The sequence below is a fragment of the Paramisgurnus dabryanus genome, chromosome 24 (genome assembly GCF_030506205.2).
Source record: "Paramisgurnus dabryanus chromosome 24, PD_genome_1.1, whole genome shotgun sequence".
Lineage (NCBI taxonomy): Eukaryota > Metazoa > Chordata > Actinopteri > Cypriniformes > Cobitidae > Paramisgurnus > Paramisgurnus dabryanus.
This window is the reverse complement of record NC_133360.1, coordinates 23,867,986-23,919,891: the sequence shown is the minus strand read 5'-3', so window position 1 is coordinate 23,919,891 and position 51,906 is coordinate 23,867,986. Positions and strand designations below refer to the sequence as shown.

The 51,906-nt window shown below is 36.3% G+C and overlaps 4 protein-coding genes across 8 annotated transcripts; all 4 read right to left on the bottom strand.

Annotated features, from left to right (window-relative positions):
• Window positions 1-276: 276 nt before the first annotated feature.
• lpar3 (lysophosphatidic acid receptor 3) lies at window positions 277-17,382 on the bottom strand. The gene is made up of 3 exons (XM_065259556.1): window positions 17,270-17,382; window positions 14,598-15,357; window positions 277-1,938 (listed from the first exon to the last, which is right to left on the bottom strand). Exons 2-3 carry the CDS (start codon window positions 15,340-15,342, stop codon window positions 1,607-1,609), a joined length of 1,077 nt encoding a protein of 358 aa, XP_065115628.1. The 5' UTR covers window positions 15,343-15,357; window positions 17,270-17,382; the 3' UTR covers window positions 277-1,606.
• Window positions 17,383-20,612: 3,230 nt separating this feature from the next.
• mcoln2 (mucolipin TRP cation channel 2) lies at window positions 20,613-36,630 on the bottom strand. The gene is made up of 14 exons (XM_065259555.1): window positions 36,478-36,630; window positions 34,379-34,538; window positions 34,003-34,176; window positions 33,703-33,856; window positions 32,429-32,507; window positions 31,435-31,531; window positions 30,908-31,007; window positions 30,689-30,801; window positions 30,014-30,163; window positions 28,224-28,325; window positions 27,986-28,108; window positions 27,615-27,821; window positions 25,082-25,236; window positions 20,613-21,721 (listed from the first exon to the last, which is right to left on the bottom strand). Exons 1-14 carry the CDS (start codon window positions 36,537-36,539, stop codon window positions 21,685-21,687), a joined length of 1,713 nt encoding a protein of 570 aa, XP_065115627.1. The 5' UTR covers window positions 36,540-36,630; the 3' UTR covers window positions 20,613-21,684.
• Window positions 36,631-36,927: 297 nt separating this feature from the next.
• clcc1 (chloride channel CLIC-like 1) lies at window positions 36,928-46,266 on the bottom strand. 5 transcript variants are annotated; one of them, XM_073813422.1, is made up of 12 exons: window positions 45,852-46,266; window positions 45,531-45,650; window positions 45,066-45,173; window positions 44,757-44,981; window positions 44,460-44,600; window positions 44,201-44,300; window positions 43,811-43,908; window positions 41,309-41,455; window positions 40,621-41,235; window positions 39,698-39,718; window positions 39,499-39,561; window positions 36,928-37,803 (listed from the first exon to the last, which is right to left on the bottom strand). In XM_073813422.1, the coding sequence occupies exons 1-12, from the start codon at window positions 46,020-46,022 to the stop codon at window positions 37,720-37,722; spliced, it is 1,893 nt and encodes a 630-aa protein (XP_073669523.1). In that variant the 5' UTR covers window positions 46,023-46,266; the 3' UTR covers window positions 36,928-37,719. The 5 variants fall into 5 exon arrangements, 4 of the variants coding, with proteins under 4 accessions (XP_073669523.1, XP_065115626.1, XP_073669524.1 ...); XR_010529308.2 differs by having other exon boundaries at window positions 37,780-37,803; window positions 39,698-39,759; XM_065259554.1 differs by lacking the exon at window positions 39,499-39,561 and having other exon boundaries at window positions 39,698-39,759.
• A 485-nt stretch (window positions 46,267-46,751) lies between these two features.
• On the bottom strand, window positions 46,752-50,372 carry LOC135741082 (uncharacterized). Its single transcript, XM_065259724.2, has 8 exons — window positions 50,234-50,372; window positions 49,438-49,785; window positions 49,165-49,371; window positions 48,754-49,068; window positions 47,801-48,010; window positions 47,560-47,662; window positions 47,388-47,448; window positions 46,752-47,291 (listed from the first exon to the last, which is right to left on the bottom strand). Exons 1-8 carry the CDS (start codon window positions 50,277-50,279, stop codon window positions 47,259-47,261), a joined length of 1,323 nt encoding a protein of 440 aa, XP_065115796.2. The 5' UTR covers window positions 50,280-50,372; the 3' UTR covers window positions 46,752-47,258.
• Window positions 50,373-51,906: the final 1,534 nt, after the last annotated feature.

The following is a 51,906-nucleotide window of genomic DNA, read 5'->3' as shown; positions in this document are numbered from 1 at the left end:
CCCCACAGTCACCAGATCTCAACCCAATAGAGCATCTTTGGGATGTGGTGGTATGGGAGCTTCGTGCCCTGGATGTGCATCCCACAAATCTCCATCAACTGCAAGATGCTATCCTATCAATATGGGCCAACATTTCTAAAGAATGCTTTCAGCACCTTGTGGCATGTAGAATTAAGGCAGTTCTGAAGGCCAAAGGGGGCCAAACGTTGTATTAGTATGGTGTTCCTAATAGTCCTTTAGGTGAGGTGTATATAGAAAAAAATTTCATAATAAAGATTACATTTTTTTGCATTTTATTCAAACAAAACAATATATACAGTCAACTTTATTTACAAATTCATTTTGATTAATATATACACAACTTGAACACATTACTGTGTTGAACATGTTATATAATCCTTTGAATAGGATTTTAGTTACTGTCATATATATAAAGTATATGTGACCCTCCCTTTGAAAACAAGGCTAACATCTCAACTATAAGATTTGGGGCATCTTTGAAATGACCTTACTCAGTCTATATTAAAGATATTAAGCTTATATGAATGTTTTTACACTATGTATGATTATTTTACTGTATGTAAATCACTAAAAATGACTTTAGCTGGATTTTTTTACAAACTGAGTGACAATCTCCACCAGCATTTGATTGCAGGCACCCCTTAGTTTATTTTGTTACCTACTGTATGCAATGAAATGCAGACATATTTAATTCTGAGTTTTTAGAGTAAATGGTTGGGCACGTTGTCAAAAAAAAAGGTCCCCAGCTGTCACATGGGCGGTACACTTTGTACCTAAAGACTCAAGAGTTCATATTAGTAGCTAAAAAGTACATATTGGTACCAAAGAGTGCATATTAATAGCTTAAAGATACATACTGGTACCAAATGTATACACGTCTCCACCTACATGGTGCATCTTAACAGCTAGGGACCAAATTTTCTTAAAAACAACACAAGAGCTACGTGAACAGGGCATAACTAATCACAAAATAGAAAGTACGACCACAAAATCAACGTATTATATACACATCATCTATCTTAAACTCATTATTCTTACAAAAAAGAAATGCATGTACATTTTGAGGAGTTAATTCTATGGTTAAAATCTCTCTCAAATGTATATTATTAACAGTATGTTACAAAATATTTACAGTGATATCCACATAACGTATGATCTACATATTTAGTACATACATGATTTCTAAATAAAGTACAGTATACTTAAGAAGTAATCAACAGGTTCACAGATTACTTGTCTGTACCGCAAACTAATAAATCCAGTTCAGCATTCTTAAAAGAAAAATCACAATCTGATGTATTGTCGATAGTTGAATTACTGAGGTAAAACACAACCTTATAAGTCCGTTTCCATCGAAACTAACCTGGTGGGTCATACGCATGTTTTGACATCTTGTGCGTTGCTGTTTATGTGGGCAATCTGAATCTGGCATTTGTAACGTCCTGATCCCACACTACTCATTCTTCATCCGTTTCGAAAATCTCCCAAATTTTTTGTACCACGATATTTGAGTATCAGTCAAACTAACACTTCATCTCTGCAAGACATTTTCATAGCAATCAAAACAAGTAAACTCCATCGGCCTTCAAGACTTTAGCATCTCCAGTGTGGAAACTTTGCTGTCGTCTGTCGTGGTCTCCTTGAGGCTGCTGCTCGTCTCTCGCCCCGAGTCGCGTTGGATGTTGGCTCTGGACGACCTCTGACGCCTCGTTCCTGTGCAATTGCAGCGCATCAGGTTCTTGATGGTGGTCCACATTTCCTCGTCTTTGTAAGAGTAGATGATCGGGTTCATGACAGAGTTGAGAACGGCGAGGAGGAGGAGGGAACGCTTGAACAACAGGATGTTACATTTTTCGCAGTTCAGTCCGTCCAGGAGAAGAACCACGAGCCCGGGGGTCCAGCAGATCACAAACGCTCCTAAAGAGACACAGATACACAGAGAGATAAATTAATGGAATTATTAATGATGTTTTTGTAATATTTAGGCATTTGTATTATTATTGTAGTGGTGAGATAACGAATTGCAAGCAACAGCTCACCCCTCAGTTTCAAAAACGCATATGGTAGCTGCCACATGACAAACATTTCGCCGACTGAGACAACTTTGGGACGAAACGCGCTCTGTAGAACAGTTTGTCTGTTTAGGGCTACTGTAAAAACATGATGGCGATTTGCAGTAATGGCGATTTCGCAGTGTATGGAGATAAAAACCTCATTCTAAGGTAATGAAAACAATACAGTTGATGATGTAAGGTCTTTATACACCACTGATAATATAGTTATGTAGATTATATTGCATTTCTTTTTATATTGCAAGGGATCCTTCTTAAAGTTACACATTGCACCTTTAACTGTTAATCTGCGGTATCTGTCTGTCTGTGTGTTTGTTTGTCTGTCTGTCTGTCTATCTGTTCATTTATTTGTCTGTCTGTCTGTCTGTCTGTCTGTCTGTCTGTCTGTCTAACCACTTATTTATCTAGCTGTTTATCTGTCTACGACGATATCTGTCTGTCTGCCTACTGTATCTGTCTGTGTGTTTGTTTGTCTGTCTATCTGTTCATTTATTTGTCTGTCTGTCTGTCTACCCACTTATGTATCTAGCTGTTGATCTGTCTACTACGATGTCTGTCTGTCTGCCAACCGTATCTGTCTGTGTGTTTGTTTGTCTGTCTATCTGTTCATTTTTTTTGTCTGTCTGTCTGTCTGTCTGTCTGTCTACCTACTTATGTATCTAGCTGTTTATCTGTCTACTACGATGTCTGTCTGTTTGCCTACTGTATCTGTATATGTGTTTGTTTGTTTGTCTTTCTATCTGTTTGTTTATTTATTTGTCTGTCTGTCTGTCTGTCTAACCACTTATTTATCTAGCTGTTTATCTGTCTACCACAATATCTGTCTGTCTGTCTACTGTATCTGTCTGTGTGTTTGTTTGTCTGTCTATCTGTTCATTTATTTGTCTGTCTGTCTGTCTAACCACTTATTTATCTAGCTGTTTATCTGTCTACCACAATATCTGTCTGTCTGCCTACTGTATCTGTCTGTGTGTTTGTTTGTTTGTCTGTCTATCTGTTCATTTATTTGTCTGTCTGTCTGTCTGTCTAACCACTTATTTATCTAGCTGTTTATCTGTCTACCACAATATCTGTCTGTCTGCCTACTGTATCTGTCTGTGTGTTTGTTTGTTTGTCTGTCTATCTGTTCATTTATTTGTCTGTCTGTCTGTCTGTCTAACCACTTATTTATCTAGCTGTTTATCTGTCTACCACAATATCTGTCTGTCTGCCTACTGTATCTGTCTGTGTGTTTGTTTGTCTGTCTATCTGTTCATTTATTTGTCTGTCTGTCTGTCTGTCTACCCACTTATGTATCTAGCTGTTGATCTGTCTACTACGATGTCTGTCTGTCTGCCAACTGTATCTGTCTGTGTGTTTGTTTGTCTGTCTATCTGTTCATTTATTTGTCTGTCTGTCTACCCACTTATGTATCTAGCTGTTGATCTGTCTACTACGATGTCTGTCTGTCTGCCAACTGTATCTGTCTGTGTGTTTGTTTGTCTGTCTATCTGTTCATTTTTTTTGTCTGTCTGTCTGTCTGTCTGTCTGTCTACCTACTTATGTATCTAGCTGTTTATCTGTCTACTACGATGTCTGTCTGTTTGCTTACTGTATCTGTATATGTGTTTGTTTGTTTGTCTTTCTATCTGTTTGTTTATTTATTTGTCTGTCTGTCTGTCTGTCTAACCACTTATTTATCTAGCTGTTTATCTGTCTACCACAATATCTGTCTGTCTGCCTACTGTATCTGTCTGTGTGTTTGTTTGTCTGTCTATCTGTTCATTTATTTGTCTGTCTGTCTGTCTAACCACTTATTTATCTAGCTGTTTATCTGTCTACCACAATATCTGTCTGTCTGCCTACTGTATCTGTCTGTGTGTTTGTTTGTTTGTTTGTTTGTCTGTCTATCTGTTCATTTATTTGTCTGTCTGTCTGTCTGTCTAACCACTTATTTATCTAGCTGTTTATCTGTCTACCACAATATCTGTCTGTCTGCCTACTGTATCTGTCTGTGTGTTTGTTTGTCTGTCTATCTGTTCATTTATTTGTCTGTCTGTCTGTCTGTCTGTCTACCCACTTATGTATCTAGCTGTTGATCTGTCTACTACGATGTCTGTCTGTCTGCCAACTGTATCTGTCTGTGTGTTTGTTTGTCTGTCTATCTGTTCATTTATTTGTCTGTCTGTCTACCCACTTATGTATCTAGCTGTTGATCTGTCTACTACGATGTCTGTCTGTCTGCCAACTGTATCTGTCTGTGTGTTTGTTTGTCTGTCTATCTGTTCATTTTTTTTGTCTGTCTGTCTGTCTGTCTGTCTACCTACTTATGTATCTAGCTGTTTATCTGTCTACTACGATGTCTGTCTGTTTGCTTACTGTATCTGTATATGTGTTTGTTTGTTTGTCTTTCTATCTGTTTGTTTATTTATTTGTCTGTCTGTCTGTCTACCCACTTATGTATCTGGCTGTTTATCTGTCTATGGTGTCTATCTGTCTGTCTACTGTATCTGTCTGTGTGTTTGTCTGTCTATTTATTTGTCTTTCTTTCTGTCTACCCACCTATCTATCTAGCCGTTTATCTGTCTACTGTATCTGTCTGTGTGCTTGCTTGTTTGTTTGTTTGTCTGTCTGTCTACTGTATCTGCTGAATGTGTTTGTCTATTTGTCTGTCTGACGACTTATGTATCTAGCTGCTTATCTGTCTACTACGATGTCTGTCTGTCTGTCTACCTTATCTGTCTGGGTGTTAGTTTGTCTGTCTACCCACTTATGTATCTAGCTGTTTATCTGTCTACTACGATGTCTGTCTGTCTGCCTACTGTATCTGTCTGTGTGTTTGTTAGTTTGTCTGTCTATCTGTTTGTTTATTTATTTGTCTATCTGTCTACTGTATCTGTCTGTGTGTTTGTTTGTTTGTCTGTCTATCTGTTTGTTTATTTATTTGTCTATCTGTCTACTGTATCTGTCTGTGTGCTTGTTTGTTTGTCTGTCTGTCTACTGTATCTGCTGAATGTGTTTGTCTATTCGTCTGTCTGACGACTTATGTATCTAGCTGCTTATCTGTCTACTACGATGTCTGTCTGTCTGCCTACTGTATCTGTCTGTGTGTGTTTTTGTTTGTCTGTCTATCTGTTTGTTTATTTATTTGTCTATCTGTCTACTGTATCTGTCTGTGTGCTTGTTTGTTTGTCTGTCTGTCTATTGTATCTGCTGAATGTGTTTGTCTATTCGTCTGTCTGTCTGTCTACCCACTTATGTATCTGGCTTTTTATCTGTCTACTATGTTGTCTGTCTATCTGCCTACTGTATCTGTCTGTGTGTGTTTTTGTTTGTCTGTCTATCTGTTTATTTATCTGTCTGTCTGTCTGTCTACCCACCTATGTATCTAGCTGTTTATCTGTCTATGGTGTCTATCTGTCTGTCTACTGTATCTGTCTGTGTGTTTATTTGTTTGTCTGTCTGTCTGTCTGTCTACTGTATCTGTTGTATGTGTTTGTCTGTCTGTCTATTTATTTGTCTGTCTTTCTGTCTACCCACCTATCTATCTAGCCGTTTATCTGTCTACTGTGTCTGTCTATCTGTGTGTCTGTCTGTCTATTGTATCTGTCTGTGTCTTTGTTTGTTTGTCTGTCTGTCTGCCCACCTATGTATCTAGCTGTTTATTTGTCTACTGCGTCTGTCTGTCAACTGTGTCTGTTTGTGTGTTTGTCTATCTGTCTGTCTGTCTATTTATTTATTTGTTTGTCTGTCTGTCTACCCACCTATGTATCTAGCTGTTTATCTATCAACTGTGTCTGTGTGTCTGTCTGTCTACTGTATCTGTCTGTGTCTTTGGTTTGTTTGTTTGTATATCTGTTTATTTATTTGTTTGTCGGTCTGTGTTTATCTGTCTACTGTGTCTGTCTATCTGTCTGTCTATTTATTTGTCTGTCTGTCTGTCCCACCTATGTATCTAGCCGTTTATCTGTCTACTGTGTCTGTCTATCTGTGTGTGTGTGTGTGTGTGTGTGTGTGTGTGTGTGTGTGTGTGTGTGTGTGTGTGTGTGTGTGTGTGTCTGTCTGTCTACTGTATCTGCTTGTGTGTGTTTGTTTGTTTGTTTGTTTGTCTATCTGTTTATTTATTCATCTGTCTGTCTACCCACTTATGTATCCACCTGTTTATCTGTCTACAGTGTCTGTCTGTCTGTCTGTCTGTCTGTCTGTCTGTCTGTCTGTCTGTCTACTGTAACTGTTTGTTTGTTTGTTTGTTTGTTTGTATGTCTGCCTGTATGTCTACCCACCTATGTGTCTAACTGTTTATTTGTCTACTGTGTCTGTCTGTCTGTCTACTTTGTCTGTCTGTCTGTCTGTCTACCTACCCACCTATGTATCTATCTGTTTATCTGTCTTCTGTGTCTGTATATCTATTGTATTTATCTGTCTGTCTATCTGTTTACTGTATCTATTTGTCTGTCTGTCTGTCTGTCTGTCTGTCTGTCTACCATACCTATTGTATTTGTCATCTGTATCTACTCTATGTCTCTATGTCAATCTATCTCTGGTTCAGATGTAAGAAAAGTTCAAATTATTCTGAGAAAAAATTACAATATGTTCATTAATGTTTGTATTTAATTTTCTGTATCTAATTAAATAACATGAATAAATGTTAAATGTGTCCAAGCACATCGAAAATAAATACTGTATCAACTCACCTACATGTGAAAATATTTTTCAGGAAGTGAAAACAGAGAAAGTTATCATTGGTTCCCACGGGCAATCAGATTGCAGCATTTTTTATCATGAAACCCGGCTTAGCTGAACCTCTAAACACAACCTTTACCAAATAGCCTCTTCACCTTGTCTTGAAACAAACTACTATTTCTCATGTCGTGTCCTCAAAGCACTCTCAGAGAATGCGTTTCTGTCCTGACATGTTCAAAAAGCCCTCATAGTGAATCACTGCATCAAAGCTGCTTTCAGTTGTACTTCCCATTAATTCTTTCAAGTTAGCATGAAGTCCCGTCTGCACCGCAAAAACAAGCTCGGACAAACAGGATGGATATCAGGTGTTTGACATGTATCGGCACGTCCTTCAAAACTAAAAAAAAAATACACTGAACAATGACAAGCTTTTCTCTGCCTGTGCGATTTTTGTGTAGGTTCTTTCAATTGAAACTGCATGCAACCTTTAATTTGAAAGTGTGATAAATGTGCTTAAGTGGCTAAAGAAAGGCTTACTACTGGGGGAGCACATATATGGTAGAGGTTACATTGAAACCTCATCAAACGGGGGTTCCTCTGAGGTTTCTGCTAAGTTCGCCATTTAAGTGAACACTCGTACCCTTTAATTGTATTAAAAAAAAAAACATCTGGAGGATTGAGGCATGCCATATTTGTTCAAGATGTGTTGTGTAAAATCCCTGCATTTATGCATTTATTACACAGCACACTTCACAAACAGTAGTAAAACAGTGGTGGCCTTGTGCAGATCTCAAAATGACCAGAATATTTTAAAATAAGTCTCGGAAAATCTAAAATTGTACAAAGGAACAATTGATAAAATTGTACAAAGGAATGGTCACCATGCTTGGGCTGTCAGAGGATAAAATGACATCCAGATGCAACATTAAAAAAATATAATTGAATTATTTAAAGCCTTACAGTAAATAATGACAGCCTTTTTATTGGCAACCCCGGTAACCAAACTGAAAAGATATTGTGTGAAACAATGCAATGCTATAATGTTACACGCTATTCTGCAACAGACAAAGATGAGCTCATTCAATATTTATGCGATTTCAGCAGTTCCTGTTTAGTTTAATTCAATTTAAATTTTATTTTATTTATTAAAACAGCAGCTTTACATGAATAAAAGCAGGAGAAAACCGAAAAATCCATGGACAACATAAGCAGCAGAGTACAGCAGCTAAGATTAAACCGTACTAGCAAGCATAGTAATAATGTAACGTATAGAAGAGAGTTCAAAGTTAAAGGAATAGTCCATTTTCTTAAAAGAAAAATCCAGATAATTTACTCACCACCATGTCATCCAAAATGTTGATGTCTTTCTTTGTTCAGTGGAGAAGAAATTATGTTTTTTGAGGAAAACATTGCAGGATTTTTCTCATTTTAATGGACTTTAATAGACACCAACAATTAATACTTAACTCAACACTTAACAGTTTTTTTCAACAGAGTTTCAAAGGACTCTAAACGATCACAAACGAGGCATAAGGGTCTTAACTAGCAAAACGATTGTCATTTTTGACAATAAAAATAACAAATATACACTTTTAAAGCACAACTTCTCTTCTAGATCCGGTCGTGACGCGTCAGCGTGACCCCACACAATACGTCATGACGTCAAGAGGTCACAGAGGACGAACGCGAAACTCCGCCCCAGTGTTTACAAGTGTGTTAAAAGAGGACCGTTCCTACGTTGTTGTATGTCAACTGATACTAATTAATGTCTTTAAGTGTCAGTGTCAGTTTATTGTTTACAATGGTCCGCAAATGTGCGTTTTATATATGTAACACGTGACCTCCCACATCACTACGCATTTACGTTAGGTCGCGCTGGACCGGACCTAGACGAGAAGTTGTGGTTTAAAAAAACATTTTTTTTTTCTTGTCAAAAATGACAATCGTTTTGCTAGATAAGACCCTTATGCCTCGTTTGGCTGTTAAGTGTTGAGTTAAGTATTAATTGTTGGTGTCTATTAAAGTCCATTAAAATGAAAAAAATCCTGCAATGTTTTCCTCAAAAAACTTAATTTCTTCTCGACTGAACAAAGAAAGACATCAACATTTTGGATGACATGGTGGTGAGTAAATTATCTGGATTTTTCTTTTAAGAAAATGGAATATTCCTTTAAGCCAATTTCAGCTGACTCCCTTGGGGGTTGAAAAAACTCCAGGGAGTAAAAGTTTTGACTATTTTCAAGCTCGATTTCACGCTCGAAGTTCAGATGCAAAACCCTCTTAGTGCGTCTGACATGTTTCCTTGTAAATCAGCATTTTTTTTATGTCATCAGGGTCTTATGTCTCGGTTTAGTAATTTCACTTTGATGGAAATGAAAAGATCATTGGTCAGCGATTGAAATGTCTTGTCACTTTAGTCATTTCATTGGTATTTTAACAAATTTGACTCTTTCACTGCAAAATGCATGCAAGCATTTTTGGCAGACAAAACAATTGCAAAATCACCAAAGATGCAACTAGAAACATTGCAAATATTGAAAGTCAGAATGTACAAAGGATTTAGGTCCAAGTACTCACAAGGGAAACAAGTTTGAATGTGAAACACGGTCGATTCGTGCGCCGCAGTTCATCAAATGCATCTTCCATGCACTTAGGGCTTTGCTTAAAAATTAAAGTGCCATTTATCGGCCAACAAAGCGGTATTTCTAAATGGCCTGAGGCCGGGATTAAGCAGATTAATCAAAGGTATTTGATGAACATATAATACTTGCCAAGAGCATTTGGTTAAAGTTGCCATGAAACGGAAGTAGCGATTGTCAAATTTTCCACGTAATGATGTATATTCAAGTGAAACGGTTTTTGAAATAAATTTTAAGAAGTTAGGGCTGGAATTCGTCCATCGAGAACTGATTGGATCGTTTGAAGTTGGGTCATGTTGCTAATTGCTAATCGCTGCAATTTTTTTCGGACTGCGCCCCCCTGCCAAACCATATGACTGGAAATAAAGAGAGATCCTTTTTCAGGAGGGGAGGAGATTTGTGTTTTTTATTAGGGATGCACCGAATATTCGGCCACCGAAAACTTTCGTCCGGAAATGGCCCAAAAGAGACTTTTAGCACCGAAACAATACGGCCGAAATGTTGTGATGACGCAAACAGAAACCGCAAACAGATAAACTCATACTGTAATCCATTAACATTCATTTGGCGAATAAAGCACTGAATAACAACGTAATGTTTTTATGTGGAGGGACTGTTGCTTGCGCTGTTTGGGATTCACCCTCGGTCTCTGTGTGTGCGCGCGTTTAAGTGCCCTCAATAGTGTACTCACGCGTTTAAAAAAGAAAGGGCACATATAAACAAAATTATCTCCACAGTATTCTTTAATAAAAAGATTTGTTTATGTCTTAAGTGTATGTATAGATTACAGTCAGAAACCAGTGCTTATTTGGTCTTAAAGAGACAGTTACCCCAATTAACCTACTTAAGTCTGTGTCATTAATGTTAATCAAACAACCCAAGACAAAGAGAAAATCACTTCTGTAGCTCTAAAATAATAATATATTTAATTTATACAAAACAGTGTTATGACTCATTTAATTCGATTTCTGAATGTATAACTTTGTGCTTTTTTATAAATGTTTGCAATTTCTTTATTTGTTATGAAATTTTTTCCCACCCTCTTTTTGCTGACCCGAAAAATAATCTGATCCGTGCCTCAAAAACTGTAATGTGAGCCGAACCGTGAGTTTTGTGATCCGTCACACGCCTGGTAAAGTTTGTACACAGTGATAGCCATAAATGCAATGGTACTAATAATTAAATAATAATAAAAATATATATAAAATAAAAAAATTATAAATTATTTTGGTGTTTCGGTTTCAGTTTTCGGCCTTGGTTTACTCTTTTTCAGTTTTCGGTTTCGGCCAAGAATTTTTATTAGATTTAGATTAAAGATAACAAGGGCACATAAATTAAAAAATATAATAATAAAGCTCACAGATAAAGGTACATTCACATTATAAGCGATTTTGTCGCTGTGTGTCGCTCATCGCTTTCGATGAGGTCGTAAGGAGGAGTTTCTAAATCTGGTTGTCATAAACAAATGAGTACTGTCCACTCCAGTAATTGATGAAAGATGGGTGACTGGTAGTCCCTCCCGAAAGTTGCTCATAATTTGCATAAAGTTAAACTTTTCTCAACTTTATTGCATGACTCGACACGCCCGTCGCCAACGGTCACTATTGCTCGTGTCACCGGAAGTTGCCAATCTTCCATCGAAATGAATGAGATTTTGTCGCTCTGCTACTGCTAGTCCCTGCTAGTCTGAATACAGCTTTAGTCATTAGTAAAAAAAAAATCATAATATTACGAAACAAATTTTTGTTTTTTATTCCGTTTCGACTTTAATATCATTATCTCATTTTTGTCAGAGGGGTGTTTATCGGCTTTTGCACCAGAGTTGCTCAATCGTTACCCAGCTACAAACTTACATTTAATTGTATGCAAATAAACTTTTTGTAATCTTTGTTTTGAGGTCACATTCTTTTAAATCCCATTTTTTGTATAGCATAAATAATACCTGTGAAATGATAACGCTCAAAGTTAAATGTCAGGTGACTTTCAAAGCCTACAGCGAACGGCCGGTTTGGACTACAGCTCTCTACTTCCTGCTTTAATGATGTCACTAGAACAGTTTCCGCCCACAGGAATACGTCAGTCGCCAGCTAAGCTAACGGCAAGCTAAACTGCTTTCGAATCACAACACACTAAACAAACTACACAATCAGAACTTGTTACGTATGAAGGAAGGACTTCATAGAACAAGGAAGACATCAGCCTGTTTTGAGGACAGTGAAAACAGCGCTATACAGATAAGTAAATTCTGTGAAAAATACCACGTTATTTACACGTGAAACATGAACACATGTTATATTGTACTGTAAACACAATCAAAAAACACAGAAAGAACAGGACCTTTAAGTAAAGAAACATTTTGTTAACTTCATGTGGGGCTTTTCTTAGCAAACATTAACATAAGAGATTTACTTAGCTTTCCGTGTCTAGCATTATTTAAACAAAGAATTTCAAAGAAGAGACGTGTGACAGATTAACGTAACCTTCACCTCACATGTGACAGGACAACAAAGAAAGAATGTAGCATTTTAAAACTCGAGCATCTGCAGTTTGCTGAAGAAATAACTAATGGGTACTGGCCTGTAAACTCGGATAAACCACAGCCCTACGCATCTTCATTATGTAGAGTCTCCGAGACGTTACCTCTGCTTTCAAAACAAAAATCTCTTTTCCGGAAAACAAAGCCATGCTGTCTGGCCAAAACAGGATCTTCGCACATGTGAACTATTGGCTTGAAAAGACACGCACTGTACTGTACAGTATGTGAGGTTACGACAGCGAAGCCACAGGCCACTTACAGCGGTGGTTTGATTCAGATTCCAGTCAGTGTAAAGATCGACCTTGTGTGAGATAATTATACGGCCCTGAAGAAACCCTGCTGTGCTGGGAAATGGCCAGCTCCTCCACATCAACCCTATCTGTTAGACAAAGTTACTGTACTCCTTAAAGTAACAACTTGCTTTTATCAAACTTTCATCTGAGCTTCCTAGAAATGACTTTGAAGAACTTTGTTACACTAAAAAGAGTTTTTGGCACTGATTTATTGTAAGTGGTGGACCAGCAAATCCATGCTAAAAGACGTCAACCATCATGGCCTTGTTGGTAAACCTGGTTGGCTGAATAGGTTTTGATGGTTAAGACAGTTGGGAAGCAGGTTTGGACACAAACACATCCAAGTGCCCGGGTTTTTAAAGGGTATATTGACTGCAATTGTAAAGGTTGACTGTCTGAATATTTTATATTTGATTCTTGAATTGTGTTTTTATCACTATTTATCTTTTAATAACATTTAGCCAATGCAAAGGTCGGACAGTGTTTGTGCGTCTCATTGTTTGTTAACCATCTGTTAACATGCCTTTTAACCCATGCAGCTTATCTTGTCTAGTGAGACTCAATCGAGATCTCCAAATCGAATGAATTTACAAAAGGTACAAAACAAAAGGCCAACTGTGTCGTAAATATGTTATTGTTTTTCCAAAACTGCAATGAGTTAAGCAGACAGAAAAAAATCATTGTTATTCTTGTCATATAACAAGTCTCCCTTAAAGGTAAACACCACTGTTTTTCAATATTTTACCATGTTTGACCTCAACTTAGAAAAATTAATACAAACCTATCTTTATTCAATGCGTGCACTTAATCTTTGTACTGCGCGTTGTGAATGTGTTAGCATTTAGCCTAGCCCCATTCATTCCTTAGGATCCAAATAGGGATGAATTTAGAAGCCACCAAACACTTCCATGTTTTCACTATTTAAAGACTGTTACATGAGTAGTTAAACGAGTAAGTATGGTGGCACAAAATAAAACATGACGATTTTTAGGGGATAAAAAATGAGAACTATATTGTATGGCGGAAGAGCACTTAGTTTGCAGCACTTTGACCTTGGAGCGCAGTAACATCATCACTTCTGACTCCTCCCCCTCTCATTCAAACTTCTGTCAATATTACTGCGCCCAAGGTCGAAGGGCTGCAAACTAATGGGGCATACACACCAAACGCGAGTTCAGCAATTTGCGCGAGTAGATTACATACAAAGTCAATGCAAAGACGCGTGGCGATGCGAATGACGCGAATAGGGCGGCGCGAATAGGGCGGCACGACTGTCGCGAAAAACACACACTTTTCGTCTCAAACGCGCCTTCACACAAGTTGAAAATATTCAACTCAGGAAAAAAATTGGCATGACATAAAGTTAAATCCTGCGAGTAATCTAGAGCGAGCAACGCGATGCTACGCATTTGGTGTGTACGTAGCATAAGTGCTCTTCCGCCATACAATATAGTTCTCATTTTTAATTAGCTAAAAAAATTGCCACGTTTTATTTTGTGTCACCATACTTACTCGTGTAACTACTCACCTAAAAGTCTTTAAATAGGGAAAACATGGAAGTGTTTGGTGGCTTCTAAATTCATCCCTGTTTGGATCCTAAGAAATGAATGGGGCTAGGCTAAATGCTAACACATTCACAACGTACTGTACAAACATTATGTGTATGCATTGAAAAAAAATGGGTATGTATTAATTCGTCTAATTTGAGGTAAGAACATAGTAAAATATTGAAAAACTGTGGTGTTTTCCTTTAACTCTTTCCCCATCACGGAGCTTTTTATCAGTGTTTCCTCAATTAGGTTAGGTGATATCCCACGCTTGATTCTTGTTTTAAGGATCAGTTGTTTATCACACAACGTATACAAGAATAAGTTTAATCAAGTCTACACTTAACAGGATCTGTGATCACATCCCTTCAATCTAAATATTTACTATGTCTATGTAACAAAGTCACAGTAATATTTACTCACACTTGCCCCAACCGACTATTTTTGGGTGGGTGACAAGTTTGGCAAGAAACTGAGATTATGTGTCATATTTTTGTGAGCTGAATCTACAGATTCAGCGTTCTGCGTGTCTTTATCATGCTTAAAGTATAAGGTGTGGACTTTGGACAGGGTTATAGTGGCTGTGGGAAAACTATAAACCAACTTATCCTGTAATTGCCATTGAACTTCGACTTAGGAGCCACGATTCCCTTGAGGGTTAATACCTCACGCTGACTGATACGTATCACGGTCTGGAATGCGTGTGGGGGTTCGACGTGACGATTTCAACGCATGGTTTGCAAAGCAACTTGACCTTACATTCCACAAGACCCAATCTGATAAAAAAGATCACTTAGTCAAAAGGACATACGGTAAACAATACTAACCTAGTACGGTCATCACAGTTTTGATCAGTTTGATTGGCGTCCTCTTGCGATTTATAGATCCAGAGGTATGAGCCTTCATAACGGCCGTTTTCCTCATCACATAAATGTATATCCTTATGTATATGCCCACCATGATGAGAAAAAGCACCAAGTTGGACACAGACCAGAAGATCAGGTAGCTCCGGCTAAAGATGGGAGCCAGCTTGGAGCACAGGTCCAGACTACAGATACAGTTCCAGCCCAAACTAGGCACCGCACCCATGAATATAGAGATAGCCCAGACCAGGGCGATCAGGAGGGTCACCCTACGCTTGGTGAGGTTACTGTGAACCTTGCAGTTCATCACAGAGATGTAGCGCTCGAGGGCGATCACCACAAGGTTAGACAGGGACGCAGACAGGCTCGTGTCCAGCAGACCCTGCCGAAAAAAGTAGGCCTGCACCGACAGCTCAGGAGATTTTGTTCCCGTGTTGAACATGAGATACACGTAAGCGATGCCAGCCAGAAAATCCGAGGCTGCGAGGTTGGAGAGGAGATAGTAGAACGGGTAGTGAAACCGCCGGTTTGTGACCACCGATGCGATGACCATGGCATTAGCCACTAAGATGAAGCAGCAGCATATAGATCCAGCAACCTGAACCAGGATGAGTTTCGTTTTGTCCCAGTCATCTGAGCTGGTTCTGTTGCTGATGTTGTAGAAGAAGCCCATGGGCTTGTCATAGTAGCAACTGTTGTTCCTGGCCATCTTCGGACAATATTACTATGAGTGAAGAGGAGACAAATGAGGATATAAAAAACTTTGATTCATATCTATATTTTGCTAATACGTTAAACTGTGTAGTTTTGGGGCTTGAACTTGAAGGATTAGTATTATTAATACAATTTGCATGTATTTGTTTAAATATTATGTATGCAAGTTACCTTTGCATGCTGTTCAGTTGTTAAAGAAGTCTAAACTTTGCAGTAAAACGGAAAAGCGATTGTTTATTTTAAGTTTCCTAAATGTTTGTCAAAGTTTGTTATTGTTTGTTAAAAATGTATACAATACAAAGGTTGTGTATTTTGACTGCTACTTTCATGCATTTTATGATTCCTTTACTTCGTTATAATCATATCATATGTAATTCATTAGTGTCATTTTTCTACAAATACACTCCGCATGATTGTAAAATAGGAAATGCGGTCAATGTATTTCCTCTCTGCCAGTAGAACATGTGGTTAACACCTAGTCATGCATGAAAAAATAGAAACCAGCATAAATTTGAAAAATACCTTGATATCAATGTTAGGTCATCATTACTAGATGGGTACCTGCTTTTGCCCGATCTCATGAATCATCTTTCTGTTTACTTTTGTCATCATAGTGCTCCTACATGCATTATTTTTACACATTATGAGCATGTTTACAACCAGCAAATTTGTATTTCTCATTCTCTTTACAGAGATATCAATAAAACCATGCTACATGTGTAAACATACAATCCATCTGTCGCAGGTACTGCATCTTAATGACAAAAGTTTATTATTTGCATGCATTTTGACAGTAAACTTTCATTTAACCCTCCTGTTATGTTTAACTTTTAGCAAATAGTTTAATATATGCTAAATAACTTTAAACTTAAAATAAAATTGTAGGAAAAAAGCATAATTTTTTCTTTCTTTATATGCACAAATTGTACATTTAATAGATTCATTTCTATTTTTAGCACATAAATTTAGTGTATATTTAAACAAATAAAAGTAGTAATGAAAATAATATATATAACATTTATTTTATTTGAGAACAGTTTTATACATATTAATAGTAAAAAAACACTCAGTAGATCAGTTTTACAGGAACACTGTGTATACTGTACGTACCTGTACATGTATATACTTGGAGACACTTTTATCCAAAGTGACTAAAAGTAACTTCAAGTCAAAAAGTATCAAGGAAAAGCCATAAAGTAGGTGTAAAAATACACTTAGCATATTTTTCAGAGATTTTAAAGTAGCTTTGGTGATAATTTGACCCTAAACGTAATACTTGCAGCTGATTTTGTCCGCGCACACACGACGCGCCCGCGCGCACGGACACAGACGGTCATTCAGCATGAGTACAATAACAAAAATGACACCCTCATTGGGGGCTGAGCACATATTAAAATCATTCCTGCGGGCGGCCAAGTCTGGCGAGAGAGAACATGATGTGATCACTACTGGCACAAATAAGTCAGAATACGCACGGGATAATTACAAGGCAACAGGCAAAACAATTGAAGTAATGTTGCTTTTCACAAAAATAAGGAATAAAGCTCACGGCGGTAGTGATCCAAAGTGTAAAACATTTAGAATTATCTATTTTTGCACGTATACACATAATGCAGTTTTATTATAGCCTAAATAGAGTTTTCATTACATATTAATACAAAAGTTGCAAGTGTCCATCGGAAGGCGCGCACCTGACGTTTTAGTTCCAAAAGGTACAAGCGAGAGAAAACAAAGTGCGCGACTTTGAATTGATTCAAATTTAAAGATACCAAGTGATTGCTTAACGCACTGGCGCTGTGTGCCTCCCGTTCAAACGTTCTGGCGCCGGGGCTGAATATAACCAGGAGTAACTTTCCTAAGGAATGTTTAAAAACCTGCGCAAATACATGCAGTACAATGTTCAGTTGAATGAAAGCACTTACCAGTAACAAAAAAACTCGTCAGGTCCTCGGTGTATTCTCCATTAGATATGTGAAGTTTCGCTTCAGTCTGGTGCGACTGGCAAAGTATCATCTGAAGGCTTATCTTGAGTTTGAGGGCGGAGAAACGAGAGGTGTGTCCGACTACAGGCGAAGCTGCGCAGATATGATATCAACGTATCGCGAGGAGAATTCAAAAGCTGCGCTCTTGCGAGACTTTTACGTCATGCACGGAATGGTCTGCACAGAGCCGCATGAAAACGAACATCACTTTTTATCTACAGCATGTGGAAAGGGCGTGGAAAGCGCGCGCATAGACATACACAATCTGGTCTACACCCTCACATAAATTAACCATGTTTTTAATATAGTATCGACGTTTAAAGATAAATTGATTTCCATTTATGCTACAAATATTATAGTTAAACTAAGCTACAATGGGAAATGTGTGGTTAGCATACTATTGTTATTTTTCGTAAGGACAAAAACAGGAATAAAAAGTCCTAGTGGGAATCAAGTGAACAAAACGTTTTGTGTGTCGGTATGAACAAGTGACGCGTTGCACCGGGACGCTTTAAACGCGCTATTGCGTAACATCGCGTACGAAGGTAGCGCCTCAAAACGTATCGATGGTATATTTGATGGGTCTTTTTAAACGATAGCCTGACTCATTTATGCTCATTTAGGTACACATCCTGTACTCTAAATACAGGAAGACTTATAATGTATAAACTTTTTAAAATCAAATAAAATATTGAAATTATAGTTTTTATATTAATGTGTATATTATATATACATTAAATGTACACCTTTTGGACAAAAAAACAGTAAATTTATAGTAAAATTATTGTAACCACGTACATTATTCACCATTCACACTATGAGAATGTGACTAGTTTATTTGAGCAGTCATCCTCATCTCAGAACAAAAAGTCCAAGTCCAACACACACTGAAAAAGAGGCTCTTGACAAATTGTGTCGAAATAAAGATATCGTAATTTAACCCGGAGGGCTTTATAATCAGGAGGCTCTTCGTCAATTAGAAAATTCATCCTACTATCGAGTTTTACCATCAGCTCCAACAGCCCAGTTTCAGAGAGATGATGGCCTATAGTAGTCGTAACAATAGTAACCATTAGTCACATCCCTTCCTAGTTATCTTAGAGATACAGCAGATTTCCTCCAGTGTTTATCAACTATTCATAATGTTGAACAGGATGTAATACTTATGGATGGGACTTTACTATAACTAACATTCCACATCATGAAGGTCTATTGGCCTTAAAACATTCCCTTGATTCACGTGTTGAAGATGATGGCCTTCCATCCAAATTCATCATTGAAATGGCTGAAATGGTTCTCTTCTCACCAAAAATTATTTCTTATTTGAAAACCAGTATTATTTACAGATTGAGGGCATGGCCATGGGGGCTACTATGGCGCCTGACTATGCCAATTTATATCTTAGTGTTTTGGAGGTTCTATACACAAATTGTTTAAGACCATCGATTAAATTTACTCATGAGGTTGGAACTACAAATGTAAGTTTTTTGGATACTTGTTAATCAATTGTTGATAAAAAAATCATTTCCTATCTTTATAGAAAAGACACAGTTAAGAATAGTCTCCTCCATGCTACCAGTGCCCATCCTACTCCATTTAAACGTGGGTTACCCTATAGACGGTTTCAGCAGTAACAACATAAACACGCAGCTTTCGTGGTCATCACGTAACTTCCGGTAAACTCTGCAAAAAATAAATGACAACAAAGTCCTTTTAAAGTAGTTCATTTATATAACAAGCAAAATAAACAACACGTAGATTACATAAGAACCCAAAACATTTGTTATTTTCACCGAGGTATTTGTTTAAGAGTTAGTTTCAGCAACTAGTCAGACCATTAAACAAACGGAAACCGGAAGTAAAGTTTGGACCAGATGCTTATCGCGTCACCGCACGTGCGCCCGATGAAACGGTCTATAGTAAATTTTTAAGACTTCATCGTATTTGCTCTAGGAAAGAGGATTTTGATGCTATACATAGATTTTAAATCACGTGCTTATCCCAATAAATGGCTTGATACTGCACTTGAGAAAGTTTGTAGTTTACAGGAACGGGAATAAAGCAACTTGATTGAAAATAAAAGTAAGAAAAGCTATTCTTGTGTTTTTAAATCCACATTTAGTCCATTGAGTAATGATATCAGGAGGATAATTAACAGTCACTGGCACTTTGATCCTCAGTTACTGAATGTACACTCACCTAAAGGATTATTAGGAACACCATACTATGGTAAATGGTAAATGGACTGCATTTATATAGCGCTTTTAACAGACCTATGGCCATCCAAAGCGCTGTACATGTTGCCTCACATTCACCCATTCACTCACACATTCATACACCGACGGCGGTGTCAGCCATGCAAGGCGCCATCCAGCTCGTCGGGAGCAGCGGGGGTTAGGTGCCTTGCTCAAGGACACCTCGACACTTGGTCCAGTGGAGCCGGGGATCGAACCACCAACCTTCCGGTTTGTAGACAACCTACATGAACCACTGAGCCACTGCCGCCCACTAATACTGTGTTTGACCCTTTCACCTTCAGAACTGCCTTAATTCTACATGGCATTGATTCAACAATGCGCTGAAAGCATTTTTTTAGAAATGTTGGCCTATATTGATAGGATAGCATCTTGCAGCTGATGGAGATTTGTGGGATGCACATCCAGGGCACGAAGCTCCGGTATGACCACATCCCAAAGATGCTCTATTGGGTGGAGATCTGGTGACTGTGGGGACCAATTTAGTACATTGAACTCATTGTCATGTTCAAGAAACCAATTTGAAGTGATTCGAGCTTTGTGACACGGTGCATTATCCTGCTGGAAGTAGCCATCAGAGGATGAATACATGGTGGTCATAAAGAGATGGACATGGTCAGAAACAATGCTCAGGTAGGCCGTGGCATTTAAAAGATGCCCAAATGGCACTAAGGGGGCTAAAGTGTGCTAAGAAAACATCCCCCACACCATTACACCACTGCATTAATGAGAAATTCTTCTGACATCACAAGGGGAGCCAAATTTCAATGATCTATTTTTTTCATATGCTTGCAGAGAATGGTTTACCAAAACTAAGTTACTGGGTTGTTCTCTTTCACATTTTCTAGATTAATAAAAGCATTGCAGGCCCAATTATAGCACTTACGCATGGAAAAAGTCAGATTTTCGTGATATGTCCCCTTTGACAATTTCAAACAAAGAATTTGGCATTGCCACAACATATAAATCGAACACCAACAGAACTAAAACAATAAAGGATAAAACAAAAAAAGCACAACACGCCTATATAATATGCAAGTCTCTCTTTATTTAATATATTCATTTTACTCCATTAATAGTTTCTTTGTTGCTGTTGTTCTGAAAGTTTCTTTACATTGTAACATTTCATTGTGGTTTTAAATGTATGCAAATCTTTAAAATTCTGTATTATACATGTATGTAAATATGCAAAAACATTAAGTGCAATCAATCGATAAAGTAAATAAATGCTTGTGAATAACAAAATATGTTCCTAGTTTGAATGAGTTTCAGTTCTTACAAACAGAAGAAGTGAACCTGTCCTCACAGAAACCACCTGCTACTGAATAAAGGTTAAGAAAAGTACCTATTGAGGTAAAAAAAAAACATATATTATTATTGCTGTTGTTTATTCCCTCACCCAAAGTCTTTCTCCCAAAAAGTAATTGCTTACAAACAAAGTCACATATGATCGCCATTCCCAGTTAATTTTTTAAATGATGGAATGAATAAAGCACAAAGCTTTGACTCATATGTGTGAAAAATGCATCCGGCGTTGTGCATACAGATAGCAAAGATTCCCTAAGCATGCCACACGTTCGGAAATTAAGTGCCAGGAATCTTAGGAATGCTGAGATGGAGACACTTTAAATGCCATTATAAGTGCTAATGTAAAAACTAATACAAGTTTAAGTGCTTCTCTAATTTAAAACACACTGACAATCCATCACGACTAGAAAATAAATAAATAAAGATATTTTCTTCACAATCGACAAGGTATAATCTTACAATAAAATGCTTCAAACATTTCCTGTGCTTACCATTTGATCCACAAAACCCTTCATTATTCGGTCTTAATTGCATTGCAGTGCACTTAGCTGCGGTCTTTTGCATTATTTTACATTTGCTAATGCAGGTCTTACCGGCATCTGTCATTGCACGTCTAAATGAAATTGCCATTATTCTGTCGGCATGCTCGGAGAGCTCTTCCATCCTGCATGGAATATGAGCCATGTACACAGAGCAGTAAACAAGTCCCACAATGTCTCTTTTATTTATATTGCAACGACTCCCCATTGCACTTTTCAGCAGATTCGACACTGAATGTGTGATCTGTGAAGTTCAGCTGATGAGAATGATGTTGTCGTCTTTGGGAACTCTGCAAAGAGGGAACAAATTAGATGAAGAACAAGTTGTCGAATTATATATGGATTGTAATGGAGAACTCTAATTTTTAAGTAACACGCCGACTTATGGGTCCATACATACCCTTTTCATCTCCGTGCATCCCGTAAATCTGTCTGATGCACCCACCGCTAGCCTAGCTTAGCACAAAGACTGGAAGTAAATGGCTCCAGCTAGCATACTACTCCCAATAAGTGACTAAATAACGCCAACGTCCTATTTATGTGTTACTTGTACACGCTGTGACTACACAAAACACAACAAGGTCAAATTGGACACACAGCCATCTTTTAACCGTATACATACTGGGAATTATATTCTGTCACGTTTTGGGAGCACTATGCTAGATGGAGCCGTTTACTTCCAGTCTTTGTGCTAAGCTAGGCTAGCGGTGGGTGCGTCAGACAGAGTTACGGCACACACGGAGATGAAAAGGTATGTTTACTTATCTGACTACACTGGGGTATATGGTGAATAAGCTAAAGTCCCAAAAAGTTGGCGTGTTCACAAGGCACTGGGGGTCACAAGCTAAACGCATTACAGACTTAGTGATCAGGCTGCTTAAAGAGTAGATACTTAAACAGAACTATTTAAAACAACAAATTTAAATTTTGGCTTTAGATGTTATATATTGTGACAATGCCCATGTCTTCAATCCTTGTAAGAATTCAGTTTGTTTGGGTTTTTATTTTGTGATGGGTTGCAGTTCCAGAGGAATTGAAAGTAAAGATTCCTAAAGAAACTTTAATGCCAACTCTTAAAAAAGGGAACTTTTGAGGTTAGATTTGTTATATGGGGTAAATTCCTTAAACTAAACTGTATCAGTGGCTACTAGTAATATTCAATATATGTATGTTTAATAGATTGAGATCAATAGATTTAATGTCTGCGATATTTACACACTAAAAATGCTGGGTTATTTTCAACCCAGCGTTGGGTCAAAAAAGGACCAGCCCAGCCCCTTGGGTTGTAATTTACCTATGATGGGTTGTTTCAACTGAAAAAGGTGGGGTTGTTGGGTCAAATATAAACATTTTGGGGCGGTTTCCCAGACAGGGATTAGACTAGTCCTATACTAAAAAAAAATATAAGAGCTGTCCAAACTGAAAACAACTTGCACTGACATATCTTAAAATACCGTCCCCTTTGGTTTTCCTCAAAATGCACACAAGTAATGTTTTTTAGTGAGGCATGTTTGTTAAAACTAGTTATATTTCCTAATTTAACTAAGGCATAGTCCTGGCATAAGCTAATATGTCCTAGAAACCGCCCATTTATTGGTTAATTAAATCCAACGACTGGGCTCGTCTCTTTAAGACATCATTTCTGGTTGAAAATAAAGTGTATACAGAAAGTTCCTTTAAATTTAATTCTGCTTAGAAATTAAAACTATTTATTAAACAGCCATTTCTGTATATACACCCAAACATGCTGGGTTGTTTTAATTTTTTGATGGGTAAAATAATGATGTAAATTATAGCAAATAATCCTTTTTTGTGAAATACTCTATATACAATACGAAAACTGTATCTGGTTATTATAAATGTAATTGTCTATTTTTTTATGTGAAAGTTCTCTTTTATTTTATTTTACGAATTAAACTATGTGAGAAAATGTAGCTTATTACGGTATACGCACATAATTGTGTCATTTCTTTAAAGAAGTTGCAAATGCTTTGGTACATCCATGCAAATTATTATGTACAATTCTCTGCTTTTTCTTACATTATCAGCTGCTTATGTCTGTCAATCAAAATGTATTATAATGGGTCTTTGTTGAATAGTCTCACCCCCCACAATATTTAGGCATTAGTTCAAGTCTTTACATGCAAAATGGTTGAACAAGTTGTTAATTTCCATTAGACGTTTTTTTCTAAATCTGTCCTAAATTGTTAAATTGCTCCCAGGGGAATCTTGACTTTCTCTAACAGAGAGAAACGTCCCCAGCAAGCAAAAACCGAGACGTTGAAATGATGGCTAACTATAGACCCAATAGTCCAGCTATGAGTAACCCACTTCTATCCTAAAAAACCTTGAATTTGATTGCATGCCATTTTTGCCAAAATAACTAGAAGATGTATGATATTCCAACATGTAAGCAAAGTCAACAGGTGTTTAAGGTGTTTGCTTTCATTTCTTTTACATGTATATGCATGATCTATTTTTGGCTATATTTAGACGTCTATTAGACTATCACTGGCAGCCCAAATTTAGCCTTGTTTTAGCCAAACATGCTTGCTAGGTTATAGGAAGACTTCAGTTTTTAGTTGCTTCAGACTTTAATTTTCCCTAAAGATATTGTCCTATGTTCACGTTTCTATTTTTTTTGTGCTATGCAGTGCTGTCTTTTCCTTTCTGTATGGCAATTACATGGTCTGCCAATAAATTACAGTACAAACAGTAAAGCGTAAATGCAATCAAACTCCCACGTAACTTACCCTAAGTGTAACCTACAATTTACAATAACTGTCATCAAAATTTTAGTCATAGTTTACATCAGAACCTCCCTCCAGAGTGAACAGTTATATTGACAACATGACTAAACAATTTGAGTCATTCTGATGGCACTGACATGTTCGTTGACACAGATATTTACTTTTGAGGAAGGAACTAAGGATTTTGAGTAAGAGTGGATTTTGAATTTAATCCATGGTGTTTTGCTATTTGTACAAATTGTTTTGAGAAATGCACTTATTGTTTTGCAAATGTCGAGGGTTATTCGAGAAATTAAAGCGACTGAGAAAAACTGTATATATAGATATTTTATGAAAATAACCCCATTTGTAAACAACACATTTGTAAAGCAGAATAACTCTAAACTTGTGTAAAGATAGGGCCTTGCCAAATGTGTTCTGGCCAAATCCAGTTTATTCATGTAATATCTGTCTTCAAATCCACTCAGCCCTGGACCGACACTAAATAAGTGAGAGGTTTTAAATGTGATACTTAGAGAGAATCGAATTCTAGTAGCCGGGCTTCCCCTGTGAGCAAAGCAAGCAAACAATAAGTGCTAATGGAGTTGGGTTTCATATCAACCCGGGAAAACTAACTGAAACTTGGAAAAGGCAACACGGTGTATCAAAAATCCTTTCAGACGGACGACTTTGCTTTCCTGCTTTTTAGGCATCTTTTCTCATCCAAACTCGCTTGTTTGCAGTTGAAATTCCTGTAAGGCAAGTCGTCATCTTCTCGCTTTCCCCCCTAGGATTTCTCTGTAATCAGCACTTTGCTGGGTGTGTCCTTTTTCCTCCACCACTAATTCTATTGCTCATGCCATAGTGGGCTAACCTCAGTTTTGGAGCCCTGCAGCTGATTTTGGAGATTATAGACAGTACCTTCTGCAGCAACACAGCATTAGAGAGGGCTGACTGGTTTCGGTTTCTCTGGTATCCATGCCTGCCCCATCCTGCCCCTGGAGGGGGAAACCCTCCTTTTGCTCCAGTAGAAACCGATGGAGCTCCGTCATGGGGAAGCCGGTTGTTTGGTAACCCTGGTCAAAATAGAGGTTGACATAAAGGCTTCATTTACTGAATGTAATCTTTGTGCTTATTTAAAGGAACAGAAAACTCATCATTTACTCTTATGTTATTCGAGCTAAATATACACTTACAGTATAAAATACAATGTTAGGCAAAACGTGCAAACATTTCCACCCATATATCAAAAAAGATGCCATGGTACAAAAATGCAACTTTTTTTTGCTGTATTCCAACTTTTTTTAACACAGAAAAGACCATAATTTATGTCACAATTTTATACGTCCTACAGTAGTTTCATCATACTTTTAAAGCTTGTAAGTTGAGCTGTAATGCTGCGTTCACACCAGCCGCGGTAGAGGCATCAAGCGCGAGTGATTTCAATGTCAAGTCAATATGAAGACGAATGAGGCGTTTAGCGCGGGGCGGTAGACGCGATTCCACCTCATTCGCACGTCACATGGCACGAATTGAGCGTTGCCACGGGAAACGTGCAAGTTGAAAAATTTTAACTTCGGAGAAAAAAAGTGCCGCGTTAACCAATCAGGAGCTTGCTCTAGTAGTGACGTGATTATAGGAAGCGAGCGGAGTCGCAGAAGCCCCTCCCAAGACACGAATTTCCGTGTGAATATCTCGATGACTATAATTTCACGCCCGAATGAAGCAAGTAAACTTAAAATGTTCAAGCGGCAAACTAGACTCGGTAGACACGAATTTGACGCCTCAAACGCAGCTGGTGTGAACCCACAGTAAGATTCATAAAATGTGCATATCACAAGATGCATATTGCAATTGTTTGCAGTAACTAAAGGATTTTAACCCCTTATGTGGCGCAAATCCCTTTTGAGTGGGGGGGTGAAAATGTGATGTACACCTTTAAATTGCATTTTTTTTGTTTAAGAAGCCTAATCTTGGACTTGTTTTAATGAAGATACTTAAGGGTTTTTACAGAAGTGTCTGGAGGTGAAAACTTTATTTTTTATAGCGGTTTAAATCTATTTTTAGAAGTAAAAATATTTCAATAACATATTAATTTTATAAATTAAATTTTAAAAATTTAAATATTTCTCAAAAGTAATAATGCAAACATGAAGCCATATGTCTGAAGTAGTTGTGATCCAAATTTTAAGTTAAAATCTTAAAAAATGTGGTTTGTCTCACAGTTTTAGTGGTTTTACCAACAACGGCCACTAGGTGTCAACGGTTTGCTGCATACTCTTGTTGCAAATTAATAAATTACTGTGACTGTGACTTTTATTATTAATGCAAAAAGGTTTTGAAATATAAAAACTACATTCTTAGAGCTTTCCAATTATACAAAATTTGTTAAGATTTTTGAAGATTTATAATAGGATATAGTGTTATGAATAAATAATAATTAATATGCATTCCTATTGGGGGGAAGTCATGTTCAAAAAACTGCCACTACATTATTACTATCACCAGATGACCTTGAAATATGAAAACTACATTCTGAGAGCTTTCCAGTGATATATAGTTTGTCATGATTTTTTAGGTTTAGAGTAGGGGTTTAGGGTTATAAATATGTAAAAACAAATTTGGCCTACCTGTGGGCACAGGTCCTTTTAGAAACTGACTCTCACTACGTCATAATTTTCTGCAAAGGGTGATGAAATATGAAAACTACTCTCTTTAAGCTTTCCAACGATATATAGTTTGTCAAGATTGTTTAGGTTTAGAACAGGGTATTAGGGCTATACATATGTAAAAACAAATTGGGTGCACCTGTGGCCGTGTGACATTTTAGAAACTGACTCTCACTATGGCATAATTTTCCACAAACGGTGATGAAATATGAAAACAACTCTCTATAAGCTTTCCAACGATATATAGTTTGTCAAGATTGTTTAGGTTTAGAACAGGGTATTTGTGCTATACATATGTAAAAACAAATTGGGTGCACCTGTGGCCGTGTGACATTTTAGAAACGGACTCTCACTACGTCATAATTTTCTGCAATGGTGATGAAATATAAAAACTACTCTCTAAGCTTTCCAACTATATATAGTTTGTCAAGATTTTTAGGTTTATTTATTGGATAAAAATTCACATGCAAAACACTGAAGTAAACGTAGGCTAAAAAAGGAAAGATAAAAATTAACATGCATAATGTTGAAGTAAACAGGACAGCACCCTGTTTGCGCAGTCCTACTTGGTAGTATAAAACACTATAGTTGTCAAAAATAAAAGGATTTGAATATTTACATTAATGCATCTGGCAGGCACTTATCCAAAGAGACTTACAGTGCATTACAATACATTTTATCAGCATGTGTGTATGTTGGGTTCAAACCTGTGAACTTTTGCACACATACATGTGAATGAGTAAATGATGTCAGAATTGTATGTTTTGTAACATTTGGTCTGGTACCTTGATGGTTTCATATGCATCTGTGATGAGGGCGATGAAGAGACTGAGCACCATATAAATGAAGAGGGAAATGAACGAGTAGAGATAAGCTCGGCTGAACAGCCAAACCATTGTGTTCTTCTGCTTGAATTCAGCAAATGTTGGGAACATGTCGTCCCCGTTGACCAAAGAGAAGAGACATTCTGCCACACGACTAAGACCTTCAAACTGAACCATAACAAATGACACACTGAGAATTAGAATAAGACCAAATTACCTATATATATGACAACATATACTGCCATCTGCTGGCCATGATAAACCCTAAACTTCAAGTTCCTTGTAATAATTTAACCTGTTATGCTGTAAATTTGTATTGGTCATGTTGGTACCTTTTCATGGTAGGGTCCTAAAACAATCCACCCACAGAAGGTGTAGCCAAGATAGATCATTCCTGCACAGCAGCAGAAACGCAGGACCTTTGGTAAGGCTGCACGCATGGTGAGGATAAGCACCTGTTGTGTCATAAAAAATTTTTTATGGTCTTTATATTTGATCAGTCTTGCAAATCAAAACTTTATGCACTCTTGGCAAATCCTTTCTAATTATGTTTGACTTTACATAACTTACATTGTATTTCTGGAAGTATCCCAGATATCTGATGACACCCACCCAGACCATTAAAGTTGATGTTCCCAGAAAGATACTGCATACGTCATAGTTAGTCAGACTCTGTGGATGAAATCAGCCGGAAGGCCTGGAATGAGTAATTGTTGTATTTGACAATAGGCAAAAACCTGTTCTACCAGTTTTTCAGTAAAAGTGGTTAACTGTGGTGACTGCAGCAGAAGGTCAAAGTCCAAAGAGCAAGTAGCAAGTCAATGACAGTTAATGTGTTAAAGGTGCCAAAGAATGCATTGAAATAATATGTTAAATTATAAAATATTTACATAGAAGGTATGTAACTTTATTAAGTGCAAAAATTATCCGGAAACGTTTTTACATGTCCATTTACGACCTTAGGATTTGTCCTTTGAATGAAATAGTCTATTATTTAAAAGCTTGTATAAAATGTATAAAGTATAAAATTATAAGTATATTTTTGCAGTTAAAAATATATATTTAATTTTAATCATTTAAAACCTTTTATGTTTACAGGTTTGTAACATACAAAGTTTTTCTTCCAATTAATATAAATGCTTTAAAGCAACACTATGTAGTTTTTTTACCTTTAAATAATGTCTCTAAAATTATTTCAGTGATAGAACAACTTTTAACTGGACAAATTGTACTGTTGCTGCAATGAGCAGCCTCCTAGCTGCTACAAGCACACTCTGAAAGTGGCGGTGGAGGGTAGAGCACAGCCCCCCCTCCCCCTGCCTGCAGAAGAGTGTCTGATACCAGGCACTGTTGCGCTTTTCAACCACATGGGGGAGCTGTAAGTCATTTTTACATGGAAACTACATAGTGTTGCTTTAAAATATATTTACTTTTAAAATATATTTTAAAATATACAAAAAATGGCCAAAATATATTGGTGAAAAATACATTTTTGTAAACATATTTCAAAATATATTTCAGCACATATATTTTTGGCCACGTTTGTATATTTTGAAATATATTTAAAAATATATTTGAAAATATTTTTTTGTATGGGAATGTAGTACTTTTGGCTAGAGATTTAATTACACAGAATTTATGATGAATTTCATCTCGCAGGCCCCCAGTTTGAGAACCACTGCCCTAAAGGCCCAAGTATACTTTGTTTCAGTCGAACGCAAAGCCTTGCATAGTATACTTCATTTCGCTCATATGCATACACAGACGACGTGTGTATTGCGATATCTTTCCTGGCCTACATAATCTTGTACACAGAGTTACAAAATTCCAACAGTACGCACATACTATTCTGATGACACAATTTGTATCACGCACACTGTACGCTGACCCTTGCATACCCATAAAAACAATGTATTAGCCAAGCCTTAAGAATTACTGTATGCAAAACAAAATCTACTTTCCCAGAAGTGTAAGAAAATGTTTTAACATTCCCAAATTCTGATTTAGGAAATGTTTTCCTCTGCACTGTAAAAATATTGGTTGCACTTACATTTTTTAATTTTTATCAACTTAATAAAATAAATAAAAAATAAAGTCAAAATAACTTAAGCTAATTCAACTTTATTTTTATAATTCATACTCATCAGTAATCAAAGTAGTTTAAATAAATAATAATAATAATAATAATTATTATTATTATTATTATTATTATTATTATTATTATTATATGTACATTCAAGTTCATTAAACTTCATTTTAGTGCAACAAGAAATCTCTACAGTGTACCCCCTTTAAGATCGATGAGATTTATAATTTAATTAATGCATTAGCCAAAAACTTTATCATCAAACAAAATATACCTTAGCTTGTATTTCCATTTTTATTATTGACCCAATGATAGACAGAACATCGCTGATGATAACCAAGATATACCAGCCATTTAGGAAATCCCTTTGGTCATCTTCACACACATCCTGGTTATAATTCTCAAGACAGAACCTAGAAAAACGCTACAGAAAGAGGAAGTGTCATGTTACCGAAAAAATGCAAAAATATCAGAAATGCATGTATCATAATATTATCATGACACACTAGTGTAGATTGATGTTAAATGTAATATGCGACCCTGGACCACAAAACCTGTCATATGGGACATTTTTTTTTAAATTGAGATTATCTGAAAACTATAGAAATAATGTATAAAAATAATAATAAGAATATTAAAAAAATTGGAATCTGAGGGTGCAAAAAATTGACTTTAAAGTTGTTCAAATAAAGTCTTTAGCAACTGCATCCACTCATGAAAATATAGTTTTGATACATTTATGGTAGGATATTGACGAAACATCTTCATGGAACATGATCTTTACTTAATATCCTAATGATTTTGGCTCAAAAAAAAATCTATACATTTCATCCATACAATATATTTTTTGGCTTTTTGTACAAATATAACAGTGCTGCTTTGGACTGGTTTTGTGGTCCGGGTCACAAATATGCAGTAGATTGATGTGTTGTTTCTTATGTAGATATACCTGAAGAAGTCTCACAGCAAGAACAATGGATCGAGTGCAGAGCACCGCAGAAAACAAACAGACCACTATTACCAATCCATCAAACATAAGGAGGTAGTGTGTATTCTTCTGAGCTGAAAATAAGACAATACGCAAAATACACATGTCATGGTCATGTTGGTTATTTTTCACAAAAAACTGTTACTAAACAATTACTGCAATGGATAATTCTTCCCATACCAGTTCCTGAAATCGTCCAGTTCTTGCAAACCGTACTGACTGTGTCAAAATCCAGGGTTATTTTCACCTTCCCACTATGGCAACTGTTATCAAAAATTATCTGCACACAAAAAAATCAAATATTTAGTAGGGATGCACCGATACCGGTATCGGGTATTGGCCTCGATACCACATAAAGTACTCATACTCGTTAAAAGTCCCCCGATACCAGGGAACGATACCACGGTCTCAGAAATGTCTATGTTTGAGTGGCGTGTAAGGGGTTAATGCCTCGTGTTGTCCAAAGAGGCAGAGTTTACAACAAACTGGAAAACTAGTCCCTTGTTTTTTTGTTAAATTATATGACTAAAGCTGTTACCTGTAAATTTAAATCATGTTTTTTATTAAGTACTCGGTATCGGTATCGGCAAGTACCGAAATGCAAGGACTCGTACTCGTATTCCAAAAAGGTGGTATCGGTGCATCCCTAATATTTAGTAACATTCATACAGTAAAATTTTTTTTTTTTTAATATCTACTGTACAAACCTTAACATAAAACGTGTAACAGTCGGGCAGCTCGCGTGAGCGGACGGTCTGCAAATTGATTCCTCTCAGCGCAAATGTAATCTCAATATCGACCAACCTGTGTTTATATAAACAACAGAAATAAAAACGTACATTGACAGGTTATTTAAGTAGCGTATTACATTATTCACTGCAAAAAATGATTTTCTTACTAAGTTTTTTGTCTTCTTTCAGTACAAATATCTAAATATTCTTAAATTAAGATGTATTTTCTTGATGAGCAAAATGACCTAGGGAAAAAAAGTCTAATTTTAAGATAAAAAATATAAAATTTAAGCGACTTTGTGCTTAAAACAAGCAAAAAAATCTGCCAATGGAATTAGAAAATTTTTTGAAATAAGTGTTTATGAAAAAAGTAAAAACTTATTTCAAGAACTTTTTCTTATTCCATTGGCAGATTTTAAGAATTTTTAGATATGTTTTACTAAAAATAAGACAAAAATACTAAGTAAGAAAGACTGTTTGCAGTGTTGTGATGTTTTATACACTGCAAAAAAGATTTAAGAAAAAAAATCTTAGTATTTTTTTCTTGTTTTTAGTAAAAAATATCTAAAAATTCTTAAATTAAGATGCTTATTCTTGATGAGCAAAATGACCCAAGAAAATTAGTCTTCTTTTAAGTGATTTTGTGGAAAAAATCTGCCAATGGGTAAGCACATTTTTCCTGAATTTAGTGTTTAAGAAAAATGTTCAAGATTTTTTGCTTACCCCATTGGCAGATTATTTTGCTTGTTTTATGCACAAAATCACTTCAATTTAATATTTTTGGTCTAAAAACTAGACTTATTTTCTTGGGTCGTTTTACATCTTAATTTAAGAAATTTTAAATATTTTTACTGAAAACAAGACAAAATACTAAGAATTTTTTTTCTTGAAAATCATTTTTTGCAGTGTAGTAAGCTTTATTGATTCTTGTGTGTTGCTTATGTTAAATATATATTTTGGGTTTCCAAACCTATAAAAGTCCAGCTCAAAAAATGATGCATTGTTTACTCTCCATGTTGTTGTGGCCTTTGGATCCAGAGTCAAACAAACTGGAAAATAAAAAAAATCTACAGTTCATGTGAAATGATCTTATAGAATAAAATAATGAACAGACTGTGATATGTAAATAGATTGAAAATCAATAGCCCTTTTCACACTAGATTATGGAAAATACACATGCATCCAGGACTTTTTGGTTCATTCACACGTGCCAATGATTTTCTGTAATCTGTGCATGCACTAACTCACATACCGTAAAGATCCCATAAAGACACGTGACATATTTAAAGTCCTGCACTTGGTATGTTTTTCCACAGCGTCTGAAGTTTGCTAATAATCCATAATTTTTCTCTCGAGAAACCCTGCACATGCAAGTTCATAAAAAGTTAAAAGTTCATAGAATTAAAATTGATGGAGAATGTCAGACTATTTCCTTCAGAAAGACCGCTGGTTAGCTAGCTCATTCAAAATATCCAAAACTTTTTTGACCCCGCCTCTTAAAAGAATCTGAACCGAGAATCGTTAGGAACCAAAATCGAAACAAGGAATCGGAATCGTTCAAATTCAAACGATACCCAACCCTAGTGAAAAGACAGACACAATGCCATAGGGGCATGCAGTAGTGAGGACTTGTGAGTCATCGCAACAAGAAGTTATGGTTCAGCTCTTTGACACAGTTTTTAAATGCAGATTAACATTCACAACAAGCAATGTCTGTAAACTGAACTGAAGCAGAGATCAGGTAGTTTGTAACAATCTATGCTGAAGCTAAGATTATTCACCAGCAAAATAAAACAGCGCATTACGTGCTCCTTTATAATCTTATCATAAACGAAAATGCATGCTCATGGTTTCTCTCGAGAGAAATCACGGATATTGAGTAAACTTTAGACACAGCGGAAATAAACTACCAACTGCAGGACTTTGAATACGTCATGTGTCTTCATGGGACCTTTGCAGGATGTGTGTGAATTGCACGCACAGATTCCAGAAAAATTATTGGAATTAACCAAAATCAAACGAACCTAGACGAATCCCCAATGCATTTTCCGTTTATTTTCCGTAATCTGTGTGTGAAACATGGCAATGAGTACCAAATTATTCAAATTTGAAAAAATAAAGCCATTTACAAAAGCAGGAAAAAATTATGACACCAAATATTTCAAAACGTTCTGCCCTGCCTACTCTTTAGGAGGACGTGACTGCAAAGATTTGAAGGCTTTATTTTTGGAGAAAACAAGTCACCTGTTTCAAGCTGTGCATCAATATCGTAAGATCCTTCAGATGGTTTCATACTGCCTTTCTTATAGCTTTCTTTGCAAATGACCATGGGAAGAAATTTTCCGTTTTCCTCAGCAACACCAACAGGACCCACAGACAGGTTTCCTAGTTGGGAATACTATCACAGGGATAGATCGATGTTAGATGGGCTCAATCGATCACATCAACTGTTTTTATTCTTTGATTCGACTGTTATTCTAAGTGCAAACTTCACAATTACGCAATTAAAGTGGTAAATAAAATAAGATGGAGGCCTGTACAAACCTGATCTATGACATAGTATAAACTATCGTACACATTGTCTTGGGTGTAGGCAGCAATGCTGTAGTCGTCCTCATCAACACCATTGTAGTTTCTTAGAAACAAATTCTTGAAGGCCATCAAGTTCTCCTCTTTGTAGGACACCACAAGCTGGTTGTTGAGTCCAAACAGTATGAGCTTCAAAAAAAAATTGAAATGGGTTCATGGCTGTGTATATAACTTTAAGAAAATTAAACCATGCTACTTAATTATTACAAGGAGGAAACTATTTTGTTTTGTAATAAAGTATACAGTAATGCAAAATACAAATGCAGCCCTCATTTGGGAAAGACAGAGAACATTTACATTCATGTTGTCGTATGGTTAACCCTATAAATACCTGAAGCGTAATCATAAATATTTTCAAAATTTGCACTGCTAGTTTCCATGGTAACTGTCGCCGGGCTCTGTACTTCTCACAAGGGCTCATGAAGTAAAACCTCAGGTCATCTCTCAAGATCTCCTCTGTCATGGGATCAGCTGCCACGGATGTAGTAGTACTATATGAAAATATATACAAACCTAAATATGAATATTGAATTTAAGTATTTGATGATAAAAACCACGCAAAATCTAATGAATGTCATTATGTACCATTAGATGTTTACCATTTAGGGCTGCATAACAACTAACAAGCGTATACACTCACCTAAAGGATTATTAGGAACACCTGTTCAATTTCTCATTAATGCAATTATCTAATCAACCATTCACATGGCAGTTGCTTCAATGCATTTAGGGGTGTGGTCCTGGTCAAGACAATCTCCTGAACTCCAAACTGAATGTCAGAATGGGAAAGAAAGGTGATTTAAGCAATTTTGAGCGTGGCATGGTTGTTGGTGCCAGACGGCCGGTCTGAGTATTTCACAATCTGCTCAGTCACTAGGATTTTCACGCACAACCATTTCTAGGGTTAACAAAGAATGGTGTGAAAATGGAAAAAGATCCAGTATGCGGCAGTCCTGTGGGCGCCTTGCTAATGCTAGATGTCAGAGGAGAATGGGCCGACTGATTCAAGCTGATAGAAGAGCAACTTTGACTGAAATAACCACTTGTTACAACCGAGGTATGCAACAAAGCATTTGTGAAGCCACAACACGCACAACCTTGAAACAGAATGAGAACATGGATCCATCATGCCTTGTTATCACTGTTGTGCAGGCTGGTGGTGGTGGTGTAATGGTGTGGGGGATGTTTTCTTGGCACACTTTAGGCCCCTTAGTGCCAACGGCCTACCTGAGCATTGTTTCTGACCATGTCCATCCCTTTATGACCACCATGTACCCATCCTCTGATGGCTACTTCCAGCAGGATAATGCACCAAAACTTAAATCATTTCAAATTGGTTCTTGAACATGACAATGAGTTCACTGTACTAAAATGGCCCCCACAGTCACCAGATCTCAACCCAATAGAGCATCTTTGGGATGTGGTGGTATGGGAGCTTCGTGCCAATATGAGCCAACATTTCTAAAGAATGCTTTCAGCACCTTGTTGAATCAATGCCAGGTAAATTAAGGCAGTTCTGAAGGCAAAAGGGGGTCAAACACAGTATTAGTATGGTGTTCCTAATAATCCTTTAGGTGAGTGTATATTAAGTATTCTATATAATATAAATATTAAAATGTATGTACAAAAACTTTTATTCTGCAAACAATTTGTTGCAATTAGTTGTTATGCAGCCCAATTATTATTACTTTTTTGGGGTTTTAAGATTTAATCCAGTACGATTTAATGGTGTTATTGGTTTCCATCCCCCAGATAAAATATTACCAGTAAAGATCCATAAAAACCACTAGTTCCCCTTGCAACCAACACAATTCACATTGTAACCATTAAATCCATTAGAACTTCAGTGATGGTTTCTATTGTTTCATGTTTTTTTACACTTTTTCTTCATGAAAATGTAACATTTAGGCACAAAATAAAAACCACAGTCGAGCAATCTTAGATTTTACGAAACATTTACATAACTCATGTGACAGAGGTTATTTTAAGAAGAGGAAGATGACAGGGGTCGATGAACGAGAAAACGGAACACAGTTCTGCTGAGTTTCTTAATTATTATTTTTTTATTTTTTAAACTTTAACCAATCATTTAAAAACAACCGCAAATAATCTCTCCACAGTCTCACAACATAAACCTTTGAAACACTAACAGGGGTAGAAGTCCAAGGCTGTTCTTGTATGCTCAAAAAAAAAAAAACTGACGTGTAAACTAAAAAAAGAAATTTAAAAAATGTAAGAAATTCACACAAAAAAAAAAACACTTTCCAAAACACAGCTTTCAAGTTTATGTGCACCAGCATCTATTTTCTTTATATCTAGACTACAACGACACAAATCTTCATACAAGGTGTGTGTGTACGCGCGCACAGGTCTTTATTTATTATGTAAGTATAGTTTTAATATAAGGACTGACTAGTTTATTTAACTTACCTTAAACCATCAGCTCCAACATACTGGCAGTTCCTATCATTTAACTCCATGTCATCTGTCATGTAACCGCACACATCAAACGCAAAGCACACGTGCCAGCCATGAGCGCCACTTCATTATCAAACTACTTTATAAACTTGCATTTGACGTCACCAACGCTCACATCCAAAGACCAATCAGGAGCGAGGAGGCTTTCCGGTGGGTGTACCCTCTGAACGTCTGCTTTTCATCGTTCGGTTCCATAATAAAATTACCAAGAAATAATTTTATTTCACAAAATTAAAAATGTATTAAATAAAATCACACGTTTGACATATTTTTTGTACTTTTTATAATCTTAAAAAGCAAATCTTTATAAGGTAATAAATCTAATATTCAAATTCCTTAATCACCACATAAGAGGTTTCTGTTTGCGAAATTTACATTGAGGAAAATGAAACTTTACCAATATAATACATAATCCTTCACATGTTTATTTATTCATTATATTATCCATGTAAAACAAATATCAAATGTACATATAATGAAACAAAACTACATAATTTACATAGATACCTTCCACCATAATATTTTTGTACATCGATGGCAGAAAACATGAGGTAGCTTCTAGTTGCAATGAACAAAAAGTTTACACCCATGCCTAATGAAATTTATTTGTAATATAACATGGTTATCACGCCAAACATGTCTCCAGGTAATAGATCCAAGAAATTTACACCAATAGATATGTGCTTTGCTAATATCTTCTTTAAAAAGAGAGCATATTATTTAATTTAGGGTTTTTTTGTAAAAAAAAAATGACAACAGAAAGTGCCAGCTGTATGGATGGACTAAGAAAACTAAGAGTAAGCAATACCTTTATAAATATAGGTAGCACCATTACAGGGGCACATACTTTGTGTAATACAGAAAAAAAAAAGAAATGCAATATACGTCATGAAAAGCCCCTGAAAATTCATCAGTTTTCCTACTACAAATATCAACTTAACCAAAACAAGATTTCATGAATATACTCCTTTGCTTATACAAGACTTTAAAATTATTCATATATAAAATATTGGTGTGGTGTAAATGTCCCATTTCTTGATGTTGTAAACCTTCTCTCCAAGGATGCATGTTAATTCAGCAAAGTTCAGTGAACTTAAGTGCTTCACTCAAAACTAACTATCGACAGAGAGAATACTAAAATATATTTTATTTTAAAATAAAGAATTGCATGAAAGACGTAGCATTGAGACAATTTTATGGCTGTGTTTCTTGAACTGGAGTCCTAAAGCTTGAACATTTTTCCTCTCCGAGGACTTCCGTTGTGTCTCCTGATGCCCCCTGTACACAAAAAGCAGATATATTTGGTCAAAATAATGTAGAATTAACATATACATTACATATTTATTTCAAGGAACAATTAAAAAATGAATTTTTGATGGAATAACCCTGAGGTTTAATCACATTCTTCATGCGTCTTGGCATGCGCTAATTCTTTTACATTGCTGTGACTTTATTGTCACTCCTGAGGTTTGCCATTGTTGAAATTCAACAGACACTGGACTGAAATGGTCACGAAACACGACATGATAATTAAAGGGGACATTTCACAAGACTTTATTAAGATGTCAAATAAATCTTTGCTGTCCCCAGAGTGCAAATGTGAAGTTTTAGATCAAAATATCACACAGATAATTGATTACAGCATGTTAAAATTGACACTTTGTAGGTGTGAGCAAAAATGTGGGTGTGCCCTTTAACATGCAAATGAGCTGATCTCTGCACTAAATGGCAGTGCTGTGGTTAGACAGTGCAGATTAAGGGGCGGTATTATCCCCTTATGACATCACAGGGGGAGCCAAATTTCAATGACCTATTTTTTCACATGCTTGCAAAGAATGGTTTACCAAAACTAAGTTACTGGGTTGATCTTATTCACATTTTCTAGGTTGATACAAGCACTGGGGACCCAAACATGGAAAAAGTCAGATTTTCATGATATGTCCCATTTAAAGGCTAAGTGTAGATGCTAAGAAGTAACATCTTCATGCTCACTACATTTTTACAATGTAATGAATATTGCAAATGAACATGCCCTATTGACAACAAACACCTGCAATACTGCGTTCACACCAGCCGCGGTAAAGGCGTCAAGCGCGAGAGATTTCAATGTTAAAGGGGCAATAAGTAGGATTTTAAGTGTTTTATTAATCAAAATCAATGTCTTTATTCATAAATATGTCCTCGTTGGTGTCAAATGACCTCTGCCAGTGATCTGACTTTTCTTAGTACGCTTAGAATTTCTTCTCTTTACTTACATTGAACGGGTAAGTCCAAGGAGGCATCCATATCGTTCTGCCGTATTGATAAACTATAATAGCAGAGAGGGACAAAAAGCACTAGCCTACCAACGCGTTTCCACAACGCGTTTTAATTCAGAACAGTAGTTGCAACACGCATTTGGAAAGGGGAGGAGCTAGTAAGCACTGTTCGTTTGAATGCAAAATACAACTCCACCACTAGATGGGGGTATATCCTACTGATTGCCCCTTTAAGTCAATGTGAAGACGCATTGACGCGTGTCTGGAGGTCTCGTGTTGCGAATGAGCTTTTTAGCACGGCGTGGTAGAGGCGATTCCGCCTTAATTTGCACATCTAGTTCGCGCAAATTGAGCTTTGCCGCGGCAAATGCGCGAGTTGAAAAATTTGAACTTTGGCGGAAAAAACCCGCCACGTTTACCAATCAGGAGTTTGCTCTAGTAGTGACGTGATTAGAGGAAGCGAGTGGAGTCGCAGAAGCCCATCCCATGATGCGAATTTCACGCGCGAATGAAGCGAGTAAACTCAAAAAAAAAACTAGACGCAATAGACGCGAATTTGACGCCTCAAACACAGCTGGTGTAACCCACGGTAACAATTCTGTAACAGTAACATAGAAAAAAAATCACAATGCACGCAGACTCTTAAATACCATGATTATTAGCCGTGTAATTAGCTATTGACAATGAAGTGAAGGCAGGCATTTGATTTGCTTACAGTAAAAACTTGCAGGTTGATGTTATTTCGAGCAGCCCACATCCTTTTACTGAACGTAAAGTGCTGCAGTGTTTGAATTAAAGGGAAACATTTTTTTAATATTACTCTTTTTTTTAATACCAGACAGAGTAATGCTACGAATGACATTATTATTATAAAGGGAGAGTTAAACTATAAAAGTAATTTTGTCAACACTTACCTTTATGTCGTTCCAACCTGCCTGACAATGAAGGTTAGAAAGAAAGTTCACGCAGCTCCTTTCTATACAATAACAAATTATAGGTATGGAATGACATGACAAAAGCGTAAAATGTGACCCTACCTGTGAAAACCCAGCTAGTGTCAATATTTTTGTGATTAGCTGTTTTCTATATAAATCATCCTACATGCACGTAAGAACATTTTGTAAAAATGTGGGCTGTCAAAAGATTAATCGCGATTAATCGCATCCAAAATAATATTTTGTATTTACATAACACATATGTGTGTGCTTTAAATACTTTATATACATTTATATAATTTTATATATATAAATATCAATATTTTATATATAAATATAACCAATTTTCTTTGATTGGGTGTGTTTTTATATATAAATAATAATTATACACCTTACACACACATATGTTATTTGTATTTAAATGTTTTAAATATTGACTAAGGTCAAGGTGAACCCAAATTTTGATGCTTCAAATCTTATAAACAGATTATAATATTTCACAGACAGGGGTCACATATAGGGATGCACCGTTACCACTTTTTTGGAATACGAGTACGAGTACTTGCATTTCAGTACTTGCCGATACCGAGTACTTAATAAAAAAACATGATTTAAATTTACAGGTAACAGCTTTAGTCATATAATTTAACAAAAAACAAAGGACTAGTTTTCCAGTTTGTTGTAAACTCTGCCTCTTTGGACAACACAAGAGGCATTAACCCCTTACACGCCGCTCAAACATAGACATTTCTTAGACCGTGGTATCGATTCCAGGTATCGGGGGACTTTTAACGAGTACGAGTACTTTAGAAAATGTGGTATCTAGGCCGGTATCGGTGCATCCCTAGTCACATATTTCCATTTTTTGGGTGAACTAACTCTTTAAGAGATCCAATACTCACATCATTCCCTTGTTCAGCACCCAAGGTCTTTACATCTATTTGTTGAGACGGCTCATTGCTTATGGGTTCATTCTCACTTTTGTCCTGAGTCTGAGCGTCTTTCTGCTCTTTGTCTTTACTAGACGCGCTATTCTCCTTTTCTTCCTCTTTTAGGACTTCCTTCACTTTAGGTTCTCCAACTCCCTCGATCTCAGGACCCGGCTCCTGTGTTCCCTGTTGAAAATCAATGTTGTCCTCACCAGAGGCGCTACCTACAAAGCGCAGATTCTCGACCCGAACAGTTTGCGCCTCTCCGGGCCTGGCATTAAATCGATGTCGGAGGACCATGCTGCTTTGATCGTCCCTTTCTCTTGGCTGAACGGTATACATATCTGCATTGGCATTCCGACCCCTAAATCCCTGGTTAACGAGGTTTCCTGCTTGATTGATCCTGTTGCCCTCCTGGGGCAGTTGTAGTGGCAGTGGTGCATCTCCACCTGCCCAGTGTCCGTGCTCTCTTAATTGAGGAGCTGGCTGATGTGCTACCGCAGGAGGCGGCGGGTCATGACGTCCACCAAGCCGGGGCCAAGGTAATGCATGTTGTATAGCCGCATGAGCACTTCCGTACACGAAAAGCTGAGGAAGGGAAGAAATAACATGAGTATGCTTTTACCTAAAGTATCTTAAAATAATTTTCATTGACTCTTACAAGGATGGCTGCCCCGATCAAAAGCAGCACAGGTATCTGGAGAGTGACTGGCAGATCTTTCAGCAAAGCTATGAGGAACTCGCTGATGCCCTGACCGATGTGCTTCAGTGGATCTGTGATGAAGTTGGTTATGGTGACTGTGATAGCCTGTTAAAAAAACAAAATATTTATACATACATATGTGGCCAAAAATATTGGCACCCTTGGTAAATATGAGAAAAAGAGGTCAATTTCTCATTTGACATCTGTGGCCACTGGGTAGCATTTTTGCACACATTTGATGCTGGGAGAATGAAAGGGACATGTTTTTAAATTGACCAAATTAAATTTGTTGATGTATCTTTCAGGCTATATGGACACAGGGTGGACATATAATTACTCGACATGTTTAATCTGAGTGATTTCTTAAGATATTTACGCCTGTCGGCTGTGTACGAACATTGCTTTGTTCCGCTATTTTGTATGGAAGTCTATGGGAAGTCTAGTTTGGTTTCCCCAAAAAAGGGGCGGCGACGAAATTGAGTCAAGTTCCAAGTCCCATATCCTCACTAAGATAAATGTTTTTGTATTTTCCTTGCTCAGAGTTGCTCTCAGAAGTCCTGGACTTCTTGGAATAAATGGCGCCATGGATTATATCAAATACCAAAAGATAAAAAAAGTCAAAACCTGAAATCTTATAATGGGTTGTGGTTAAATCTTCCATCAAGAAATTTGTTCCAAAAAAAAAAAACATCAAAATCAACAACAAAAAAATGGTTCACTAAGCACAAAAACAAAGGTTCTACCACAGCCATCCCAGTTCCTTGACCTGAACCATATAAAAAAAATGACTGGAGCGAACTGAAGAGGAGAGAAAAGCAACATATGAAGAGTCTGGAGATATTCTGTATGGAGGAAAATTCTAAAATCACTTGTCATGAATTCATCAACTTCATCAGAAATTATAATACAAGACACAGAGCTGTTATCCTTGCAAAGTAGTGGAACAAAATTTTGGCCAACATGAAAAAACATTTTTATGATGTGACTCCCCCCACTTTCTTTATCAATGAAACAATGATTTTTTTTTAATTAACCCTTAATCAGTGTTTAAAAAGGTTTTTTTTTAGCATTTTTAGGGGTATGATAGACCATAGGGACTCATATAATTTTCACTTAATTTTTCTTGATGCTTCAACTTTTCCTCACAACTTTATAATATATATTTTGTAAACATTAAACATTCGGAAATACGTAAAAAAATCTGTATTTTGTGTGTGTGTGTGAGATGGAAAGTTTGTTCCACTTTTTATTTATGCTCCAGGGCCAGACCTTAGTGTATATGTAGAAATTTTCAGATTTATAATGGATTTAATTTTATTTGACAAACAAAATGAAAAAAAAAATGTGGGGTCATTTTCTCCTTAAACGGGGTCATAAGTGAAAATGAAATGAGTCCCTATATAGACCTCTATTGGATATATGTGGTCATTGCACTTTCTATCTTTAATTATAATTACTAAAGTTTTTCCACAAACTACCAGATGTCAGTATTCTATCCCTAACACATAGAGCAATGTCCAAAAACTATTTAGATTTAATTAAGATTGACATTTAAATGATTTTTTCTTTTTAAAAAAAATCATCTTTCTTTCCAATTTATGGCCTAGTTAAGTAATTGTGCAGTAAATTTCCACAAAACACAGCATAAATGTATTGTTGATAAGTAAATTAAAAAAATTATATATAGTTTTCCATATAAAAAATTTATATTTCCTTGTATGTATTAGGGATGCACCGTTAGAATTTTTTGGGCCGATACCGATTTAAACAGACAACTTCTGGCCGATACCGATATTAAACACCTGTATACAATACTATACAGTTGGTCTATTAGCTAGTTTATTTCTGCAACAAATTATTTTTACTGAACATGGATTTGATCTGATTAACATTCAACTGACCAACATAATAAGAGAGACACAAATTAAGCTAAAACAAATATATTAAGACCGCATGACAACCTTCAAAGATGGTTTTTGCTATTCAGCATTTATTTTATTAACAACATGAACTAATTTTTTTTACATATAATGGATTTCTTTATGCAGTTAATTAATAAACAATCAGTATCGGCCTTTCTCGTGCTATTGCCGATGGTTTCAAATTCATAAAAAAATCGGCCGATAAATATCGGCGGCCGATACATCGGTGCATCACTAGTATGTATGCAGTCGCTCTTTAAAAGTTTGGGGTCTATCATAAAAAGTTTTTTGTGCATGTTTAGATAGATTATTTAGGAAATATCACAGAGTTTCATGCCCCTGAGATGAAGGTAACACTTCAAAAAAAATTAAGGAAAAGTCCACTGGTGTCCCCTGATTAAGGGTTAAAGCTCAAAAGGAGAAACATCATAGATTTATTTTCACAGATTTCTTTGCTCATATTTACCAAGGGTGCCAATAGTTTTGTCCACCGCTGTACATGTGCATTTTCAATATGTCTCAAGCTTTAGAAACAAACCTTTGTTGGGGGTACAAGTAAGATAGGGTTCACAAGCAGCACCTCGTAGTATTGTTTGCAAGGATCATCTTGAAGTGTCCATGTACGTCTATACCACTCTGAACAAACAGAAGAAAAATTCAAAGACTGAGATTTGATGATAATAATTGTTTTTGTGTAAAGTATAGTTTTGTGTCGACTTGTTATAAATGTACACTTGTTTATGCATGTGTGCACTACTAACGCCATGCTCTACCACTGAGCTACAGGAGTAATAACGTTTGCATTCCTGTAGAAAATAATAGTCTTTTGTATGCCTTTGCAATTAAAAAGGAATGCGGAGAAGGCAAAGTGAACGCAAAACTATTGCTATCTGTCCCTTAAGGGAGCTTTATACGAATTACATCTCACCTGACAAACTGTCCTTCCAGTCCATTTGTTTCAGCCCAGTACATTTCTCATTGAAGTTCTCCACCTTCACGGTGTTCTTCTGGTGCTCTGCAAATGCAAGCTAGCCAAGAAGAAATTAACAAATTTCTTTAGCTGTTGTTTGTTGAGCAAAGCAGATCCACCCCATTGCCATGCATTTATTAAAATGCCATGGGTGGAACACATCAACAGTACAGGATTTCTTTTTAACCTCTATTATAGGTGTCACAAAAATTGTTACCATATAAAGATGAAACCAGTTCCAGATCAAGCTAATGAAAAAGCAGACGGCAAACATTCTCTTAAACTGGATGAACCAGGACACCATAGACCACATTTCAGTGCAGATAACAGCGGTGACAACAAGAACACACGATAAGATCTGTAAAAAAAAAATAGGAAGTGTTACAACGTTGCATGTAATAGTTTAGTCCACATTATATGGAAATCTGTCTGTGAAATCCAGGCAAGCATAACGAACATTATTATTTTTTTTATGTAAATCTAGTAAACAAACTAAATGTGAGCAAAAACTGACCTTCAAGACAGTATCCACCTCCACATAAAAAGTGTCCTCGAACCGCCACTTCCATTTTTCGGGATTATGATGTTTAAATTTCATCAGAACTTGACTGAGGGCGTCATCCATGGCTCCGGTGGTCCAGTCGTTGTCTTCTTTCAAAAGCTTATTGAACTCCGACACCGTTTGCTTGGACAGTTTCACCTCAGTGTCATAATGCATAACTGTATGTGCATCATTGGGCTAAACAGAAAATATTTAAAGGTTATGAAACATGTGTATAGCTAAGGAATATTAACTGAGATAGGATAGGATGGATAAACATACAAGGCCAAGTCTTGCCGCCTCTTTAAGAAGCTTGGAAAGGAAACGCTTGAATACTGGATAGCATGTTGGGTGTTGAGAGACGCCCCCCTTCTTTTTGTGTTCATCAACCTACAAGAGATAGCATTAAAAGAATTCATATAGTCTCAATAACAGGTGTCAGTTGGTAGCTGGGCTATACTTTCAATTTCCAGACTTTAGTTTCAATTTTATTACATTTATATTTATGGTAGACCTCTGCATCTGTACAATGCTTGCTTGTGGTACCTCAAAAAAACTTATAAAAGCTGTCACTGGGGCGGTACCGTTTAAAAGAATAAATCTTTACACCTAAAGTGTGCATATTCGTACCTCAAAGAACATATATTTGTACTAAATGTATACATATCTGTACCTAAATGGTTTAAATTAGGACCTTTTCATGCACCATGACAGCTTTTGTATGCAAATGTGTGCAATATTTATCACCTCTTTCTGCAACATCTCAAGTTTATTCAGGCATTCAGAGACGTCAGGAAACTGTGATGGGTCACGTGAGTCTGAATTGAACTCTCTTCTCTTGGTTGGCACGTTGTCGTAACTTGCTGGCTGTGAATTAGAAAAACAAAGTTAAAACTGGCAAGCAATATTTTCTGTTTGCTTCACAAAATACCTTTTTATGTGAACACGCGATTGTCACGCGCATCTCGTCAGAGGCGCACGATTTATCCGCGTGCAGCCCTAATGTGAAGCTGCATTGGTACTATGAAAAATGGTGAAAAGCATTATAAAAATAAATAAAACTCTCACCTCTGTTGGCTTTCTCATGCGCTTTGCTGTTGGGTCATAATTTAGCATGTCATAAGGATCAATCCACTCATCGTCGTTATTCCCATTTGCGTAGGCAATGACAAAAAGTAACGTTACGCAAAAAACTATCAGACTACAAAATACAGTCGACGAAGAGCTAGATACATTCATGATTAATAACTTTTAGTGATCAAACACCAGCTGTCTAAACCGTTTCGATCTTACTTCCAACACGCAATTTGCTGTGCAAACGTGTTCATATTCTATAACACCATAAACAGTATTAAGTTAGCATGCTAAACAATAAAAATGTCCTTTTGTGAAAATCGATCGTTAACTACGACCAAACATATTCGTTTAAAAATATAAGTGCAGTGAAAGTGAAAGCAATGCGATTTTCTTCTTCGCCTCTCGTTTCTTCTTCTGATGTTTTATGGCGGTTGGCAAACCAACTACTGGCGCACTACCGCCACCTACTGAACTGGAGTGTGGCGCACAAAAATGCAAGACAAAGAACCGATTACAGTTAACCTTGGTTTTACATCCTCTACCCAATAAAGTGCTACCATAATGGCAATTAATTCTACTGTATACAGACACATCATCGGATATTCATTTGCTGATATTGCTTTGAAATATGGGGATATATAGCCTACTGCATACCCAATGCGAGGACATTTTATATTAAGAATTAAGTTCTAAGTTTGCACAGAAAACACTTAATATAGTTCACCCAAAATTTAAAATTCTGTCATTATTTTCTCATCCTCATGTTCTAAGCCTGTATGAATTTATTTTTGTCTGATGAACACAAAAGAAGATATTTCGATAAATGATTGTAAGCACATTGACTTCCATAGTAGGAAAACAAACATTATGGAATTATACAATCTCAATCTTTAATGTCTTACTTTATAAAATAAATAAAAATTCATATCACAGCTAAGGGAGAAGAATGAGTTTGACACTTTTTCATTGTAGTCTCAGATTGGTTCTCTAATTCATTTTGATGTTGGCACTGAGGCAGTTCACTTTCAAGAAGTACATTAACTTTGGCAACCTACATGGCAACAAGTGCTGACATTGACAAGTGTAGTAGCCTAAACAATTAAATTTGGGTATAAATTGAGAAAATAAAAAATATATAATTTATGCTGCCATGCAGCCGAAAGAGTCACAGTAAACACAAGAAGAATAACATTGGACATTTGAATATTAATTGTTACAAGTTTTGTTATAGACTTTAGATGTTACAGTTTATGCTACACTGACACAAGACAAGTTAAATGATGAATTAATACAGTTGTTTTTAAAATGTCACTGTATGTGACATCACTGCATCAATGATGAGAGATTTTTAATAGGTGATGATGTCATAAAGAGAGTTGTGACATCACTTCCAGAAGTTCAGCTGATCACAGACATGTGCACCACTTGAGTCTAACAATGACAAACACATAGAAAGAGATGATGTTATAAAATCTGAGCATTAGTTTATTGTATTACAGAAGATTCTCTATATACAGAATTTCTCACATCTTCATGTTTGTCATCAGTTCTGTTTTTAGATTTTAATTTGTTCATGCTGATGAAAAACCTGTAGGATCAAAATTCACACTCTATAATTCAAAGTCTTCAAATCTGAATTCATATCAAAATATCCACAGTGTGTTGTGCAGTTTTGAATTTTACTTAATATTTTTCTTACCACATCCACAGAGCTCCTAAAATGAGAAACTGAGGCAGAAACACCAGCAGAGGGACTGTGTGATGACCAAACACCGAAAATGTTTGGATTGAGTGCATTGTTCCTGAAGAAAAAACACAAATTTAGTAATACTGAAAGAAGCTCAGTGATAATGTAATAGCTGTAAATAAATCAGAATCAAGAACTGATCTATTTTATCATTGCGTATTAAAGTCAGATGTATGATGAGATGTTGTGTTACCTCTTACAGTACATGAATACTCTTGTAGCTCCTCACTGTTGATTGAGTTCAGGTACAGCTTGTTTAATAATCTCAATCCATCTGTTACCTGTTGTCCATTCTTATACCAGATGTAAGTATGATTGTTATCCAGAGTGCATTTGGTTGAACAGCTTAATATCACTTTTTCTCCATCTATCACAGGGTTTGGGCTGCTTATCACCTGTGTACCTGAGATTTCAGAGAACAGAATTTACATGAAATACTTTTCATACTTTTGAAAAAGCTCAACTGGTAAAGTGTAATGATGTAAGCAGCGAAAAGGTCATGCAAACAACAACTGATTTAAACTGGTATACTCCAACCACATTTTAAATAATTTTAAATAAAAGCATCTGAATGTACAAAAAGAGCATACATGTAAATGAAAGCTTTTCTTAAGTCTGAAGTGAACACATTCAAAGAGGAAATGCAGGAATGAGTGTCCTAATCTCTTGAGCAACTTGACTGACTTAGGAAATTTTACCGGAAACCGCTCACTTACAGGAAAAGACAAAAACAAACAAAACAAGTTTTTACCCGTTTTCATTTTAATACTGGGTTAGACTGGTAAGCGCTGAACTGGAGCTACTGATAGTCATGCAATTTACCTGCCAAATTTCTACAGCAAGATACACATCACAGCATCATACAGTACATAAAACACATCATACGCTGCTCTTTCAGTAGGGACAACCACAAAGACAAGTGTAAAATTCACAACATACACATCATAAGTTCAAAAGAGATGAAATTTCAAGTGTATAGCTCAAATGGTTGGCAATATTCGACTTTATTAGTTTCAAAATGAAATCTATTCATTGTTTAACACAGAGAGAAAACTAAAATCAGTGGGGTTTGTTTGCTGACTCCCAGTCAGTAGCATAAATAATCAGTGAATGCAGCTTTACAGAGAGTTTATTATGAGCAGTTACCTGTAACAGTAAGAATGACTTCAGGAAAACCAGAAAATTCTTTTGATGTGTTAGTGATGATACTGAATCCATATTCACCAGAGTCACTCGTGTTGACGTCTTTGATTCTCAGTGTGTTTCCAACAAACTCCACACGGTTGGCAAACTGATGATCCTCACGCAGATCCCAAATTTTCCCTGAATACCAGTATGTTTTCTCTACTGTATCTCCAGTGGGATGTGAGTATGAAGAGTGAATATCTACTGTTGATCCCACTAAAGCACAAACTCTTGTAGAGGTGTAAGTCACACCCCAACAGCCACTGTTAGAAAGACCTGAAAGAGTCAAAAATCATGGCTGTAAAATTTACAATCAATATTAAAAATCTCTATTTCCATTTGAAATTTTGGTTCTGCAAATGCCAGACTCACACACAGAAGAGGACTGAATGTTATAATAAAAATGATGGCAGTAATAGCTGTCAGTGTTTCCACTAGATGACACAAATATGGATTTTGAAGTGTTAAATGGTCGTCCATTCTTGTACCAGTAGTACTTTTCAGATATGAGATTGCAGGAAGAATCACAAATCAGTTTTACTTCATCTGTAGATTCAGGATTCATCATCACCTGTAAAACTGATTAAGTAAAACATTAAATGACAAATTAAGACAATTGAACTCCTGATGAGAATGTAAATGTACCTGCGACTGATAGATTGACTGTGACTGAGCTGAGATGTTTAACTCCATCCTTCATAATGAACATGAGCTGATATTCTCCACTGTCTTTCTCTCTCACATCTGATATTGTGAGATTTGATCCAGTCTTTGTAATCCGCTGATTCACTCGTCCTGAGTAATCTGAATCTAAAGTCAAATCTTCAGGTTCATCTTTGTTTCTCCAGAATGTTTTCTGTTTCTGGCTAACCCAGAATCCGGATGTGATGTTAATGTTTGAGTAAGTGCATTTCAGTATCACCGTTGTCCCTTTTGGAGCACAAATATTCTGTTTATTACAGGTCACAGGGATGCTGTCCCATGTTAGCGACCCTGAAAAACATTTGAAATATGTATCCTGTTGTAAATGTGGAACAACCATGGACACTGAGGAGAGATTAAGACAGTCCAATAGACCATCTAGACAGTGTTCAAATCCACATAACCCAAGTTCATTTGACTAAAATCTGACATACAGTAGGCTACTTGACCAAATGTTTAACATATGTACTAATCATATTTTTATTAAATCATCAAAACAAAAAATGAGCACATTATTGCATGAGTAACTGCATCTGTGCTGCGCCTGAATTTTTTTAAGCTTTGACAATGAATCACTATAACAAAAGTCACTCAAAAAACTTTACAATATAATACAAAAAGCCTTAAAATCATGTCACAATATTGACAATCAGACATGCATGCAATTCTCTTTTTTAAGAATAACTAAAAAACAAAAGCAATAACAATAAAACTGTCGTTCACTCAATAGTGTTCATACCTTGAATGTGTAACAGCAGGATCAGAGATGAGAGTCTGAAGTTCATGATTTTAATTTCTAGAAACTCACGTCTACAATACAAGACATGAAGAAAGAACTTTTCTTATTCCTGTTTTAGCGGCTGGTAAATGTAAGCTGATCACAGTTCCTTCCTTTTTACCTATAGCACTTTCATACGACTGGTGTATTAAGTAATTTATTTCAGTAAATGGTCAGTTGGAATAGGAGCTAAATCCTGATGAATGACGAACTTCAGTTTGTCAAGCGAAATATAAAAGCTGTTTTTAACCTTTGTGATTTTTGCAACCTATTAACAAAATTAGACATTTCTCAAAGCAGTTTAAAACTCTGACTTACAAACAACAAACATAAAAGAATAGCAGAACAAGTAACAACAGATGTTGACTATATGAAGATTTCACATTGAGTACAACTTGGAAAGTTGATTCATTTTGAATTTACCTTTCCTTTTAAATTATTTTTTTTATCTCTTACAAACTTGGCAACATGGGTAAATTGTGACTTTGACTAATGTAAATGCAGTCTGGTCTCTCAGCATTAAAAAACAGCTATCTTTTTTTAAAAAAAAAAAACTCTTTCTAACTTGTGATAAGCACTTCATGCAATAGTTTTTTTTTTTTTTTTGGCTCCCTATAATAAATCCATATTGTTTCCTAATTTTTGCAAATCACTTTAAAATAAAAACGCCTGCTAAATGCCAATATGTAAATGTAGACGATGAAATTTGCATACAAACTGAGAAAGAGGATGATTTATTTGTTTGTTTTCATGCTGTATAGAGTCACAATAAACACAACACAAAAGAAAGAGGAAATACTTTATAAAGTTTTGTACATGGGTTTCAATGACCTTGAAAGCAACCGCAATGCGGATGTGGCTTGAGATTAAATTTAATATGACACACTTGCCCTAATGAAAGTTAGTTGACGTAGTAAAGTTATATACCTTTATATATAATAAGACAGATTTATTGACAAACATGTGCATAATAAAAAGGGGAGTTGTGGTAATAATCTTTTTGCCCTAAATAAAAAAATAGCTTAATTAAATAATTTTTTAACATGTTTTTAAAAAAGCCTTTGCCATTATTTTGTAAAAACTGTAAAATGTTTGGATTGAGAGCTTGTTGCTTTTCCTATGCTTTCTCCAGCAGGTGGTGCCATATATAGATGTTACAAGTGCTTCGAAACAGTGATTCATCTTTCAGTAATTGATTCAGTTGATTTGAACCTTCGAAAAGCTTTGTATCTCCCATCACAAGGTGCAGTGACTTTATTACCATAAACAAAGTGATACAAAACAGAAACAAACATGATCCAAACCATAAACATCCACATGCAACAACTGACAAAAAGACAATGGAAATATTGGGGCTATATACACACAATCAGCATGAGGCCCAATGAACAAAAGAACTACACAGAACTACAAATATGGCAAACAAAGCCTTAACTTCAAAATAAGAGACATGGAATGTCTGTGGAAATATGAATACGTACTGTAGACATACTCTGTTGTTATAAATAGGTACACCGTAAATTCTGTTTATTTAAAAAAATTTGTTTAACATGTTAGACAATAGTTAGAAATTTTTCTATTGTTATTGTGTAACAACTAGTTGCCTAGAATTTGAACTTGAATTTGAATAGCGT

Bases quoted from the DNA above. Each gene is read 5' to 3' on its own strand.
- clcc1 (XM_073813422.1), bottom strand. From the start codon at position 46,022: ATGAATGTATCTAGCTCTTCGTCGACTGTATTTTGTAGTCTGATAGTT. The intron at 41,456-43,810 runs GTTTGTTTCTAA...TTTTTTTAACAG, and splicing joins TACTTGTACCCCCAACAAAG to GCTATCACAGTCACCATAAC. The intron at 37,804-39,498 runs GTAAGCAAATCA...TTTTGTGTACAG, and splicing joins TCAACCTGCAAGTTTTTACT to GGGGCATCAGGAGACACAAC.
- mcoln2 (XM_065259555.1), bottom strand. From the start codon at position 36,539: ATGACAGATGACATGGAGTTAAATGATAGGAACTGCCAGTATGTTGGA. The intron at 34,539-36,477 runs GTAAGTTAAATA...ATTTTCATATAG, and splicing joins GTTGGAGCTGATGGTTTAAG to TACTACTACATCCGTGGCAG. The intron at 30,164-30,688 runs GTATATCTACAT...CTCTTTCTGTAG, and splicing joins TTGCTGTGAGACTTCTTCAG to CGTTTTTCTAGGTTCTGTCT.
- LOC135741082 (XM_065259724.2), bottom strand. From the start codon at position 50,279: ATGAACTTCAGACTCTCATCTCTGATCCTGCTGTTACACATTCAAG. The intron at 49,069-49,164 runs GTGAGTCTGGCA...TGACTCTTTCAG, and splicing joins CATTCAGTCCTCTTCTGTGT to GTCTTTCTAACAGTGGCTGT. The intron at 48,011-48,753 runs GTAACTGCTCAT...CTGAAATCTCAG, and splicing joins AGTCATTCTTACTGTTACAG to GTACACAGGTGATAAGCAGC.
- lpar3 (XM_065259556.1), bottom strand. From the start codon at position 15,342: ATGGCCAGGAACAACAGTTGCTACTATGACAAGCCCATGGGCTTCTTC. The intron at 1,939-14,597 runs GTTAGTATTGTT...GTGTCTCTTTAG, and splicing joins AACTGTGATGACCGTACTAG to GAGCGTTTGTGATCTGCTGG.